This window comes from Magnolia sinica, chromosome 6, assembly GCF_029962835.1.
Source record: "Magnolia sinica isolate HGM2019 chromosome 6, MsV1, whole genome shotgun sequence".
NCBI lineage: Eukaryota > Viridiplantae > Streptophyta > Magnoliopsida > Magnoliales > Magnoliaceae > Magnolia > Magnolia sinica.
Genome location: NC_080578.1, coordinates 15,228,105 through 15,300,193, shown reverse-complemented (window position 1 = coordinate 15,300,193; position 72,089 = coordinate 15,228,105). Strand labels below are relative to the sequence as shown.

The following is a 72,089-nucleotide window of genomic DNA, read 5'->3' as shown; positions in this document are numbered from 1 at the left end:
AGCACGACTTTCCAGAGAGACTTATGTACCTCATAAGAAATTTTCCATTGAATTGCTTGAGGTATCCAGAGTATATACGATTCACCTGTGACAGAATAAGTTTCAACGTTAGTATCCCATGGTGAATCAAACACTATAAGTAAATAAAGTTTAGAAAACTTCTTAAGAAGTGATATAGTCTTAACACATTCCGAAGTTCCAAACTTTGGTTCAATTTTCAGCTCCTCTTCCTTTACTGGTAGACGTTTATGATTAGGGGAAGAAGGGGCTTCAGAATAAGGGTTCTCTCGGTCAGTGATGACTACCGAGATGTTGTCTTGCAAGGCATCCACTTTATCTTTTGACATAAGATCGTTTGAATCTGCAAAGTATGCCAAGCAATCATCCAAAGAGTTGGGAAGTTCAGCTGAGCATGACTTATTTTTCACATTAGAGCTCGTGATGATCTATCCAAGGAATCCATCATCCTTGAAAGTGCACGGATGTATGCTCTCTTGCTCCAATCCTGCATAGACAGATTGAAAATCGATAGGGGAAGCATTCATGTGATCACTTTGTTCATTGAAACTACTCAATTGAGGCATTGAATTGTCAAACGTGTACAGCTCAGATGGTGGCCTCAACTGAGTAGTTTCAAATTCCAGGGTCGTAGCAAGCAACTCGTCCTTCTCCCGAATTACATCATCATTCAATTCAGGGGAGTGGTCCAAACATATCTCACAAGAGATAGAAGGGTCGGTTGTAAGGAGCTCCTTCACTTTTAGATCAGACATGTCAGATGAGTGGAGTAGCTCATTATGACCGTTCTCTTCATGTACTTATCGATCATTGACTTGTACCAAACTTGAGATTGATTTTAGGGGAATTTGGGCTACTCGTTCCTGATCATCATCCCAATACACATCCTCGTCTAATTTCGTGCAGTGCACACTTGAGATGGGATCACTTTCCTCACATTCTATACCTAAATTCGGTTGAGGTTCGAATAAACTAACCTCTACCTCATCATTGAGATCCTGTGTGTCATGTAAGGAAGGTGTGTTATCATCATTGTATTTGAAAGAAACCCATGTCTCTTCACCATTCTTTTGAACAATCATCGAGATCGACTCATCAGGAAATTGAACCGTATGCTCATTAATGGAATCCAACTCCTCATTCATAATTCCAGAGTTCTTCAAAGGCGAGTTAGGATCACTTTCCTCGCATTGTATTTCTGGACTGAATTGTGGCTGGGATGACTGAGCCTCCTCTATCTTTTCAAGGCACGAAGTAAACGCTTCAAATGATTTTCTAATTTTCATAAGACATACCATGTTATGCTAAAATGAATCATCTTGGATCGTTTCTGGTTGGATCTCAAAGGTAGGGGATCCAAGAGAATAATTATTATAACATGTTGTTGGTTCATTTTTCCAATTTTGATGTTTCCACTGATTATAGTCATAAAGATCACAGGTGAAAGAATCTGATGGTTGGTAATACATATTATCACTCATAATATAATCACACATCATTTTTTTTATCGGATGAGTGATAATAATTCTCACTCCCATAGTTATGATAACCCCAACACTCACGTACTGTTTTGTTAATCCGTGAGGTGTAATTGTTCTCTTGCATATGATCACGTAAGGACTTCTTAACCGGTGGATCTTTATATTCCGATCGATTCTCGATGATAGTTTCAGAAAAGTTCTGATGCATAGGTTGTTTTCTATCATAATCATCATCCCAATATATGTTATTCTTCTCAGCATACTGACGTTCCCACCCATGCATATACATGGTGAAACCCGAATTCTGAATCTAATACTAAGAAAAACAAAAGAAAAGATCCTACAGCAATATGGAAATTAAGAGGATGAGAAGTTAGAAAGAATGTACCAAATGAGAATTTCCTATGTTAAGATCCTACAAAAGAAAACAAAAAAAAAAAAAAATTAGTTTCTAAAAATAAAATAAAGGAAAGATGAGTTAGTTTCTAAAATTAGAAAGAATTTCTAAAAAGGGAAATAACTAACCTAGTTTCTAAAAACAAAACAGGAAAGTTTCTAAAAATAAACTAGTTCCTAAAAATAGAAAAATACTAGAAAATAGAAAATTTCTAAAATTAAAAGAAAGCCTAGAATAAGAAAATTTCTAAAACTCAAACCCTAATTCTAAAAATAGAAAAAATAGAAGAATTAGAAAGGGATTACCAATTTAGAAGTTATTTCAGGATCCTACAAAACAGGAAAACAGGTTAGTTTCTAAAAAAAATAAAATAAAAACCTTTAACTTAAAGTTAGTAAAATCTTAATCTTAACCTAATTCTAAAACTAATTAATTTCAGAAAAACGTAGCTGTCAATCCCCGGCAATGGCGCCAAAAACTTGTTCACTCTCCAAGTATAGGGTTGTGATGTAGTAATAAACTCGGTGAGACCGAGGTCGAATCCCAAGGGACCGATACCTGTACGTAATCTGAAAATAACTAGAACTAGAAAAAGATGAAATCTAAATCAGGTGGATTTGAGGAATAATAATGAAATAATAAACTAAAATATGTAGATTCAAAGGTAGGAAACTAGGGATTCAGAGAATTCACTTGTAGAGATCAGGGAGATCTTATGCCTGCATCAAAAACTCATCTGGACTTGGAGTCTATCTTCATCCAGTTGAAGGGTGTAACCATAAAAATCAAGACTAAACTTCCTTTGATATAGTTTTCAAGAGATGAAAGGTGTATGAATTAGAATGGATTCCATCACCAAACCATGCCCAGGAGACAAAGTAAACAACAGAATTAAACTAATTACCAACCAATTATACGATATATGAGGGTTAGGAAGGGTTCTGTCATCCAACCATGCCCAAGAGACGATGGTGAACAATAGGGCTTCCTGACGTCATAATCAGAATAATGAAAAGGAAATACTTAAAGCTATCGCAGATCCATTGTAATTTTAGTCACAACAGACCATTAAAAACTAAAAACATTCCCTTAATTAAACTAAAACCAACATAAGTTTAGTCTAACATCAATCAGAGCCGTAGAATTGTTCCCATCATGCCACAAGCTTCACCCCTTAGCCCTAGCTAAGAGGTTTAGCCCAACATAATCAGACTGAATCTCAACATAATTCATAAGAAAAAGCAGAAAAAAAATAAAGAAAATAGATAAAAATTTCAAAACTTCTCTCTCCGCCTCTCTTTCTCTATCTGACCTCCACCTGTTCAAGCACTGGATTCCCCCCTTGGATCCCCCTAGCCTCTCTCTCTTACTTCCTTTTATAGAGAAGGAATGGGCGGTGGTTATAGTTGGACGAACCGACCTCCTTTCGCAGTCCAAATCACCGTAGGAATAGACCTCTTACGCTGGTTTTCCGGTGGGGCCCATTCTTGAGTTTAGACAGGAGATCCACTCTGTTCACTAGCTTCTCCTCGAAATTTCAGTTGGAATAGGGTACTCTTGGACGTTCTATGCTGCGGCCCACGGAACTTTTATAGCCACCGTCCTTCCTCTGTTTGAACCATGGAAATTTTATCTCCATGGTTTCTTAAAATTATCCACCTAGGCTGAGGTGAGAGGGTCCTTGGGCTTCTATTGGACGGTCTGGATCGGACTGATCAATTTAGAGGGTGGCCCACAAGAAGGTCCGCGCGTCCCTTCCGCGAAACAGAGCGTACGCAGCCGACGCTGTGATGGATGATGGCCCACTGATTGATGGGGAAAGAGAAATCCATTACGTCCATTATATTCTCTTCGAAAAACTGTTAGGATTGGACGGTTTTGGAGCGGTTTCGGTGTGACCCACGTGGTTTTCTACGCTGCTGTCTGTCGTACGTTTGGACGGTTGAAATCTGATCCACGATATTTTCTAAAATTCTGTCACCTAGAATTGAATCAAACGGATTTTATAAATCTAATGGACGGTCCAGATCTTCACTTTGTATGATGAGTGGGGCCCACTGGGCAGACCCGGCGTCGGACAGCGTAAATGTTGTTGCATTTTCTGATTTGGAAGGAGGAGTTGGTCAGCGTGCGCTGACCGACTATGGCTGCAATGGTGCACGGCTGGTGCACATGTACACCTTGCACACGCACTGTACATGTGGGTCCCACAGAGATGTTTATGAGACATCTGCTCCGTCCATTCGCTTTCTCATTGAATATAAGGGGTTGAGACCAACTTTGTGGCATATCCGGATATCAGGTGGGCTTCAATTCAGGATTTTATGGGCTGATCTATCTTTTGGGCTATTTATGCAAGGATCCAATGGCTGAAATTTGACGTTTACGGTTAATTTATGGTCCCCAGGCCATATATGAAGTCTTGAGCCGAATGGATGGTGAGAACCCTATGATCTTACATTTAGGATACTTTTCAGGCCTCTTTAACGTGAACAACTTGACTTTCTTGGATTCCTGGCATGTAAACTCTTCAATCTCGGTCTCTGGAGTCCGGTCCACTGCCTTGGTGATGCTTGAGCATTAAGTCCATGCTTTTTACATCCTTTTTCGGTCCAAGCTTGCAAATGTACCTTGCATCACAAACACGATTAAATCGGGCCGTTAAACAGTACTATGTTCGTAAATCCAGGCAATAACTGGGGTCTAATATGTAATATTTGACCCTCATCACCCATCCAGTGGGTGATTTCTCCCATTTGATCACCTCGATTGTGCATGAATTTCTGAGATTGGACAGGCCTCTTAAACTGATCCCATCCTGTGAACGCCTATCTGTAAAGTGGTCCTCCAACAGAGTAGACGCCCACCACCTGATGCGTGCTAAAGACTGAGAAACCGACGAAGGGCGGTCATCAAACCTTGCTCGATTTCTGATCCTCCACAACTCCCATAATATTAGCAGAGGAAAAACTTTCCTATTAATGTTGGACGCTACACCTGGCGCAGCCGCACTTCACCATTGTCTGAGCCGGTCTTCTAATTCAACATGGGGGATGTATGAGATACCACAGAAATTTGAGAAAAAGCACCAGATATCTACCACCTGCTGACTGTTCAAAAAAATGTGTTGCAACGTCTCAACCTGCGGGCTGGACCTAGGATTGTCGTGGCAACAAGAACACCTTAATGCCATATGAATTCCTTTGCCTTGCACTCGGGCATCCACTAGGATGGCTCCTATGTATCCTGTATATTGTCTTTGATTTTATATGATGATGCTATGTTTCCTTTTTCCTTATGATTTATGTCTAATTGTGTTATTAGTGTAAATTTCAAGGATAAAATTTTTATTAGGAGGGGAGAGCTATAAGGCCCGTATCCTAGTCCGTATCATTACTTAGACTTCCGCGATCTTCCCTGTCGAATTTCGTTGACCCGCGACCTGTGACCGGCATTTGCAGGTGACTCTAAGTCACATCTCGTATATCTGAGTCGACTCAACCTGAGACTTGTACCTTAGTAACCGTGTCGTCGCCACAGTTCCAACGCCTCATCTCTCGCGCCGATGCGATACCCAAGCTAGGAGTTGTGGGCCAGCTTATATTTCAAAGAAACGCCGCGCGTTACGAATTTCGAGAGAATCTCTACTGAAACATCACATCAATTAATCAGGTACATATCCCATCTCAACCCATACCTAGCCCATCCCTCTCTTATTCCTAAAGTCAACTCTCTCTCTCTCCACCCATCCCTTTTCTTACAGACACCTATCCCTCTCTTACACCACCCATCCCTCTCATCTCATCCTTCTTACAACACCATTTCACTCCATCCCTCTCTCATTCTCTCTACCATTTCCTAAGCTTCCATGAGAGAAAAGCTCTAAGGAGATAAAAAATCAAGGCCCAACATCTCACCATCCAACCCTTCAATTTTCATCATCCTCAATCAAAGAAGAAGCTTAAGAGCTAAGGAAGCCAAGGGACCAAGAAGGAGTGCAATTGGTGGGTGATCTTAGGATTTCCACTGTTGATTTTTATTTGAGGGCCCGCTTGTGGTGGGACCCATTTTGATGTATGTGTTGTAAACAAAGAGGAGCTCATAGTGGCAGAGCTCCTCCCTTCACTACGTCGTCTCTCTCTCTCTCTCATTTTTTTATCGTGATGATGAGGCCATCAGGCCCACCTGGATGGACCCCACCATGAAGTATGCATTCTAGATCCAAACCGTCCGCTTGTGGGCCCACCTTGCTGTCATGTCTAGCGAGCAGGCTTGCTGCCTGTCCATCTGGACATGCCTCGATGAAAGGAAAACACAAATATCAACTTTATCCCAAAGCTGTGGTGGGCCACACATGTGGACTCACCAATGATACATGCGTTTCATTCATGCTGCATGGGGCCAGCAATGATCCAACCGTCCATCTGCTGGTTGGCCCACCAGTAGTTATATAGCTGCTGTTTGATGCAGCAAGTTCTGACGGTCTGATCATGGAGTTTGTGTTATATCCAAAACATCCATCCTCATTGTCCACGTGGGACCACTTGATGATGTGTTATATATCTAGGCCATCCACCTCAGGATGTGGGGCCCACCGTGATGTACTATCCACACCGTCCCTGGGATCTAGACGGTGGGGCCTGCTGCACGTGTGGCAGTCCACACCATCCAGTCCACTGGACGGTGGTTGCTGGGATATGCAGTTAAAATTATATATATATATATCTATATATATTTGGTGGGCCCCACTCTGTAGAAGGGGATTGACTAGTGTATGCTTACACCAGCTATATGGCTACTGTATTGACGTCACATGTTCTGTGGGTCCGATCATGATGTATAGGTCTTATCACACCGTTCAGATGGCTGGATAGTGGGACCCACCATTGATGCATATGTTCTATATCCACACCGTCTATTAGGTGGACCAAACCACAAAACCAGTGGAGGATCGAACGTCTACCATTGAAACCCATTTGGGGTCACAGAAGTGCTGGATCAATATGGAAATTGTTTTTCCTCTTAATTCAGGTCTTTGTGACCTTATGAACAGATTGGATGAAAAATAAACATTATGGTGGGCCCTGTGAATTTTAAACAGTGAAAATCATTATCTCCACTGCTAATTGTGGTATGGTCCAGATGATCTTTCGATCATTATCTCTGCTGCTATTTATGGTCTGGCCCATGTGATGCGGCCTAATGTGATGTATATGAGGCCCATGTGTGAGGCCCATTGTGATGTATGTGATGCCCGATGTGATGTATGAGAGGCCCATGGATGTGGCCCATTGTGATGTATTCGAGGCCCATGGGATGTGCCCCATTGTGATATATTTAAGGCCCATGGGATGTGGCCCAATGCAATGTATATAAGGCCCTTGTATGAGACTCAATGTGATGCATGTGAGGCCCATGAGTGAGGCCCAATGCGATGTATGTGAGGCCCTTATGTGAGGCCCAAAGCGATGTATAGGAGGACCGATGTGATGTGTGATTCTACCATGATGTACGTAATGATGTTTATAATGGGTCATGCCTTGGGAGCAATGATGGTTTGATGTCCACATTGTAATGATGGTTAAATGTCCACATTGTAACTCTCCCTAAGGCCTACTGTTAGGCCCATTCTCACCTCCCCTTAGTATGCTAACCCAAACTGTTGGGCCCCCATGATCGTTAGGCCCATTCTTGATATGAATAGATCATTTAGGCCCATCCTTGATATGATGAGAGTTCATCATCATCATATAACATGTTTAGTATAGTTTCATGATCTATGCCTATGCGCATCATATGTATGCTTGATATGAGGAGTGATTGATCATAGCACACGCCATTTGGCAGATTATTATGGGACTCCCTGATAAGAGGAGTTGCCCACATGAGTGCACGGTACGCGCAGGATTGTTGCATGACTGGATAGTATGATTCATGCATCTCGAATTTGTGTGATATGATTTCTGTATATCCTAGTGACATCAGGGCCATAGTCATCACAAGCACATTGTGAATGGTAGGATTGGACACTGAAAATACTGTTACTAGCATTGGGGGGCCATAGAAATCCCTGGGTGAAAATCCTTAAACTCGATGGTATCAGAAGATGACTCCAATGTCGAGACCAAGTAGATACATGAGAGCACGAGGGCCGTATACCAGTAGGCCGCGTCTCCCACTGTGTCATGGTTGTTTGGAAGGGGGTGTGGCCTTATCCGCCTGAGGATAGGGGGCATAACTAGGTTGAGTTGACCAACTCATAAATGGGTCTGCTTTCGACGTGCCGGACTGATATTGGTAGGCAGATAGTGAGGTCTCTTCCACTTGCATGATTGTGCGTCCAGTGGATGGCGATCTGGTGTATAGTGTACTAGACCTCGGTGATATATATATATATTACAGAGATAAACTGTATTGATATGAGGATTCAGATGAGATTTGGTATACTTAAGTTGCACCTCGCATATGACATTGGCCTTGTAGGCCTTGCATCGCATAAACTTCATATGGCAGATAGCATTCATATCTTGCATCGCATAGCCTTGGTATAACTGATAGCATTCATGCCTTAAATCGCATAGACTTAGTATAGCTGTTAGCATTCATGGACTTGCCTATATGTTTCCGCATTACTCTGATATTACATCCTAAGCACGCTTATATTATGCATACACTTACACCACCCTTTAAGCTTTTTATAAGCTTATGCACGATTGATGCGTGCAGGTGACTTTAAGCTATAGCTGAGCAGGAGCAAGTATGCCGCAAAGCTTTTGGATTTTTGTTATTATTATCATTGTATTTCCCTTTATGCATATTGTATTTAAAGTTTTTTATCATAGTGAATTTTGTGATGGCGTTTTGGTTATTGTTCGTGGGTTATGCTTAAACAAATTTATATTGAAAATCCTCTTTATAGGATCCCAGGATCGGAACCTGGTATATGGGTGTCAGGAGCCAAGAATGGGGTATTACGGAGGCTGTCGGCGCTGGATTGAATTTTGTGAACCTGGTTTCCAAGTTTGGGGCGTGACACCTTTTGTTGTGAATTTTGTTTTTTATTTTTCCAAAATAAGCTATTTCTTTATTACATCTCTTGAATGTGATTGTTATTGATGCTTGGTAAAATGGCTATTGTGCATTTTGATGAACTTTGAATTCAAATGATGGTGAAAATTGCAATTAATGAAAAATAATAATAAAAGAACATGTCTTTTCATAAAAAGTCACTTTATGTTTATAAAAAATTTAACTTCTAATCATTCCAACACAACTACAATCTTCTCTCTCCATCATTTTCTTATTTTGAATCATTTTGTAGAAATTGTACAAATTAGAGTGTAAATTACAAAAGTAAACAATCAATATTGTAAATTAAGAAGCAAAGCAGCTAAGAGTACACCACAAAAAGTTTGTTCAGGGTGTAATTTTTCAATTTTGTAAACTGGAGTCCATATTTCTCCAATTCAAGAGAGGAGGCTCATTCTATCTTAGAGGCAGATTTGTTGTAACCTCTCTTGCAAACTAGTTTAAACATTAGTAAGGTGTGAATATTGCCTTGAAGATGGTGACACTAAAATATGCTTTAAGCCTATTTTTTAAATGTGTTTTTCTTTCAATATCTTTCATACGCTTCTTCTCTTTCAAGTTTAAAACGATATTATCTTTTATAGGTTAGGTCTAGCTCCATGGCTCAGTGGTATAAAAACTCTGTTTCAACATTAAGATCAGGGATCGAGTGACCATGTGGCATGGGTGGGTGCATGACTGTGTGAGGTGTGGGTGTGTGTAAAAAAAAAAAAAAAGATCTCTTCTATGGGTCATTCCAACTTCATTCAATAACACCATTCACTGACTTAAGTTTTCTTCGGTGGTAATCAAGTGTGCAGAAGATCTTCCTGCAACACTTTAATTCCAATAATAATATAGCAAAACAAGTTTGAAAACAACAAGATTAAAAGCATAACAACTACCTATGGAAGGATCATATCTTCACAGCTATATTTAACTCATTGTATTATATTTGTCGCCAAAAGAAATCTACCAAGGAATTATTGGAAGCGCAACTAAATACATGGTAGAAGATTAAGGCAATAAAAAAATCATTGTAATTGACTTTTTAGAATTTAAGATGTTGGATTAAGGAAATGTTTTTTTATTAAGTTAGTATTTTTTTTCAAAAATAAATATATATTTTTTAATTTATCTCTTAGCTATAATTACTAGTGACTCTTAGGGACTATTTGTTAACGCTGAATTTTGCACTTAAAGCGGAATTGGGAAAATGTTCCGTGTTTAGTGGTGTTTGTTAATGCATCCTTAACGCGAAAGAAAAAAAGCGATAAGTGGTTTTTCATTGAATTCTTTCCGTGATAGGAGTTTGGCAGTTTCACAGGTGAATGCGGAATGCGCTCAATGAATTTTTCATTAAACAAAAATTTTTGCTTCCAAAATTACCCCTTTTCAAGTTGCCATGGCAATTTCTTCTCTTTAAATTGTCTGCGCAATACAAAATCAACTTTTAACCTGTGAAACTTATTTATGCCCCACCATGATGTATGTGTTTCATCTATTCCATTCATCCATTTTTAAAGATTATTTTAGGGCTTGATACTAAAAATGAGAGGAATATAAATCTCAGGTGGGCCATACCACGGGAAAGCAATAGTGATTGGATATCCACCATTAAAATTCTCCTAAGGCCCAATGTACTATTTATTTGACATCCAATCTGTTGATTAGGTCATATAGACCTAGATGAATGGAGAAAACAAAGATCAGCTTGATCCAAAACTTTTATGGCCCCCAAAAAGTTTTTAATGGTCGACATTCATTCAACACTGTTTTCCTGTAATGTGGTCCACTTGTGATTGGGATATACCTCATTTTTTGTCTTATACCATAAAATGATCTAGAAACATAGATGGACGGCATGGATGAAACACATACATCATGGTGGGGCCCACATAGCACTGACCATTAGCCATTGGCTGGTGGCAGGGGAGTAGCCAATTTGTTTCCGCGGACGCAAATTGGATACGACAGGTTAAGTAGCGAGACTCGCTTACTGAAGTTATGTCACAAAGTTATGTGGGCCCCATCATGATGTATTTTTTGTATCCGCGCTGTCCATCCATTTGGAAATATAATTTTAGGTAAATAGCCAAAGAATGAGTCAAATCCAAAGCTCTAGTGGACTCACCACAAAAAACAGTGAGGATGGTGACGCCCACCATTAAAAGCTTAAATAGGCCACAGAAGTTTTTGATCAAGTTGATATTTATTTTTTGCCCTTCTTTAATGTCTGTGTTAACTTGTGAATAGGTTGGATTTCAAATAAAAATCACGGTGAGCCTTAAAAAGGTTTCAACAGTAGGCGTCAATCTCACCACTGTTTTTTGTGGTGGGATCAACTACATATTTGGATCTGCCTCATTCTTTAACTCATGCTCTAAAATTAAATCTCCAAATAGATGGATGGTGTAGATAAAGCACATACATAATAGTGGGCCCATAGCGAATCTCGCTATTCAACCTGTCAGTAGCTAATCCGCTTCCATGTAGATGCAGATTGGTTGGTGTACCTCACACCAGCTATATAGCTGTTGTATTGACGTCGGCAAGTTCTGTAGGTCCTATCATAAGGTATGTGTTATATACAAACCATCCATCCATTTGACGAGCTCATATTAAAGCTTGAGACGAAAAATAAGCTGCAAAAGCAGCAGGGGATTGAACGTCTACGATTGAAACCCTTTTTGGGGTCACAAAAGTTTTGGATCAACATGAATTTTTATTTTTTATTTTTAACCTCTTCATACAAGTATTTGTGACCTTATGAACATATTGGATGGAAAATAAACATAAATGGGCCATAGAAGTTTTGGATCAATATGTTTTCATTTCATCCAATTGGGAATGACCTTATAAACGGTTTGGATAGCATATAAATATAAGGTGGGCCTTATTTGAAGGTTTTGTTGCTACCAGTGTTCAATCCTATACAACACATAGTGACAATCTTCCCGCTAAGAGGAATTGAGGGCCTTATGATGATATTTTAGTTTTTTATTAAGTATTTTAGTTTATTTGAATTAAATATAATGATTTTATTTACATTTAATAAAAACTAATTTCTTTATAATGTAAAACATTTCCAAACGAGAGATCAGGGCAAATGTGTCAAATTAACATATTTTAGACATTTAAGATGTTTGTTAACAAACAGATTGTTTTAGATTCAGTATTTTTAGACTTCAGCCACAATTATTTAGCAAGTTTTTTTACTTTAGATTTCAGATTCAGGGTTTAGATTTCAGATTCAGGCTTCATTTTTCAGATTTCATCTTTAGACTTTAGATTTGACAAAAGGGACCTTAGTGAATAGCCATGGTGCCTTTTGACTAACTTTAAATTTAAATGATACTAAAAGAACAAAAAGGCATTATGAAGGGCATATGCTCTTTCATGAGATGAACTCCAAGTATTTCTTCTGTCTATAAAAACGTCTAATTTGGATCATTCCAACAAAACTAAAATAATCACTCTCCACAATTTCTCTTATTTTGAGTCATTTAATTTTTTTTAAAAGATAATGCAAAAAAAAAAAAAAAAAAGGAAGCAAATATAGGGGATGTAAATTACAGAAGGAAAGAAATCAAAGATATAAATTGCTAAAAAAACAAAAAAACAAAAAAAAAAAAGAAGAAGAAAAGAAAAGAAAAAAAGAAAAAAGAGTTGAGAGTGATTGTGGAAAGTATGTTCAAGGTATGGTTTTTCAATTTTGCAAATTGAAGCCCGCATTTCTCCAATTTAAGAGAGGATGTTTAAAATTTTGTTGCACCTTCTTATAAACTGGTTTAAAGATAGAGTGAATATCACCTTAAAAATAGTAACATTGTAGTCCAACTAAAGCCTATTTTTAAACTTGTATGTTTTCCGCTTCTTCCATACACCTTTTCTTTCACCTTTCATAGTTCTTCTTATTTCCCATGCACGTGTGAGCCATAGACACTCACAGTGGGCGCATGTGTCACATGTGACACGTATGTGGCATGTGAGGTTCAATCAAGTGAACTGCACTGTTTAGATGTTCTGTCATAAAAATCACACCTTGGGTGGGCCACATCATATCGAAGGAATTGAATATTTAGAAAAACTTTGTAACAGCTAATGGGCTTCCATACTTTGTGGCCCAGTTAAAGATTAATGAAATTGCATGGGTTTTCGTAAAAAGATTTAAGCATTATTTCCAAAATCATGGAAAGCTAGATCTAACACAAGTGTTTCATATTTGCACATGTACCCATATGTTAAGGTAGGTGTGTAATTAGTAAAACCTTTAAAGAGGAGCGACTGATTTTCTGCAGCCATTTTCTTGATTCTGTAGAAATGGAAAGAGCTCTTGGAAGGGAAAGCTAATCCCGAAGCCAAAAGTCAGCTGGATCCAGAACTAACGTGGGCTACACCACATGCAACAATGGCAGGGGCCCAAATAAGATTTGTGCGTGGCCACCATGGTGTCTATATTTCATCAAACCCGTTCATTATTTCATCACACCCGTTCATAATTGGTGATTCACCAGGATTAACCGAAAATAACTAATTGGCAGGCCACATAGCATCGACATAGAGGCTTTAGGCGCAATTTTATATTGTTACAACTGGGGTGGCCCCTATGAGTTTTGTATCGGAGTGAAATTTTTGATTTACGGTGAATATAATGGTTCTCACCTGATGGACAGACTGGATGTCACGCATACAACATGATGGACCCCATAGAACTTGGGTGTTGTAAACCCCACCTAAAAGAGGTGTTGGAGAAGATTCCGGTCCCCGGAAAAACCGGACCGTAATGTTAGGCGGGCCGATTCGGTACTACCCCCGCGTGTTCGGAGCTCGGGACAGGCGGAGGCTCGGACGGCCACCGATGGGTGATCGTGATGTATGAATTCTATCCACACCGTCCATCCGTTTTTCTATAGAATTTTAACATACCGAACAAAAAATAAGGCATATCTACATCTCAAGTGGAACACACCACAGGAATCAGCGGTGCTAAGGATGCCCAACATTGAATCCTTTTTACAGTCCATCGTGCTGTTTATTTGCCATCCAACCTGTTAATATGGTCATATACACCTAGATGAAGTGAAAAAAGCAAATATCATCTTGATCCAAAACTTTTTTTGCCCCTTGAAATTTTCAACGGTAGAAATTTCATCCAAACTTTGTGGTCCATTTGAGTGTTGGATATTCGTTATTTTTCGGGTAGATATCCTAAAATTATATTTAAAAATGGATGGACGGTGTGGATAAAATACATACATCATGTTGGCCGCCCTGGGAGCCTCCGCCTGTCTCAACTCCGAACAGGCCGAGGTAGTACCTGATCCGCGCCCTTATGTTGGTATTTTCTTACGTTGAATATGGACCATAGAAATTAAGATCTTTTGCTAACAACCTATTCTCAGGCCACTGATCATGTGGTCCTCCCATTAGCGAGATCCTTGTTGCCAACTCCATCTACAGTCTGAGCTATCAGATGAACGGTCTGGATCATCAAACCGTGGGCCCAACAATATAGAATCTAACCATACAGCTCTCTACTGTTCCACAGATTTAAACACAAACCTTATTGCATGAACGTAAACACACATACGTCATATGTGTTAGAGACTAGAAAATGAGAGTCCTCTATTCCAAGTAGAACTCTGGACCTGATAATCTTGGCGTGGGAACAGCAATCAACGGCTCTGCCTTCTTCAACACCATCCCGAATTTCTCCGAGAGGTTGAGCTCTCCACCATCCGGCAAACGCCACTCGAACGAATGCAGGAGCGATGCAAGTGCATACATGACCATCCGATCCGCCATGGGAATCCCAGCACATATTCTCCTTCCAGACCCGAATGGGAAGTATCTGAAATCACTCCCACCATAGTCCCATTTGTTCGTGGCCGTGATGAACCGCTCTGGATCGAATTCGGAGGGGTTGGCCCACGTCAAAGGATCCCTATGTATAGCCCACACGTTCACAAACACACGAGCACCCTTTGGGACAGTGTACCCACCCACGGTGCAAGTTAGACTCGGGCAGTGTGGGACCAGGAGCGGTAGAGCCGGGTGCAGCCGTAGAACCTCTTTCATCACCGCGCCCAAGTAGTGCAACTTGGGCACGTGCGATTCTTCCACGATGCTATCTGTCCCCACCACAGCATCCAGTTCATCTCGGGCCTTTCTCATGGTATCTGGCTTGTTGATCATGTGGGCCATGGCCCACTCCAGCGTGTTGGAGGTCGTCTCGGTCCCACCCACCACCATGTCCTGTTGATGAAAGAAAAAGAACAGGTTCATTTTTTCGATGTATTGTTGTATTTTTAGGGTTTCAAAATAAATAAATAAACAATAATTTGAAAATTTCTTTCAAAAATTTTGAAAGTATTTCTTTCAAAATTTTGAAAAGCAACAAAAGCATTTTGTCTTATATTGGTGCAGAATTCTTTCATGTCGGATATATAGGTAAGAAGAAAAATTTTAATTTATAAGAAGTTTTTGTAGAATTTACTTGTGATTATTTGAGTCTTTGTATATCAAGTGCGCCGATGTGACAAAACAACATTCCTTGGTATCCTAGATATTGATTGTCCTATATTCCTCATCCAAAAGAAGACAAATCAATTTAAAGGCGAGTGACTTTCGTGGCTCCCGAATTAAGTAAATTTTCTAAATTCTTCCTTAATTAAATTTCTAATTTTGTTTCAATTTGTTTTTAAATTTATGGATACAAAAATTTCATAATCGTGCATCATGTACTTCAAAGTCTAGATTCCTCTCTAAAAGAATGGTCTATGTTGATCCACTACCACCCTAGTTAATGATGTAACTTTCCAACAAGATTGCAATATTCTCCAACTTGGTAGAGTGTAGGCATGGATTACAAGCTAGCATGGTGATCGACTATTGTCCACCACGACATGTACTGTATCCACCACTTCTATCATGCAATTGATGCATGCTCATGTGGGCCCATTTAAGTATATGGAAGATGACGTGGTAGATCTGGTGGAAACGTTAACGGAATGTGGTAGAGTTTCCCTCCAAAAGCAAATTTCGTAGGGTGGCAGGTTAATAAGGACCGTTCATCTAGCTTTTCTGTGATCTGGATGGTGAACTTTGCATATTAAATATATGATCAGCAGGGAATGCTCTTGAGAAAGGTGTGGGCTAATCCGCCTACGAAAGGGATTTTTGGTATTAGATAGAGCAGGAGTAGGGTAGATCCACCTCCATTATCAAGAAAGGTGTGGGCTAATCCCCCCTATCATGGGCCCTGTCCTGGCTGTCCCTCTCGCCAGTGTCTTCCACCGGTCCGCCTGTGGGATACTACTGCTCCAGCTACCTCCTCCAGTTTACCTAGTGGGCTGTTTCGCTCGACTGCTACCCCTTTTATGCCATCTGCCCCCCCTGCTCCCTCTCCCTGTGATTTTCCCAGCTTCCTATTGTATAGCTTTGGCTAGGAATTTCACATGATAAGCGTGCCCCGGATCTTTTTGTTGGGGCCCGCCCAAGGGATTGTCCATCTTAGTTTCTCTACTCAAAAAAAAATAATAATAATAAATAAATAAATAGAAAGGGAATGCTCCTTCAGATGGTTTATCCCTTGGGAAGTGAAACAATTCCTTTGTCAGGCAGAGTCAGCATAATTGGACCTCCCCCTTAGATTAGGGGTCTGATTTTGCTAGATAAATGAGAGCTGGGTTCTATTAGGGAATCCAGAATGGTTCCTAAGGTTAGTAGAGTAGATATGCTGCTGTTTGGTTATGATAGGATCCCTTGGATCTTGTCGCCTGGGAAACTCCAAATTTGTCCAGGTTTTGTACAACAAATATACGTGAAATGAAATTTTTAGTTTATATATATAGATCTAGCAGGCTTCAGTTCGACAGGAGTTAATAGAAATAGTTGACGGTCAGCATTCAGCATGAGAAAATGAAGAAATGTAAGGATGGGATTGTCCAACATGTGTAACATCTGACACACAGGCCATCCATGGTATGTATTACTAGATCGACGGATCAGATTAATGCAATACCTTCATGCATGGTTCTCTACCATATTCAGGTTCCTCGGGTCTACCGTGTCATTTCCCAAAAAATGATTACTTGTGCCATTGCATTGTGGACACGACTTGTGGAGGAGAGATGGTACGTGGAGCATGCGCCTTCATACCTAGGTGCATGCACAAACAAAGTGCCACGTGTGTACGATCCAGCTATTCATCAAATCAGCCCCATCATGCATATGTCTTTGACTACAAGTCAGGCGATTTCAAACACCTAGGTGTAGAAAATCAAAGTGATTAGAAAGGACGTGTTCCACTTTTAGAGCATGCATGTGGCCCCGCTAGTTTATTGGGGGCTGCACTTTATGCAAGTAGCCATGATGTCTCATTTATGGCGCATGCACGTGCCAAAAGCAGCACGTGCAATTAGCAATACTCGTATGAACCATGGTATAACTCCAGTATCATGGACACTTGTTTGTGCAATTAGGTTCGTTGGATATAATTCTCATTTTAAACTGTATAATGAATTTCACAAATCTAACTAATTAAGTTTTCTTTAATCTCTTTTATAATTGTATTATTATTTAATTAGAAACAACATGACTTGTCCAAGTCACTATGACCTTAATTTACTAGCTAGTTAAGTTTTGTGGGCTGATCGATTTGAGTCTGGGTACACTTAGAAGGTGGGGCCCAGTACTGGAAACAGGTGTATGAGTTAGAAAACTTCATCTAAGCATGTTAAGGCTGCACTTTTGTTTTGCAAATTTTATTTTTTTATTTTTATTTTTTTTTAACACATGCACCTGACACACACTCACGCACCCCGTTGTAGGATTTCATCACCTATGGGTACCGAACCCAAGACCTCTTGTTGAAACTCCTTAGAGTCTACCACTGAGGTAAGGACTCAAACCCAAGTTTTGCAAATTATAGCCCACTTAATCAGTAGATCAACGTTATTCTTTGGCCAGGGCATTGATACAATGGTGCCTTTCTAATGGATGGATTTGATCTTAGACATATGTGCCATGATGTCGTGTGGCATGTACTTGAGTTGCATTGCACACTCGCATGTGCTTAGCAAATCTCACGTGGGAGAAGCTGGACTCAAGCTATGACTCTATTGTAAATCCAGTCAGTGCCACTGCATTGACCGTGCAACTTCCATTCCCCCTTACCTATTTTTCCATATCAAGTTATACCATATTTGAAATTCCCTCGATTTGAAAGACCCTGGATTTGAAATCCTCTAAATGTGTTTGTCACCTCTTGTATGGAGAATTCTCTGTGATCCAAAAGTATCAAATGCACTAAAATTATGTAGTATATTTATAAGAGCTTGAATATAATTACTAAATCAACTTTAATATGCCTAATTAGTATACATGCGTAATGTTTGACACAATAATGATAATAAGCTCATTGCAATATATAATTTCATCACATATGATGAAATTCCTAACATAGATAAGTTACAAGCATAGGATTACAACCGAGCGACTAACCAACGATTTTTAATTATTAATTCATATGGACAATGTTTATCCTTTGCTCGGATCATTCTATCAAAGTAATTTTAATGATGCAGTTGATAATTTGATTGTTTTCAAATATGATTAGCAAGCCACTTACCTAATAAATTAATAGACTAGTGACACATGTTATACATATAAGTAAAAGTGATTGATGGTAAAACTCACCAAAAGTGATGACCTGAAATCTACTTAGATTTGGAATCTCCTTCAATCAATTCTGCTAAACAGCTGATGATTTTGGAATACTCTCAAATCCCCGGTGCCAAACAACCCAAGGTAGGACTCCAAAATGAGGTAGATCCAAGACTGCTACAAGATACAGCTCACCTTTGGATCTTTGGTAGGGAAATTATTTTTCATAAGCAGCATTGTTTTCACATAAGCAATTCTCAAAAATCAATACCAGATGAAAGATATTTTAAAATCGTTTTTTTGAGTAACCTGAAGCAACGCCAAACAGGCCCTCGGAGACATTTGAGAAATGGTCCATGAACATGTTTCACCATCTCAGAGGTTTGGATCACTAAACCGATCACTCATCCTTTGGACCACCTGGAGATTACGGTAAAACGGAAAGGTCCATAGTCCACTTTCAATGAAATAAAATTGGGACCATGAGATTATCACATCCAACGGTAGCATACCGTTGGTAGGGCCCACAAGATGGCGTGTGGATCAATTCACCAAAGCCCAAACGGAATCTGGATCCCCTGCAATGTGATTGGTCTAGTTCGTACCGACATTGTTAGCGCTACTGCGTTACATAAGCATGTGACGATGTGACAACCTGCAGTACATTCTTGCTTGTGGCAAGCAGAGGGTCCGGACTCGCCCACGACATGGAAAACGGACGCGGATTTCCTGCTAAAGCCTTTGGCAGGAAGTTCCTGCGAACTCAGGTGGGGCCTACCGTGATGTTTGTTTGGAATCCATCTGTCCATTGGTTTTGTGAGCTCATTTTAAATTATGAGACTAAAATTGAGCAGGATCCACACTCAAGTGGGCCGTACTAAAGGAAAAGGTGGTTAAGAAAATTCTTACTGTTGAAACCTACCTGGGTTCTATAGTGATGTTTACCTACCATTCATACCGTTAATAACTGGGATGAAGTGAAAAAACAAATATTAGAATGATTTAAAACTTATGTAACCCACGAATATTTCAACTCTTGAAATTCAATTCTCACATTTTAGACCCACTTGGGAATTGGGTACGGTTCATTTTTGGTAGAAAATGAACTCACAAAATGTATAGGCAGGGAGGATTTCTCAAAATCATCACAGTTGCCCCAGTTGGGTTTCCGGTGCATGCGGGAACTTCCTGCGAAAGGCTTTCGCAGGAAATCCGCGTCCATGGAAAACGGAAAACGGATTGGCTACTCCCCTGCCGCTGGCCGGTGGTAGGTGCTCTATAGGCCCCACCATGATGTATGTATATCATCCATGCCGTCCATCTATTTTCTAGATCATTTTATGATATGAGACCAAAAATGAGGTATATCACAATCTCAAGTGGACCACATTAAAGGAAGCAGTGTTGAATGAACGCAGACCATTAAAAACTTTTTAGGAGCCATAAAAGTTTTGGATCAAGCTCATCTTTGTTTTATCCCTTCATCTGGGTTTGTATGACCTAATCAACCGATTGGATGCCAAATAAACAGTACATTAGGCCTTAGGATGATTTTAATGGTGGATATCCAATCACTATTGTTTTCCTGTGGTGTGGTCCACCTAAGATTTATATCCCTCTCATTTTTCGAATAAAACCCTAAAATTATATGTAAAAATGGATGAACGGAATGGATGAAACACGTACATCATGGTGGGGCCCACCGACCATCAGCCACCGGCCTGGTGGCAGGGGGAGTGACCAATCCGGCCTCCACAAGATGATGCATTAGTACACTTTTTTGGGACGATCTCCTGAGCTAACCCTAAACAGAAGTTATCAGTAGAAGAGATTACCATAAGCAGGGCCTTGAGGTGAGCCATGGTCAATGGCGTTTCAGCATCTCCTTCTTCCTTAATCTTCAACAGGAACTGCAAAAAATCCTTGCTTCCTTTGCTACTGCAACACTTGCCCTCTTCATCTTCCCTATTCATCCTCAGCCGTCGATCTATGATCGACTGAAAGATCCCATCAAACCGCAAGAACAAACCCTTCATCTTCCGTTCCATACCTTGCAAGTCCAACGGTGCTAGAACAGGGAATAAATCCGAAACGTTGGGCTTACCCAGCAACTCAGTAATTTCACCCACCACCTTCTGAAACTCCGCTCCGACCCCACTCCTCTCCTCCCCTTCAAGTGTCCCACCCCACAACATGCTCGTAATCACGTTCATCACCATTGAAAACATCTCTTCTCCCACTAAGACCGGCATCCCAGCATTCCCATACAAACGGCCCACCGTCCCACGCACCTCGCGCCGGCGCAAGGCGTACACTGCATCGATGCTCGCTTTACTCAGCATCTCCTGCACGCACACCCTCCGCAGCATGCGCCACATAGGGCCATGAGGGCTCGACACGATATTGCACCCACCATACGAGATGAGGCGGCCCACTGCCGGCACGTCATGGTTGGCAAAGACCATGTCGTGGTCCCTCAGCACCTCCTTTGCTAGCGATGGGGAGCTCACGACAACCGCGAGCTTGTTGCCGAGTTGCAGCTTGAAGATCGGGCCATACCTCCGACTCAACTCGGCGAAGTGGATGTGGAGGTCGGGGTTGAGAGAGAGGAGGTTTCCCAACAAGGGCAGGCCTGGTGGGCCTGGCGGTGATCTTGACCGTCCCTTGTGACATTTCCTAACCATGGTGACGTACCATACAACTGAAAGAAGTAAGACGGAAAGTGTGAGTACTGATCTTGCGTGTTCGTCTTTGGGGTTGATAACATCCCACCACCACCACCGCATCTCGGGAATTTTTTATTTCTTTAATTACCGAAGAGATGATCACCTACAGCCGGTATAGATGATTTATATAGAGGGGATTGATTCGCATACTGTCCAGGTTGAGCTACTGTGGCCCACGCGTGTATGCCATCCTATCCTTTCAATATATGCGCCTCACATCGTGATGATAATGGGGCACCCAAAGTTCAGGAGAACATCTTATCTGTCCATCATGCGCGCCTCACATCATGCTGATAACGGGGGCACCCAAAAGTTTGGGAACCTTTTGGTGCCTTGCACCAGCACCTATCCCCATTGAGTGCGGATCGTCTGTGTGAATTCATGGGCCGTCGCTTCTCATCCTACGACTCTACGTCCTAACTTTCCATCTGAACTACTACTGTACACGAGTCGAACTGAGTCGTGCTTGGCACAGCTCGACTTGGCTCGGCTCAGCCACTAGCTGACCCTAGAACTCGGCTTAGCTCGGTTTAGTCAGCAGCTCAGGCCAGTTCGAGCCAATATCAAGCCTCTGCGGCATTTTCTCAAACACATGAAGTGCGCCTTCAATTTCTCACGGTATGTAAAATAACAGTGGCACTTTACAGGTATTTCATTAAACACTCAGTAGGCAATATCAAAATCAAGATACAAGGGTATTTGTTTCATATTCATACCTTCCTCGCCACCAGCTAACACTTCATTGAGTCATTTCATCAAACACTTGGTGAGCAACATCAATATCAAAATAACCAAGTCACTGAATTGGTTCGATCTAAGTTCGATTCGAGTTGAGGTTTGATCTGAGTCGAGTCGAGCTTAGCTCAAATTTTTTTTCAAAAAATCAGCTCGAATCGGCTCGAACTCAGTTTCGAATCGAGCTTTTTCAAGTCAAGTCAAGCAAGCTAACTCGATTCGTGTACAACTCTTTCTCTCTCCCCAATGAATTAATGATGTAGAGCAGGTAACAGAAACTTTCATGTTAAAGATAGACCACAAAAGCCTATGGCAATTGGACTATGATACGATTCACCGAGTACGAGATAATCTTCACATCTTCGTTAATGATCGTCGAAAGATGATCCTTACCTCTATCGTACCAGAGAACTACCCCGAAACTTCTAAAGTGGAAGAGAGCTCCCTCCTGACCATTCGAAATTTCATGGAGGAATCCAAGAAAACCGATGAGTTATATATCGTGGTGGTAAAGGGCGAGGAATCAGAGCCCTTAGACATTCCTCCAAGTTTAAGGCAGTTACTGAATGAATGTAAAGAAATCTGACCTGAAGAGTTACTCGACGGATTACCCCCCATGCGAGACAACCAACATCACGTAAACCTTATCCCTGGGCCTAGGTTGCCTAACTGCCCTCACTATCGGATGAGTCCAAAAGAGTGTGAGATACTTCAGGGGTAGGTAGAGGAATTGATCATAAGGGTATTTTGAGAGAGAGCATGAGCTCATGTGCCATGCTAGTCTTATTAACGCTAGAGAAAGATGAGAGTTTGCGCATATGTGTCGATAGCCAGACAATTAACAATATTACCATTAAATATCAGTTTCTGATACCGTGTTTGGACAACTTGCTTGATATGTTAGAAGGTGTCAAACTGTTCTCTAAACTTGATATGAGTAGGGTACCATCATATTCATATCCGCCTGGGTGATGAGATAACATTCAAGACCAAGGGTTGTATGAGTGGTTGTTCATGTCATTTAGTCTATCGAATATACCGAGCACTTATATGCGTCTGATGAATCAAGTGTTAAAGTTGTTCATTGGCCGGTTTGTGGTAGTATATTTTGATGACATCTTAATATATAGCTAGGGTTAGACGAAACACATGGAACATCCAGGCAAGTGCTACAGGTCCTGGAGGTTAATTAGTTATACCTCAACTTGAAGATATACTGTCTTTTTTAACGGCCAACCTGTTGTTCGTAGGATTTGTTGTGACGTCCATGGGCACCCGTGTGGACGATGAAAAGGTACGAGTCATCAGGGAATGGCCAATTTTGATGAACGTTCATAAAGTAAAGAGTTTCCACGAATTGACATTCTATTATCAATTCATACGAAATTTCAACATTATAGTCGCGCCCATTATAAATTGCATGAAAAAAAGCCTGTTTCAGTAGACCGATGAGGCTGACAAGAGCTTTGTTGAAATCAAGCATCGATTGTCCACAACACCAGTTTTAGTTTTTTCCAATTTCTACAAGCTAATTGAAGTCAAGTGTGACGTCTCATATGTCAGAATTGGAGGAGTCTTATCACAAGAAGGCAGGCCAGTAACCTTTTATAGCGAGAAGCTCAACGAAGCGGGAAAGAAGTGGTCGACATATGAGCTTTAGTTGTACGCAGTGGTTCAAGCGCTATGACATTAGTGACATTGTCTAATTCAATGAAAGTTATTTTATACACTGACTATCAAGCCTTAAAGTTTATTAATAGTTAGGCTAACGTGAATTGTGTGCAAGCTAGATGAGTCGTAATTTTGCAGGAATTTACGTTCTCTCTAAAGCATAAGTCAGGGCAGCAGAACAAGGTAGCTGATGCACTTAGCCGCCATGCATCATTAATTGTTAGATTAGCAATGAGGTGGTCAGCTTTGACTATCTCAAGGAGTTGTATGCCGAGAACGAGAACTTCAAGGATGCATAGATGAGGTGCTAAGAGGGTCATCCCAGTGACTTACATATACAAGACGCGATGTTTCCTCTTCAAAGAAAATCAACTGCGCATCCCTCAAAGTTTTCTAAGGGAGTAGATTATCTAAGAATTACATGGAGGTGGCCTTTGTGGACACCTTGGGCGAGGTAAGATGCGGGCTCTTGTTGAATAATGATATTACTGGCCACAATTGGTGTGTAACGTGGGTAAAGCAGTGCAGTACTGTCATGTTTGTCAGACCTCAAAGGAGTAATCTCAAAATACGGGCCTCTACACCTCGTTACCTGTGCTTGACTGTCCTTAGGAGGACTTATCTATGGACTTCCGTGCTTGGTCTCCCTTGAACATAACATGACATGGATTTGATGTTCATTGTGGTAGATCATTTCTCAAAGATAGTGCATTTTATCTCATGTAAGAAGACTCTCGATGTAATATACATGACGAATCTATTCTCCAGAGAGGTCATGCGGCTGCACGGGGTTCTCAAGATCATTACTTTTGACCATGACACGAAGTTCATTAGCCACTTCTAGTGGACCTTATAGAATCGGTTCGGTATGCAACTTCAATTCAGTAGTGCCTACTAACCATAGACCAATGCATAGACTAAAGTTGTCAATTGCGTGTTGGAAAACCTTCTTCAGTGTATTTCGTGTGACAAGTCAAAGCAGTGGGATTCGGCCTTGTCTTAAGTAAAGTTTGTATTCAACAACATGGTGAACCGCTCGACAGAAAATTTCTCGTTCCAAATTGTTTATAATCGAGCACCCCGCCACACACTTGACTTGGTCCATTTGACAAAGCTCCCAGACATGAGTATTGTAATAGAACATATGACAGACCGAATTGTGGGCATTCATGCGGATGTACAAGCTAAGTTGATAGCTTCAAACGACAAGTATAAGGAGCAAGCCAACAAGCATAAGCTGCAAAAAGTATTCGAGAGGTGAGCGACCATGTTATAATGCATCTACACAAGGAAAGATTTCCAACTATACCTTACAACAAGTTTAAGAACAAGAAGATTGGACCAGTCTCGATCCTCTGAAAGATCAATGACAATACATACATTATTGATATTTCAGATGACATTGAGATCTTGTGTACTTTCAACGTTGAGGATCTGACCGAGTGATGTAGAGTGGGTCGTTGACAGTTTCATGGCCAAGATGGATCAGAGAAGGCCTGATTGAAGCGGAAGTGATCCAAACAGTCCAAACCTTAAAACAGACGTATCTCACAAACTGGAATGAGTTATTCGACATACCATATATGATTTTGGGGTAGGACAAGCTACTTTAGCCACCCAACCCTTTTATGCCCGGTTGCACATGCTAAATCTGTGAAATACCTTTAGATCGATAGTCGAATTCCTGTTTTAATTTCATTTTTACTATTTATAGTAAGTTTTAATTTGAGTATAACTCTTCATCTGATGGGCTTTAGGAGTTGTGCCCAACATGAAAAGTGTTTTAAATAATTAGGAGAATAGCATGGTGAAGCCAAATAGGACACTTACTATTTTTGGCTGAAAACCATGAGGTCTAGTGGCAAACATGATCGTGATCTATAAATTGTAAGTTTGTTATTTATAGTAAATCATGATTTCTAAGAGTTTTAGTTGTAGTTTAATTCCAAAACTTCTTCCATGGCTTAGTATCTCTATTTAAAGAGTTGTAAACTTGTTTATTTGGATCATCAATCGAATTACGAGTTTTTTAGAATTTATTTCTATTTTCTCTTGCTTTTTCCTCATGGATTCGAGAAGTCTCTATGAGGAGTCTAGAGAAGCTCCATGGATTCGGAGTAGTTATCCTTGAAGAAAACGGTGATCGACCTCATCACGTTCATCCCCGCGTCACCAAGTATCATGAACTAAAGCTGAACGAGAACTCGAGGTTGAGTTCTTTTAAAGTGGAGGGGACTGATGTAGAATGGGTCGCAGACACTTTCGTGGTAAAGATGGACCAACGAAGGCTCTATCGGAGGCAGAAATGATTTGGACCGTCAGAACCTTAAAACAATCGTAGCTCCGAACTGGGATGAGTTTTTCACGTATCATATATGATTTGGGGTAGGAGATACTACTTTAGCCAACCAACCTACTATGCCAGGTTGCCCATGCCGAATTTGCGAGATTCCATCAAATCAACGGTCAAAAATCCCTTCTATTTTCATTTTTACTATAAATAATAAGTTTTAGTTGGCGTATAACTTTTGATCCTTTGAGTTGTAGGACTCATGCCCAACATGAAAAAGGCTTAGGAAAGTTAGGAGAACAACGTGGTTGGGCTAAATTGGACACCTATTATTTTTGGTCGAAAACCATGAAGTCTAGTGGAATGGTGACCGTATATAAATAGTAAGTTTACTATTTATAGTAAGTCGCATTCTTAGGGAGTTTGAGTTTGAGTCCAAAACTCCATCCTAGGTTTGAGCTCATTATTTAAAGGATTGTAATTTTATTTTATTTTAATCATCAATCAATTTATTTTCAAATTTATTAGAAATTAATTTTATTTTTATCCTTAGTGGATTTGAGGAAGTTCTATGAGGAGTCCAGAGATCCCTAAGGAAGACCATGATTGACCTCATCATGTACCTCCTTGCATCAATTACTTGCTACACGACCCAACTTTTAATATGTGGAACATCTCAAAGCCTCCACCATGATTTTTTTATTACATTCACATTGTCCCGATTTATGTGTTACATTCACACTATCCCTCAATTTTGCCATGTCATTATAAAGCATAAGCCTAAAAATGAGGCACATTAAAAGCTCAAGTGAACCATATAAATCAATGAGGATTGAACAAACTATCATTGAAACCTTCCCAAGGCTAACTATGAGGTTTATTTGCCATCTGACCTCTTCATAAGGTCACGCTGGCCTAAATGAAGGGAAAACACAAATATGAGCTTAGCCTGGGCTGTATACAGCCCACTTAAAATAAGACTAAGGGTGCGTTTGGTTAAACTATTCTTTTAATTTTGGTTGAGCTTCGATAAAATAATCCCTCGATAATTTGAGGACCATTGAAAATTCAATCAATCAAGCGGGCAAGACTCTCGACACGTCGCAGGAACAACTGACAGACTTGATTGGAAAATCTAGAACTTGAAAAATCAAATCCAAACCAAATCATCTAGACTCTCTAAAAAAAAACTTGTTCATGCCTTATTTTGATTGATTTTTTTTTTCAAGTCTCTATTTAACCCATAAGGCATCAAAAATCCAAATGGGTCACATATTACAGGGTTTCCTTCACTTCCTGGATACAATCAATGAACCGGATCAATAAAATAAAACTCTAGGCTCGCGGTGAGCCAAGGGTGACGTCATCATCCTTGATCCCATTTTTCATTCCAATGTATGTTAAGGAGCCTATTTGTCAAATAGGATGGTGCCACATGGATTGTTAGCTATCGCAAGCCGACAACGACCTAACATACTTTTTTCCTAACTAAGATTTTTATCCCCTTTCATGGATGTTAAAATGACGAAAAGATGACAAGTGTCCACCGTCAGCTTGACGGTCTCAATCTATAAATGCAGCACAACATTTGCCATTCCGGGGGGTAGTAACATAGAAGGGGAGGGGACCGAGTGATAGAGAGGGATCATGAGAGATAGTGAGAGTGAGGGAGAAACTAAGAGGGGTGTGTCTAGGTGAGCCCTCCTCCGAAGAATTCAGAGATTCTTAACTAACACTGAGGATTTGCCTAACTTAGGAGCTCGACTATAGAAGCTATCAAAGTCAGGATTAGGGTTGGAATCAGGGATATCCGACTATTCCTTTTGCATTAAAAGGATGTCCAATCTCCCATTTTCTTTCTTACATCTCAATCAAGTTAGGATCGCATTCCACTCCACACATTCCTAATACATCTGCATTCTTAACTCACACTTCTATTTTTTTTTCTTTTACATATTTTTTCTCTATCGCATTTGATCTGCGGAGTAAGGCTAAGATCTTTTTATTTTTGCCTACCTAGCTATTCACAAACCTCAAGTGTAGGGTTGCGAAGTAGTAAAAAATCAGTGAGACCAAGGTCGAATACACATGGAATGGGGAACACGGCCTGGAACTAATCTAACTCTAATGGTTTGTCTAGATTTTTAATCCAACGAAATAAAAATGGTTTTAAACAAGAAGAAAATGGGTTAAGGATCTAGGAATCCACTTATAGAAATCACAACATTTATTTTTCTGACTCAATGATTATAACTTAACTAGAATCGAAGTCCTATCATATCTAATCGAAAGATAGAGCGGTTAAACCAATCATAAATAATATTAGAATATGAATTCAATTGAACAATTCTCTCATGAAGCACTTGGACATCAATCGCAGGGAATTCAAGCATCTATTGTGCCTAAAGTCTACAATATATCAAAGAATTTTATAGATTGATTCCTTCCTTAATCAAGCATTATAATTGCACTTTTAAGCATCCAATGTACCTGGAGTCGACAATGGATCAAAGATTAAACAACACATAAACTTAAAAGTAAAATTCAAATCTATTCAAACTAATATTATAATTCTAACAACTGTTTGCTAAATCAAATAAACTAAATAATGTAATGAACTACAAGCTTCATCATTTAGCCTTAGCTAAGAGATTTGCCTAACATGGTTAATAACCTAGAAGAAAAACAAAAGAAAGATAAACTAGAATTGAGAAGTTGAAGAAGAAGAAGAACGGCTTCGTAGGGACTCCATCATCCCTTGGTCTCTTTCCCAAGCTCTAATTTGTATCTAAAACAACTACGAAAATTCCTTTAAATAGTAAAAGTTCGCACTGACTTTAATTTTCACACTTTTTTTATGCTTTGGTTGCACTGAAATTGCCTTCGCTCGTACCGAATTTCATCTAAAAAATCTATGCAGAATCGGTCTAACTTAGATCCCACCTAAGTTATCTTAGGTTGGACCGAAGTTGGCTTCGGTCGGACTGAAAGTTAAGCTGAAGGTTAAGCTGAATTAATTCTGAAAATCACAATTTCTTACTGGACTGTTTTGTATATTTTTGGTTGGTCTAAACCGACTTTAGGTACGACTAAACAGTTTGTTTTTTCTCTTGTTGGACTTCTGATTTTACCAGTTTTTTCTCTATCATTTGTACTTAGTTTTCTTGAATCTTTGGCATGTGAATTCTTCATTAATGGCTTCCAAATATATAATTCTTCATCATATTCTTTTGAGCTATAAATCTGTTCTTTTAGACACATATTCATCTTTAAGTCAAAAACCACCTTACATGATGAAAACATACATAATTATATCATATTAACACTTAAATGCCAAAAAAGTTAATGTAATTGAACGGATAAACATGCAATATTTAGGTCTTAATACCGGCCTCTCATGTGTTATCCAATCATGACTATATATATATATATATAATGTCAAAATTTTGCTCAATCTCCGTAAAAGTCACAAATTAAATGATCCTATACAGTTGAGACTACACACTGTGAGAGCGGAAGAGGGTGCCTAACTCCCTTCCTCTTCTGTTACCAAAACTCCTTACTTAGAATTTATAGTTGTAAACCAACTGCAGGAGTCACTTAAGTCAAGAAATTCACGATTCCCCCTGGTCTGTGATTATACAGTAAAAAAACTGATCATAGATTCCAAGCTTAATTTAGCTAATGGCGATTCCAAAAATCAAATACGTCATTTTACATTTGAGTCAATTCCACACCCCATCTCAACAATTGATGACCAGAAGTAAAGGCGACAACCACCTACATGAATTTCGTGGGTCCCATCATGATATGTGTCAGATCCACACCATTCATCTATTTTTCCATATCATTTTTGGAAATGAGACAAAATAAAAGGGAATCAGATTCAAGTGGGCCCCACTACAAGAAACAGTGGGACTTGGCAGCTTATGAAAACTTCTTTGGGACATAAAAGGGTTTGATCAAGCTGATATTTATGTTTTCTTTTCATCCAGGCCTGTTTAACCTTATGAGGAGGTTAGATGGAAAGTAAACCTCATGGTGGACCATAGGAAGGTTTCAATGGTAGTCATTCAATCTCCATAGCTTTTTGTGGTGTGGTCCACTTTAGCATTGGATGTGTCTCATTTTTTAGCTCATGCTCTACATGATATGGAAAAATTAATGGACAATATGAATAGTCTAACACAAATCATGGTTAGGCCTACAGAAATTCCACACATTAAAAATTATGTGTTTTGTGAGCTGAGTTATTAGGGATGACATGGATCAATGAGAAGCCACGGAACATAATTTCCATATCCCTTCGACACACGATATCCACTCATCCAAATTAGGTTTTCTAATGTGGGCCAAAACAATTTTTTCTTCTTCTCTTGGCAAAACGTGGGAGCACTCCACATGATACTATTGAAAGAAAAACGACCAATACATCTATTCGAGCAAGACTCCAACGAAAACATAAGGGAACCATGCTGCACACTAAGAAGACAAACAAAAAAGCCTACAGCACACTACGCCACCCAAACCAGCTGCCCATCCAATAAGGATTCTGCCTGAGAACGAACCACAAAACCCGAACAGCTGTGTGAAATAAATAGAACCTCTGAAATGAAATAAAGCTTCCTTTCAAACGGCGCCACCACAGGACCAGCGCAAAAAGCTCCACATCTTGCATCATGATATCGACAGAAAACAGAGTCACTACACGAGCGCCGACAGGCATGGGAAAAACCAATCATAGCAGTAGCAGAAAATCGAGCCATGGTTTGAATGCGGAGCAGGCTGAGAGGGAAGCCATGAGAGATGAGTGGGAATCCGAAAAGCCAGGTGATGAATGCAGAGACCAGGACAACGACTGGCTGCCTGCAGCAAAGCAGCATCTCAATAGCGAAGCAAAAGAATCTGCCAAAAGAACAAAAAGACAAAAATCAAAGCCACCAAAAAGCCAAAGGTGGGCAGAGGATTTCAGGAACTTGGCTGTATCCAACGTGCATTAACCGAGCGTAATCGACCCTAGGCGCGATCTGTGGAGCATGATGAAGCCTTTAATGGAACAGGGAAGATCCGTCTTAGAAAGAAAAATAGAATTACTAATACTTGTACTTCCTATTGGGCAAGGCCATCCACCCCCGCTTTGGCCTCCGGCGACACATAATTCAGCTTGATGTTTTCCAAGCGAAGCTACTCTTTTACAATTATCCACCAACACCAATAGCCCAAGGGGGAGGAGCCTCAAGTGTTCACCAAATTCAAGACCACCTTCTGTTTGGCTCGAAATTTGATCATTGGTACATGCATGCAGTGCTGGTCATGCCAAAGCTTGATACGGCTTGTTTCGAACCAAACATTTTTTTACCTCAAGTGTGAAGATAGACATAGATACCAAGAACTTAACCGTTCGACAATCTATTAAGCCACCTGTAATAAAGATTAAGTAATTTGCAAAGGGGTTCATCCTTCTGATAAGATTTTTTTTTTTTTTTTTCTCACCTTTTAGTCAAAAGGACTCGTTCCTACCATGGTAGTAATTATCAATCAATCAACACAATATGAGATGGTGATGTCCTAAAAGTAGGGTATATCATGGTCCAACAACTTAGGCGCAAACAAAAGAAATTACACTATAATCTAAGCTAAGGTTAGTCCAACGTAGATAGACTGGATTACAAAACTCCTAAGCTAAAGTCAGTCCATCGTAACAACGTGATGGACTAGATTACAATAAGAGTTAATTTATACTAGGCTAAGAACTAAACTAGAATAAGTAGCATTCCACTATAGAGTTGTCTTGAGTAGAATTGGTAAAGGCCCGAAGCTCTTCAATCTGCTCTTTATTTAGAAAAATTTTAATAGTTAAAGAGAAATCTTTGTAATCACTTCTCATGTTTGCTGAATTGAAAATAATTTTCTAGGTACGTGAATAGTTGAGGCATATTATGCAATATCAAATATATTAGTAGTTTGATATGGATTGACCATTGGTTATGCATAAATCCTAAGTTCATTACAAAGGTGTAATTCCTTCACAGGACACCACATGTATATCATTGTTATCCTTTCTTCCGCTCAAACATGTGTTGTGCACTAAGAAAATCTGTTTATGTTCCCTATATGCAAGTGAAGTATTACATTACTAGATCATCGTTGTTACATTACTTCACGACGGTGCTACGGTGTATTGGTCGAATTCGTTACTAGCCATGACAATATTTCAGTTATTACTCATTATTGGCTATGAGGCACCAAGATAAGTTGTCAACCTTGTCATGTGCTTATGACAGTAATCAATTGAACTTAATTCTTTTAGACTTTCAATGACTTTTCAAATTCCGATCAAATTCTATACAGCTAGAGTAGCTAAAGTGATTCATCATTTATCTCTTATTAAGATCTTATTTCCACGTAGCATCATTTGTGTTACTAGATATAACCTGTCACTTTCGACTGTAATGTTATTACACTTAAATTTCAGACATTTAAAAATATACCCGCAAGAGGTCAGGCCCTCTGCCACGTTGTTAGATATTGGCCATAGTAATTGCTAAAGGTGAAAAAAAAAACGTAATATGAATGAAATCCACACTGTCCATTAGGTAGACCACCCCTTGTTTAACCTCGATCCAAAAAATCAGGCTGGTTCAACACTCATGTGGGCCACCCCAGGAAAAATTAATACATGCGATGAGGGTAAATTTTTTGTAACCTGTGTTAAGGGTAAATTTTCTGTATATTTACATTAAGAGAAATCCTCTTATAGAGAAAATACATGGACGTAATTAGAAATTGCCTAATCTTCTGTTAGCTGTACAAAATCCAAAAATAAAATCTAAGATCTTAATTAGATCTAATTTATAATCCAATTGAAAGATGCACAATCTAATACCTGAAAACCTCTAAATTCCCTTAGTATATTCTTTCATCATAGTGTGGCATATAAGATGAATGGATTGGATTGCATACAAACACCCAGTGGGCCCATCGCAAACTAATGGTGGGGGTCCACTAATCACTTTGAGTACCGTCCTGAAGTATCAGTTTTGTCCACTCATAAAATTAGACGCTCTCCTGAGTGCATGTCCCATCCTAACGTATCAGTCTGACCCACTCGTCAGGTGAGTAGCACCCTTGTTTCCTTACGTTTGTGGCCTACAAAACAAGTGCAACCGATCATAGGTTGGACTTTTGGTTTAAAGAACATCCACCATATGAATATGTGGGATCCCAACCACATGAGATGTTGGCATGTTCAGTTATTCCTGTCTTGGATGTCCACGAGTGATTGGCCACTGGAAAAGAATTGTCTTGATCAGCCTATTCTATCCATCTAAGTCAACCTTTTCCATTGATGCGCCACCACTTAAAAGGGCTACAGTTGTGTAAACAGTTCTTTTTTTTTTTTCTTTTTTTTTTTTTTAAAAGTCATCGGTCCATTCATTACTAGAACTATTAAACGAACGCTTGGATCTCATCCACACATGTAATGTTGGTCGCAAGGACAGAGAGATCGTTTGCACCAGATCACCCCATTGTATACTTCCCTGTTTTGCCACCAATTTTGATGTAGGACGTGGATCAACCACTAATACACATGAATCAGAAGAAGTTCAAGGAGAAATCAACAAAATTCAGCGTATTTCCACCGATCGACAGATCTATTCAACTAGTCGAAATTTCAACAAAAATTTCAGATTAGTTGTTGGACAATTTCTGCTAGTTTCGATAGGTCGATGGATTGAAGGCCCTGTTCGACAAGTTAACCAATTGAGACAACAAGTCAAAATTTACAAAATTTTTAATTTTAGTCTTTGGACGTTTTTTAATATGTTCAACCGATCGACTCGATCGGTTGACGACAAGTTGATAGATGACAGGAATTTACATGTTTTTCAAAAAAAAAATTCTTACTAGATTAAGAATCTTTTGGTTATATTTTAGGATTTGTTTACGATTATTTAAGGATCTTAAACTTAATTTTTAGAATCAATCTAGCAATAAATTTTCATAAAAACTTTTGTTTCTCTCATGTATTCAAGAAAAATCTCTTATGTATTCAAGAGTGCCTTGTGAATTCAAGGTGTTTATCGATTGAGGAAGATAACGATCAACCTCATCACATCCTTCCGTGCGTCAGTTGATATCAGAGCAATGTTTTTTCCATTGAGCAGTGGCTTCTAATGACTGATCGGACACAATCCCATGGATGGTGCTCTAGAGAATTGTCATTTAACAGCAGTGACTTTTGAGTATCGGCAAGTCATGCAAGGGTTGCATAATTTCATCAATTGCATGACGGAAGCCTTAGGGAAACTCCATGTTCATGTCAATGATCCGCCTCTGATAGGCGCTAGGATTCGTAATCATGTTGATTGCAGGATAATGTCAATGGTGAATCACAGAATCACACCTAAGAATGTAAGATTTAGTGATGAGGAGATCGATGACATGATCCTCCAATATCTCGGACGATGTAGAGATCGGGTAGATCGAGTAGATCAATAATTCTTAATGAAAATCAATCTTCCTATCTTCAACGGCCAACTCCACATCAAGGATTTTCACTATTGGCTTTCTGAAGTTAAGCAATTCTTTCAACTATATAAAGATTCTTAAGGAAAAGAAAGTTAAACTTGTAGCCTACAAGTTTAAGGGCGGAGCTTCAGCTTGGTAGGGGTAGCTTGAACTTGCACGTACGAGACAAATGAAAGCGTCAATCCACACATGCCTACGGATGAAGTAGTTGTTATGCATGCAATTCCTCCCCAATAGTTACGATCATGTATTGTTCTAATAATACCAAAATTATCGACAGGAAAGTCGATCGGTAAGGAATCATACAGAGAAGTCCTACCGTTTATCTGGGAGAGGCAAAGATAGCCGATCAGTGAGGGGTTATGTAGAGAAATCTCATTGTTTGTTGGCAAGAGGAGACCTGGTCAAAACGGAGTCGTGACAGGCCACTGAATTCATCAGTGGCATACGTATGACCCTTCAGGAAATGGAGAACCAACTCAATACTTCTAACGTGGACGAACAATATCTAGTAAATGAATGGAATTCGTCAAAAACTTTGAGAAGAGGGGAGTGATAGTGGCATTGGTAGAAAAAGAAACAGATGTGGAGTTTGTGAACATTCTAAAAGATGTAAAGTCAATGTTACAAGAGTTCAAGATGATAGTACTTGCCGAACTTTTCTATGAATTGTCCCCTATGCAAGAGATTGGTCTTTCTCAAGCACAGAGACTCAATCTACCGACCATGCCCAATTTGATGTTGAGTTCTTAAATCGACACTCGACTTGTTTCCATTGCTTAAACTACTTGAAACGAGTATTGCGACAAAGAATATGGCAATTCGGGTAGCAACTATTCATGCTGATATTTAGGAGAAATCAGAGAAGACTATTGCGGATTATAAGGAAGAGGCTTAATAAATGTTGGCATCTAAAGTTGAATACATATCGTGAACTAAGTTCGTTAAATAACTCGATGAAGTTGAACACATATCGTGAACCAAACTCGAGGATGAGTTTTATTCAAGTGGTGGCGTCTAATGTAGGATGTGGATCAAGCACGTTTAATACACATGTACTAGAAGAAGCCCAAGGAGAAATCGACAAATTTTAGCATAGTTCGACCGATGGACAAATCCAGTCAACATGTTGAAATTTCGCCAGAATTTTCAAATTGGATGCTGGACAATTTCTGCTAGTTTCAACGGGTCGACAAATCTGGTGGACAAGTCAAAAGCCATGTTCAACAGGTCAACAGAGGGTGGAAATTTACACATTTTTCAAAATTTATTTTCTTATTTGATTAGAACTTTTTTATTATATTTTAGGATTTATTTAGGATTATTTTTAAGTATGTTAAACTCATTTTTTTTTAAAATCAATCTATTAATCGATTAATAAAATTTCTCAAAAACTTTTGTTTCTTTCTTGAAGTCAAGAAAATTCTCTTGTAAATTCAAGAGTGCCTTAGTGTTTATCGATCGAGAAAGAATGTGATCGGCATCATCACATCCTTCCCTGCATCAAATTTGTATGGGAGAAACATGGTTGGCTTATCAAAGACATTCACTTAATGGTCCCATCATGTATAGACCCATAGTACAGAAGCTTGAAAACTCAAAGGCTTATAAACTGTCTTTATTTGACTCTACTGAATATTTACTAAATTATTAAGTGATATTTAGAATTATGGAGACCATTTTAAAATAAGGACAAGTACTTAAAATGATTATGTACAAGCTATTGGTGATAGCTGCTCCATTGGTGGCCTTGCCGGTTATTAATTAAGGCACAATACGAACCTTAGTCCTTGCAATCTTTTTTTAGTCAAGGATTCTCATTATAAAAGTGGTTTTTTTTTTTGTAAGAATGGTGGGAACATATCACCCGTGACTTTGTTAGATAAGCTGAAAGCTTTATATTTTTGGGCAGGCACCATAAAAAGCGTATGGCTTCACCTATCATAAACTAAACTGAATTAAAACTATACAATTGGCAAAGAAGACCAGTACAAACTATAGAAAGGAATAAAAAAACAACACTGAAATAACATGGACTATCACCGGTCTCCAGAACTCTGAAATAACATAGACCAATACTGGAAGGACCTGACCTAACCATTTTGGATGGCAAATAAACATTACATTATTTTGATGAAATTTTAAATAAAAGCCTAGGCCAAGTTCTCATCTGTTTTCGAACGAGGGCCTAGTTTTTGACATACGGTCAAAAAAGTACATATTTAGCTTTGACCTGAAAATGAAGGCATGAGAAATGACGATTTTACCCTTTTTCACGACCATTATATACTTCTCCTCACCTGAACCAATTACAAAAAATGGACATATTCATGCAGCCTATCAGGTATTGTGGAGGCTCAGGTTGAGGAAAAATCTCCTCATGCTCCTTCTGGCCTGATTTAATATGTTTCACTTCATATTTATGGCCATTTAATATGGAAGATATAGGAAATCGCCTATGCTATGATTGGGCCCCACCTCAAGTGGAGCATAAGTATTTGATATGATTATATTAAGTAGTCAAAATATGGCAAGTGTACGGCATAAATGTTGATGCAGGGATGAACATGATGAGGTCAATCACCGTCCTCCTCAAGTGTAACTATGAATTCACAAAGCTTCTTTGGACTCCTTATAAAGACTTCTCGAATTCACGAAATTCGTATATTGATTGGTGAATGAATACGCAAGTTTACACCCCTTTAAATAGGTATACTAAGCCATGGAATAAGTTTCAGAATTTAACTACAACTAAAACTCTTAGAAATTGCGACTTACAATAAATAGTCCTGATTCCTACTAGTGCGCATCATTTTCGGCCGAAAACAATAAATGTCTGATTTGGCTTCACCACGTTGTTCTCCTAATTATTTTAAGCGCTTTTCATGTTGGGCGCAACTCCTAAAGCCCAATGGATGAAGAGTAATAATCAAATTAAAACTTATTATAAATAGTAAAAACGAAATTAAAACAGGAATTCGACCATCGATCTGATGGTATTCCGCAAATTTGGCGTGAGCAACCCGGCGTAGCAAGGTTGGGTGGATAAAGTAGATCGTCCTACCCCCAAAAACATATATGGTATGTCCGATAGCTCATTCCAATTGCGAGATACGTCCGTTTTAAGTTCTGATAGTCCAGATCACCTCCGTCTCCGATTGGGCCTTTTTGGGTCCACTTTGGCCGTGAAACTGTACGCGACCTGCTCTACATCAGATGTGATCCCTAATTAGGTGTGTCCCACCTTATAGGCTGGCCTACCTGTATGTCAGTCCTATATGTATACGCGTATGGTAGCTGCTTTTGCCAGTACCTACCTTCAACTTCATTTTTCTTCTTATGCTTTGAATGTGATTTATGGGCTATGTTACATGAAAACGGCTGATCAGGTAAACGTAATAAGGCACCTTCTTGCCTAATACTTGAGATGTGGCGTGTGGATTTTTGGCCATCCGTTTTAGTGGCCCTGTGTGTAGATTGATCAGCACTAAAAGTTCAACTGAGATGGATGGTCTTGGACATTAGTTTCTCAAAAAGCATGCAATTTCATTTTGGCTGACCCACCTTCCCACCAAACCCACTAACAAGATAGCTAATCCTAATCATTCAGCGCAGAGGTTGATGGATGAATATAGAACACTGTAGGTACAGCACTCTACAGAAGGGTTCAATATGAGTGGCAGATGATATAAGTGTAATATGGGCCCATGGAGCTCGTTTGTGCGAGATGATGGATGCGGGCCTACACTACACCGAGGTCACTCGTCGTGCTGGATAATTGGTGTGGCCCACTATGCATGTGCATTGTATGGGTGGGGCCTACTATGCACGTGGCACTATTCACGAATCAGGCTACACCTATCGTGTAATAGCACCTTATAGCACAAATCAAAAAGAAAATTTACAGAACATAAAACAACAGGGCTTGGACAAAAATTAGAATCGGGCAACAACAAAGACTCAACAAACACTTACCTAGCAGCATCAACCACATTCGAAGCATGACAGAAGTATTGGCGGAGGGACGTGGTGAGGTCGATCATCGTCTTCCTCAGGTGATAACTAATCTGAATCCACGGAGCTCTTTGGACTCCTAATAAAGCTTTTCTGAATTTACGAGAGATAGAACTAGGAATAATTCCTAATAAAATTGAAATAATTTGATCGATGATTAAAAAAATAAAAATGAAATTACAACTCTTTAAATAAGGAACTCAAACACAAGATGAGTTGTAGACTTACACTTCCAACTCAAACACTCTAAAAACGTGACTTATTATAAATAGTAAACTTATTACTTATATACTACCTCTATTCCGACAGGACTTCATGGCTTTCGACCAAACAAAGTTAAGTGTCTAATTTGTCCCCGACCTCGTTACTTTCCTAACTTTTCTAAGCCATTTTCATGTTGGGCACCACTTCTACAACTCAAGGAATCAAAAGTTAAATTAAAACATAACAGGCCTTTTGACCGTTGATATGATGGAATCAGACAAATACGGCGTGGGCCACAAGATGGCTATTTCCAAAAAAAATAAAAACTTCTCATTTGTTCTCTTCTTACCTTTTTCTTTGCTGGTGCACAAATACATGATTACCCATAAATGCACAAACAATTCACATTCAATGCATCAAAGAAGGAAGAAATGCACAAACAATCCACATTCAATGCATCGAAGAAGGAAGAAATGCACAAACAATCCACATTCAATGTATCAAAGATCAAAGAAACGGTTACAATCTTCTGGTTCGTCCTCCTGGATCCTTGTATGCCTGCACAGAAAAAGGACAAAGGAGACCCTGGCTAGCGCAGGGGACCCTCCGATGCCAAAGTCAGGCCTGGACTCGGGGTCTTAAAGTATTGAAAAGTCTTTTGGAGGAATTTGTTTTCGTACCTCTCAAGGTGAGGGCCCCCCCTCTTTTATAGCTGCTGGGGCATTTAATCGTACGAGGATTCTCTTCCTGGTATTGTGCGCGAGATCTTCTCCTGGGATCACGGAATCTTCTCCTGGGATCACGGAAACAGGATCGTGTACGTCTCATGCTTTCATCCGATCCCGTGAGCTTCGGGATCGGGAATCTTATCCCAAGACATCCGGAGTGCGGCTTCATCTTGTGAGCGTCCGATAAAGAGGTCCCCCGAAGCATGCCCGAGACAACGGACCTTTGACCCGTCGGGGCCGACTCAACCTTTGCCTCGGTCAGCGAATAACTCCTCGGATTTGACACATCCTTTGGTGGCCCGAGGCATTTAGTCGAGTCTGCGGACTTGTATGTTTTGTCCCCCACAGTAAGCCCCCTTACTCCGAGTGTTTTCATATGACACTGAGGAGTAGCGAGTAGTCGGTTCATAACTTAGTCCGAGACGAGAAGTAGTCGTTAAGCGCATTCATTGAGACCTTTGATGGGGACGGTTCAACTTCTGACATCGCCGTCGGCCATCAAATCGCAGGTCCCGCCAATGAGGATTGGACACGTAGTAAAGCTATTATTGTTGCTAGTCGGCGTGCTCCACGTGTCGAGTGGGGGAATCGATGCAGGCGTCGAATCATTTCCCCATTAATGTCTCCGCCGTAGGGCGACCTTATAAAACGTCAGGGGTCCCGCACTTCGAACTTTTACTGCTCTTGCCATTCTCGCTCTGCGTTTTCTCTGGGATTTGCGTAGCCTTTCATCTCCTTCCTTTCTTCTCTCTTTCTCGTCGGCACTTCTTTCCGCCACTGTTCCTTTCTCTCCGGTGAGTTTCTCCTTCCTCTTTATTACATAATAATAATGGCGGATAGGAGTTCTCAAAGCCCCCAGGTGGGAGTTTCCGGAGACGAAGGCGAAGCGCAACGTTTTTGGAACGTTGCGGAATCGCCCTCTTTACTAACGGAGATAGCAGTGGATGCCACCGCTGCTACCGACGATCCGGCGGAGCGCCCTGCTTCCGTCGTTCCTTCCCGTGGCGGGTCATCCTTATTAACCCGCCCGGGGAGGCCCAACTTACCAAGGGACATGGAGGAAGATGAAGAGGAAGAAGATGAAATTTTAATCGGAGGAACCCCACCGTTCCTGGCGATGAATCGGCGCGGGTCGAAGGGAAGAATCGGGGAAGATTTAAGCGGTCGGTTCCTTCGGTCTTGGAGGCGGACTTGGGACGTCCAGTCGGGTATCATATCCCAGTCGGTCATCACGTATCTTCCTCGCCCGAATGACCTGCCGGATCACCCTGCTGGGGCAGTCGCAATTTACCAAGTATCGATGCAGTGCGGCTTGCGTCTTTTAGACCATCGTCCGGGGAGTTTTATCTCGCATACGGATTGCCCCCAGATAGTTTCGAATGGGTGGAGGAACTTACTCGGATGTGCGGTGTTGTGGTGAGATGGACCCACTCACAGTCGACGAGTTTCTCCACCTGGACCAAGTGCGGGTAAATCCGAACTACCCGGGCTTCTACGTCGCTGCTTGGCGAGGCGGAGGCGGTTCCCGGATCTGCCCCTCCCACTTCCAACAAACATTGGAAAGAGCGTTGGTTGGGCATGTGGTCGATGGGAGACGGACGAGTCCGGTCTTGCGAGGCTCGTGTCCCTCGGACATTTCAGAGCAGTGACTTGGGTCTTCTCTCCCTCGCCCTTTTTCATTTTTTTTTTTTTTTTTTTTGTCAGACTTGGGTCAGAAACATGGCACAGAAGATCGGCAGCACTGCCTCGGCTCGGATCAAAGAGTTGAAGTCGTTGGATCCAGGACGGGTCTTGGAAGGTGCTTCTACAACCGGAGCGCCTTCTCGCAGGTCTGGACTCGGAAGTTACAGGTAATTAAGAACGAATCTTCTGAATTTTCCAAATTTCCGCCGACTTACTTCGCCTTGCTCTCCCCCTCCTTTTTTTTGTTTTTGCAGATCTGCCCGAAGCTCGTCCCAACCTAAGGATTGTCCCCGAACCGGAGATGACTGGAGCTCGTCCTGCCCTTAGACCAATCACGAAGTTGAAGGCTCCTCCGCGGTCAGTTCTTCTTTCGGAGCCTCGGCCGCCGAAGAGGCAAAGGGTGCTGCGGAAGGAGAAAGAGCCAGCGAGCTCTTCCGCCCCTTCCGTCGTCGTGATTCCCGACCCGGACGAAAGGGCGGAAGAGACGGCGATTGCTGCTTCGGATCCTCAGGCGGCACCTGACTCGGCACGCGTTGAGACGACGGTGCCGAGTCGGGAAGAAGAGACCGGGGCCACGACCTCAAGGGGGGAGGAAGAGACGAGGACTGCGTCCTCCCGAGGGGAAGAGACGAACCAGGAGGGGCCGTCAATCCTGCAACAAGTGGTGTCGGGGATGGTTCCTTGGGCCCTGGCCCATGGGTGTGAAAGAGAGTTCGTGAAACTCTACAACGCCCCGTCATCGCAGACCGTCAGCCACGCTGCCCGGATGCTTTTTGAACTCGCTCCTTGCTTAATCAAGGCCAGCAAGGAGCTATCCTCAACTCATCGGCTGCAGGCTCTTCTGTCTGAGACCGAGATCCGGGTCGGCGTCCTGACAGACGAGGCGTCTCTTGCTCGGAAAGGCCAAGACGCGAGGGCGAGGCGGCTTCTTCCGAAGGGCCCTGGACCGGCGGCGGTCGCTCGAGGCGTTCGACTCTCCAAAGCCGAAGAGGAGAATCGGCGAGTTCGCAATCCATGCTTCGTGCGCGGATGACTTAGCTCGGGCTAAGCTTGAGGCGGCGAGGCAACGGGCCGAGGAGAAGACTCGGGAGGCCGAGAGGGCTAGGACCAAGCCGTCCAAGCATTCCTTGAGTCGGCCGAGTTTGAGGACGAGAGGGATCGCCTGTTCCAACGGATATCTGGAATGCGTCAAGGATATAAAGAAGTCTTTTCCTGACCTTGACCTTTCGAATCGAGGGTGGAGGAACCTCGGAATCCGAGAATCCGACGCCGCTGTTGAAGTCACTGCCGGGGACGGGGCCGCCGCATGAAGACTTTGGTTTTTTTTTTTTTTATGTAAATATTTTTGCTCCGATGTATTCGGTTGCTTTTGTTAAACGTATTCGGACGAATGAAAAAGCATGTCTTTAAACATCAAATAGTAAGCTAAGGATAGTAGACCTTGAGGTGTTCGGCGTTCCATGGATGAGGCAATGACTGTCCGTTTAGGTCTTCTAGCCGATATGTTCCTGGTCTAATGGTGCCCGAGACGATATAGGGTCCTTCCCAATTGGGTCCCAGTGCACCCGACCCAAACTCCTTAGTGTAGTAAAACACTTTCCGAAGAAACATATCTCACCTACGGAATATTCTAATCTTAACTCGGGTATTGTAGAACAGAGTCACTTGTCGTTGTCGAGCCTCCGTGCGGTCGAGCCTCGCCCTTTCCCTTTGTTCGTCCAGAAGGTCGAGTCCGAGTGCAAGGAGTTCTTCATTCTCTTCGCATTGAATAAGGTGATTCGAGCCGAAGGTAATCCGATTTCGACGGGAGTGACCGCTTCCGAGCCGTAAGCGAGTGAAAACGGAGTTTCTCCTGTGGCCGTTCGGGTTGTAGTTCGGTCAGCCCAAAGAATTTTCGGGAGCTCTTCGGCCCATGCTCCTTTGGCCCGACCAAGCTTGGTCCGAAGATGTTGCTTGATAATCTTGTTAACCGCCTCGACTTGTCCGTTGGTTTGAGGATGATGAGGTGAAGAATAAATATTCCTGATCCCGAGGTTCTTGCACATCTCACGAAAGCTCCTATTATCAAATTGTCTTCCATTGTCTGTGACAATGGTACGGGGTACTCCGAATCGGCAGATAATGTTTTTCCATACAAACTCGGTGATCTTCGGCTGGTTATTTTGGCTAATGGTTCTGCCTCGGCCCACTTCGTAAAATAGTCCACTGCTACCACAGCAAACTTGGTCTGCCCTTTTCCCATAGGGAGCGGTCCTATGAGGTCGATGCCCCATTGTGCGAAAGGCCAGGGACCAGTCATCGGCGTCAGTGCCTCGGGCGCTTGCCTCGGAATTGCCGCGAACCGTTGGCATCTGTCGCATTTTTGAACGAGTTCGCGAGCGTCGTGTTGGATAGTGGGCCAGTAGTATCCCTGTCGTAGGACCTTGTAGGCGAGGGATCGCCCTCCAGAGTGGTTTGTCGACTTCTTATGAATTTCCCGTAACACATAGTTTGCCTCGCTGGGTTTGAGCACCGCAGCAACGGGGCGTAGTATCCTTTCTTATAAAGGGTCCCGTTGAGTATGGTGTAACGGGAAGCTCGGATCCTAATTCGTCGGGCCTCGGTGCGATCCTCTGGCAACTTTCCTTCGTCAAGGAATTGGCGGATTGGATCAATCCAGGATGGTTCCGAGTCGATTGTATTGACGGCCTCGCTAATTGGCTCGTCTATACTTGGTTTATCGACGTATTCGAACGGACATGGGTATATCGTCTTCTTCGGCCGAGGCGAGCTTTGCTAACAAATCGGCTTTGTTGTACAGAGTTGAAATCCATGGATAAGTTCTTTCGCTTTCTCCATGTAAGCCCTTAGCCGGTCTTTCCGTGTCTGGTTACACCGGGAACTTGGTTAACAACCAACCGAGAGTCGCAAAAGCTTAGGTGCGTGACCTCCATGCTAGCGGCGAGGAGGCCGAGTAGCAACGCTTCATATTCCGCCGTATTGTTCCGCTTGAAATCCAAGTCGTAAGGCATCCTGTATATAGGTGTGATCGGGGTTTCAGCACAACCCCAGCCCCACAGGCCTTCGAGTTGGAAGAACCGACATACAGATTCCATGGAATAGGGCAAGGGAAAGCGGTCGAGGTGGGCGCCCCCTTCGACCGGTTGAAGGTGTTCCTTCGGCGATAAAATCGCTACGGCTTGCCCTTTGATTCCTATGGTATTGAATATCAAACTCACTCTCGATAGCCCATTTGGTGAGTCGGACGGAAGCTTTCTGGCGAAGCGGAAGGTCGGTCATTACAATGATGGTGTGGGCATGGAAATACGCAGCCGCCGAGATGAAGTTATTAAAGCCAAGGCAACTTTCTCCAAGCTTGGGTATCTTGTTTCTGCCGGTAATACTTTCTTGACATGTAAACCGGCAGTTGCTTTCCTTCTGATTCTCGTATCAAAGCCGAGCTAACGCCTCGGACACGGCTAGGTAGAGGAGCAATGACTCCGGTTCGGGTTTTGATAAGAGAGGTGCGAACCGAGATATGATTTTAATTGTTTAATGCCGCTTCACACTCTTCCGTCCAAATTTTTTTCAATTGTTTGAAGAAAGGGAGACATTTATCCGTAGCTCTGGATATGAATTTACTGCGACTCGTCCGGTCAATCTTTGGACGTCCTTAATGGTTTTGGGGATTCCATATCAATCAAGCCTTTATCTTCTCGGGGTTTGCCTCTATTCCTCTGACTAAGAAACCGAGGAATTTTCCAGCCTACTCCAAAAGCACATTTACTTGGATTGACTTCATCCGGAACTTCCGTAGGATTAGAAACATTTCTTCCAAATCATTCACATGATCCGCCGCATGTATGCTCTTGACAAGCATGTTCGATGTATACCTCCATGGTTCGGCCTATAAGTCGAGCAAAGATTTTGTTAACTAACCTTTGATAAGTTGCACCGGCATTCTTCAGACCAAATGGCATCACTCGGTAACAATAAAGGCCTTGGTCGGTGCCAAAGGTAGTTTTTGATTTATCTGTTTGATGCATGACAATTACAATATATCCCGAAAAATCATCCATGAAGCTAAGGAGCTCATGTCCTGCTGTACTAGCTGGTCTATCCTAGGAAGCGGAAAGCTATCTTTGGGGCAGGCTTTATTAAAGTCGGTATAATCAATACAGACTAGCCATTTCACGTTGGACTTCGTCACAAGCACGACATTCGCGACCAACTCTGGATAGTGTATTTCTTCTATGAAATTAGCCCGGAGTAGTTTGTTGACTTCTTTCTCGATGATGGCGTATCGTTCAGGGCCGAGCGGTGTCGATATGACGGATCGGCGTTAAGTCGGTGAGTCACCACGGAGGAGTCGATCCCTTGCATATCTTCATGATTCCAAGCGAATACGTCGGCGTACTTTCGGAGCAGGGCGATCAGCTTTTCTCTCAAAGGGGACTGCAGAGATGAGCCAATTCGCACCGTCTTGGATCCATCTGTTTCGACTAAGGCGATTGAGACAAGATCTTCGACCGGCTGTCCTCGTTCATAATTCTCGCCCCGAGGGTCCAACGATTCGATTGTTAATATGTTGGTCGGAATCTTGTCGGCGGCTCCTTTTACAGCTATCATGTAACATCGCCTTGCGTCTTGCTGGTCTCCCTTAACAATTCCGACTCCTGACTCGGTCGTGAATTTCATTGTAAGATGGTATGTGGATACCACGCCGGAGGAGACTCAATGAAGGTCGGCCGAGTATCGCATTGTATACGAGGGTTGATCGACGAGAAGTCAATCATCATCTCGTCGATGTGGAGCATTGCCCGGTGAGTGGTAATGAGCAGTTCCTTAGGGACTTCCTCCGGAAAAACCGATCACCGGGGTCCGAACTGGGCGTAGCATCGATCGTTCGATCCCCCCTGGGTAAATAACACGTCTGCGGATGACCCCGTATCGACTAGTATACGAAACACCTTTCGGTTAGCGATAGTCACAATCAATGCGTCATCGTGGGGGTGATAGATGCCTCGGGCATCTTCTTCTGTGAACGAGATGCAATATCTTTCTCTTTTCTTCTCCTTTGATGGCCGATCTATAATCATGAGCTCGGACTGAGGCTGACTAAGTTTTCGTGCGTGATTCCTTCGCGCGTTGTTTGAGTCGCCCCCACATTGTGGACCGCCGATAATCGTCCGGATTTCTTCCATAGGCTGACTCTCGGTCGGGCGCGCCTCAGATGCCCCAGCTTTGACCATATGTTCTCTGAGTCGGCCGTCTTTTATGAGTCTTTCGATCTCTTGCAATCACTTGTGTTATGCCCGTGATCGCGATGATAATGGCAGTACTTATCCTTATCCCGCCGATTAGGATTACTCCTGAGCTTACTGGGCCAGCTGACAAAGCCTTCATTTTTTATTTCCATCAGTACCTCTTCCCGAGTCTTATTCAGGGGAGTATATGTCGAAAATTTTCGATCCGGCCGTTTTCCTGACCTTCGCTCGTCACGTGCTTGATCCTCTTTGCGTTTCCTTCCCCCGGCCGAGTCGGCTTCTTTTCTGGCCGACTCTTTGGCCGAGGTTTTGGTTTCACGCAGGATTCGCGCTTCCTCAGCGTTGGCATATTTATCGGACCGTGCCATAAACTCTGCCAGAGTATCGGGCGGAGTTTTGTCTAGAGATGCCAGGAATGGCTTATCCCTAACTCCTTGCATGAGTGCATTGAGGGCCGTTTCTTCCGAATGTTTCGGTTCTTGAAGGGATTGGTTATTATAACGCTTTATGTTATGTTTCAATAGCTCTCCTGCTTCTGAACTACGCTATTCAGATGCAGGGGGCTTTAATTTTTTCTTTCCGCCGATGAAGTTGGTGAGGAAGGCGTTGCTTAGCTCAACGAATGAACCGATGGACTTTGTCAACTGTTTGAACCACATCGAGCTACATCGTCAATGTAAGAGAAAAGGCCCGACACATTCCGCATCCGAGGCATCATGGAGTTCCATATAGGTTCTGAAGCACTCAATATGCGGTCGGGTCGGTCTTGCGGGTGAAAGGAGTGATTTGAGGTAATCGAAACCTCTCCGGAAACCGTTCATTACAGAGTCCACAAAGGGGGACGCTTTCGCTTCGGACCCGGTTATACATTCCGGTCGTGCTTTATGTCCGCCATCTCTTTGCCATCTCTTCCCGCACTTCTTTTTGAAATTTTGAATGTCGGCTTTCCATCTCTCTCCCGTGCCTTCCATGGAAGGGCGATTGCGCCTTCTTCGTTCTATTTCGTGCCGAAGATCGGTCGGGGGCAGGGATGGTGCTGGAGATGGTTCTGACCCGCCTTGGGGTTGGCTCGGCCGGAAAAACGCCGAAGGTTGAGGATCAACCGCCGCCGCTCTGGCTCCCCTTGAGGATGCGGGAGTGGTTGCATTTGCTGATTCGTTCCAGCATCTGTTTCATCGTATTCATATCGACGGATTTCTTGAACCTCCTTGTCCAACCGCCCATCGTCGCGACCTCGCGATTGTTGCTTGTTCCGGTCGCCCTCGTCGGCGGTTGTTAGGTGCGTTGTGGGCTGGGGGGGGTGGCCCTGTAATCGCGTTCTCATTCAAATCTTCTTTTCCTCCTTCTAGTCATCACCATTGGACTCAATATAGAGGTACGGATGGCTTTTTTCGTCCCGCAGGCGCCAAACGATGCAATTATCGGTTCGTCCTCCGGATCCTTGTATGCCGCCAGAAAAAGGACAAAGGAGACCCGGTTGCGCAGGGGACCCTCCGATGCCAAAGTCGGCCTGGACTCGGGGTCTTAAAGTATTGAAAAGTCTTTTGGAGGAATTTGTTTTCGTACCTCTCAAGGTGAGGGCCCCCCCTTCTTTTATAGCGCTGGGGCATTTAATCGTACGAGGATTCTCTTCCTGGTATTGTGCGCGAGATCTTCTCCCGGGATCACGGAATCTTCTCCTGGGATCACGGAAACAGGATCGTGCCCGTCTCATGCCTTCATCCGATCCCGTGAGCTTCGGGATCGGGAATCTTATCCCAAGACATCCGGAGTGCGGCTTCATCTTGTGACGGTCGATCCGATAAAGAGGTCCGCCCGAAGCATGCCCGAGACACGGACGACCCGACTCACCCTTTGCCTCGGTCTAGCGAATAACTCCTCGGATTTGACACATCCTTTGGTGGCCCGAGGCATTTAGTCCGAGTCTGCGGACTTGTATGTTTTGTCCCCAACGGTTACAATCTTCCAATTTGGAAGATTTTTAGGGGCATGGTCCATCCATGATGGCCCCACATCTATAATTCAGAGCCATATGTTTTTAAAATTATGAATGGGCCACAATGGTCCAACGATGCATCCATCCATCTTGAAGGCTGCCCAATTTGTATGACTCACCTACGATGTTATTCTTTTTAACATGGGGCCCACAAGATGGATATTCAGAATCATCAGATTTGTGAAGTACGGTCAATGGCTCGGTTTGGCTATGGGCTACACTAGATTGGGGTCATTTAGCTGAGAAAACTGTCCACCAGGCCAGCCTAAGTACTACCCCCGCCTGTTCGGAGCACGGGACAGGCGGAGGATCCGAGGCCCACCGTGATGTATGAATTTTATCCACACCGTCCATCCATTTTTCCATATCATTTGAAGGTATTGAACCAAAAATAAGGCATTTACAAGGCTCAAGTGACCACACTACAGGAAGCAGCGGTGCTAATGACACCTACCGTTGAAACCTTCTTAGGGTCCCTCGTGTCATTTCTTTTCCATCCAACCTGTTGATATCGTCATTTACACCTGGATGAAGTGGAAAAACAATTATCATCTTGATCCAAAACTTATGTGGTCCCTAAGAATTTTTTAATGGTAGGAATTTAATCCTCACCGTGGTCCATTTGAGCGTTCAATCTTATCTGTTTTTGGAATAAAATTCTAAAATGATATGAAAAAAATGTATGAACGGTGTGGATAAAATTCATACATCACGGTGGCCCTCGGATCCTCCACCTGTCCCGAGCTCCGAACAGACGGGGGTAGTACCTAATCCGCGACCAGCCTCCGTTGATAGTATGGGCCCACATGGGTGGCCCAATCACTAAAATCTCCAAATGGGAATCCCAAACCGTCAGTTGGTGACCAGCAAATAGATGTTCAAGAAAGAAAATACAGCAAAATCCACATTCCACCGTGTAAAAACAAACAAATGTTCAAGGGCTAAGATCTTCCAATCCGAGGGGGGTTTTGGTGCATGGGCCATGTCGTCCATCATATCTTCGGTTTTGAATACTGGATCAGATACCTCACGACAAATTCAAAACAGACAAATGTTCAAGGGCTTAGATCTTCCATGCACTTGCTCTAAAGACTCAGCTGATGGGCTTTGATAGATCTCAGCCCAGCCCATTTGCCTTATTTGCTAAACGTACGTCCATGCACTCTTTAAATGTGAGTTTTTTTTTCTAAAGCTGGCAGAGTATGACACTTGATACACAGGCACTTAGAAAAGCATACATTGACTTAATATAAACTGGGTAAATTGTGGACCTACAGGGATTAAGTTGCGGTCCCAGAAATGAATATTCCGAGCAATCTTGACCTCTGATTGGTGGACACTTGTTTGCTGAAATTGGACAATTGGATTTTATTTTATTTTTTTCATTCTTAATCATCCAATAATGTCCACCAATCAGACAATCATCCATCTGTTATTTTGATGTAGAGTGGATCGCAAACACTTTCATGGCAAAGATGGACCAGAGAAGGCCTGATCAGAGGCGAAAATGATCCGGACTGTCAGAGCCTTAAACAGTCGCAAACTGGGATGAGTTTTTTGACGCATCATATATGATTTTGGGCAGGAGAAGCCACTATAGCCAACCAACCTTGCTATGCCAAGTTTCCTATGCCCAATTTGTGAGTTCCCATCGAATCAATGGTCAAAAGTCCTTTTTATTTTCATTTTTACTATAAACAGTGAGTTTTAGTTAGAATATTACTTTTGATCCTTTAAATTATGAATTGTGCCCAACATGAAAAGGTCTCAGGAAAAATAGGATAACATACTATTTTTGGCCAAAAACCATGAAATCTATTAGAAATGGAGACCATCTATAAATAGTAAATTTATTATTCATAGTAAGTCACGTTATTAGGATGTTTGAGTGACCCGAGCTTATTATTTAAAGGATGGTAATTTTGCTTTTTATAATCAATCAACTTATTTTGAATTTTATTAGAAAGGATTGTAATTTCGCTTTTTATATATATATATATATATATATATATATATATATATATATATATAGATATATATATATATATATATATATAATCAATTAATTTAGTTCGAATTTTATTAGAAATTATTTATACTTTAATCCCTCGTGAATTCGAGAAAGCTCCTGAGAAGTCGAGAGTTCCATGGATTTGGAGTAGATATCACCAGAAGAAGGCGCTGATCGACCTCATCACGTCCATCCCTGCTTCACATTTCTATTACTACTTAGGATGATTCATGCTTCTTCCTAATTCGTCACTCTCATCTTGGAGCAGCTTTACCATGCTCTCTTGCTCTTGCTTGTCGCATGATTCCACTACTTTTTTAGAATAACGTTGTTTCTACTTCTTGGCTAGTCGATTCCAAAGACACATAAAGTCACTCGCTTCGTAAGTTCTGTTTCCAAACTTTCAATACTTTCTCTTAAATCATCTCAAGTTCGAGGGATGAGTGTGTGTCGTGCATGTGTACATATAAAGCGTGTATTTATTTTTATACTCTCCAACTTTGTTACGTGTTTTTTAGAGCTGTACACGAGTAGAGTTGGCTCAGTCAGCTGGTTCTCGGAGCTCAAAAAAATTCGAGCCGTGTTCGAGTTCGACTCGACTCGGATTGAACCTCAACTCGAATAGACTCGGAACGAATCAGCTCGGTGACTCAGTTATTTTGATATTGATGCTGCTCGCCGATTGTTTGATGAAATTACTCAACGACGTGTTGTTTCGGGTGTGCATATTTTCCGCGGATTTAGATGGTGGCAAGGAAGGAATGGATATGAAACAAATCACTAAAATAAAAAATAAAAAAACTTTACATTATAAGACTGCCCTCATATCTTGATTTTGATGTTGCTCCCTGAGTTTTTTATGAAATACCTATAAACCGTTGTTATTGATTTACATTCTATGAGAAATCGAAGATGCATTCTACGTGTTTGAGAAAATGTCGCAAAGACTCGAACTTGGGTCGAACTGGCCCGAGCTACTGCCCGAACCCAGCCGAGCTGGCTAGACAGGCTCGAGTACCAAGCCGAGCCGAATTCGAGCTGGGGTTAGCTACTGGCCAAGCCAATCTGAGCTGTGCCAAGCTCGAATCAGTTCAACTCATGTACAGCTCTAGTGTTTTATAAGTAGTACCTTTTTTATTTATACTCGTTCATTCTCAAATGGAATACATATAGTTTCCATCTCCATCTGTTTGTCTTCTTCACACATGATACATCTAAACTGATATCCATAATTCAGATAGACAGTTTAGCTTGAATTATTTGTATGCCACATAAGTAGTTTCTAACTTCCATGGCCCTGTGTATGATGGGTCACACCCTAGAAGAGTATCAAAAAGTTTTCTCCTCTTTAATACCATTGGAGAGTAATTATATTATACTTGGGCCGCATTATTGAACAGAACGTGTATGTTTTCGATCTCATGTGTAGAGGTGTACACGAGTCGAGTCGAGCCGAGCTTTGCCCAGCTTGTGCTCGACTCGGTCTGCCCGAGTCCCAGCTCGTGCTCGGCTCGGCTCGGCCTTCGAGCTCAGAACAGTAGCTCGTGCTCGGCTCGTCCGAGTTCGAGCCGAGTTCGAGCAGGATCTTGCGGATGGGGAGATTTGTGGTGGGTGGAGGAGAGGAGGAGGAGGAGCTGATACTGAGGCAAAGATGATTGGACGGTGGTGGATTGAGATAGGAGCGTGGGATTTCTTCCTTCTGTTAGGCGTTGGTGGGAGAGAGAGCGGAAGGTGGACGAGGGAGAAGGAAGACATTTTGGAGAAAGGATAGGGTTATTTTGGGAAAAGTGGAATGGTGTGCGATTCTCTGGTTTGAGAACTGAAAGAGAGAGAGATGGATATATAATACCCTGTACACGAGTCGAGTCCGAGTTCGAGTATAATTCGAGTCGAGCTGGGTCAAGCTCGAACTCATTTCGAGCTCCAAAAATCAGTTCGAACTCGGCTCGAGTCGGGCCAGTTCTGAGTCGAGTCAAGCTTTTTCGAGCCGAGTCAAGCGAGTTACCAAGCTTTTGTTGCTCGTGTACAGCTCTACTCATGTGTGAGGCGATGGCTCACTAATAAAATTAATTTGATGTGTTCTGACATGGAAGTACTACAAACTTGATAAGATAATCTCAATCTTTCAATTTGTGTCCTAAGATATACAGTGATGAAGAAAAAAATCACAAATGGCCCACATTCAACTGAAATGGGTTCAAATATCAAAGGCTTGGATCTTTCAATCCACGAAATTTTGGGTTCATAATCAAATCACAGTGGGAATTAATAGACTAATGATTCAGACTGTTGCTCCACTTGTCTACCATTTTTTAAATCAGCATTGGAGGCTGCCTTCTCCCTTCTCCATTTTTTAAGTCATCTCTCTCTGCCAACAACTTCGCTACGTCCAATGACCAGAGTCTCTCTTCTTCCCTGACTCCAGTGACTAGCAGCTCTCTTCTTCCCTGCCTTAGGTGAGCGGCAACCCCTTCATCCTTCATTGGAGACCAGTGACTCCTTTAGGCTTTTCCTCTCTTCTTCATTGCCTTTGTAAACCATCAATGATTGTAGCTTTTTTTTTTTATTTCCTCCCCTTGTTATTTGCACAGGGGTTATAGGAGAGGATTTCACATATTGGTGGGCCCAAAGGGCTTGGGTGCGTACCGAACAATGGGAATAAGATGCTGGCCATAGATATGTATGGGGGCCCACTTCCGTTAATTAGTTTCTTTCCTCTGTGTTAAGTCTAAAATTCAGTTAGATCTCCAAATCATATGGGCCACACTACGTGGAATAGTGGAAATGGATACCGGCTATATGTTTGTTTGATGCAAAGATTAGACCACTTTTATGCTACAATAGATAGATATACCGAAAGGAAAAGAAAATTGTCAAGAAACGTACGAAAGGAGTTGGAAAATCTCTCAACATCACCGATAACATGATGTGAAGGACCTCCGGTTACCTTACAAGAGGACCGAATTTATCTAGGCTTTTTTTAATATTTAACCTGAGCTTAAAAATATATGGTTGGAGAAGAAGGTTTCATTATAGGGTTTTTTTTTTTTTTCTAAATGTCAATTTTTAGAGTTGTTTTGTATGATGATTATTGAAGAAATGTTTAACATTTTAATTGCTATTAATTTTATGATAGTTTATAGTTAACTCTATATTCAATAGTTTCTCCCTGTAAAAATAGCATTTGAATTAGTAGGCACACATCTATAACTCTGTGGCTCACTTAATGCTTGGTTTAGCGTAAGGATCGGCTTTGAACAGAACGACCCAAGATGGAGGAAGGACAAGGAAAATCAAACACAAAACAGTACTTTTTTTTTTCACTCCTTTTGAAGATTTTCTCTCCTATTATTATAGATTTCAATTTTAAGGAAAGAACTCAATCTTCTCTTCTTGAAATTTCAGATTCTCTAATATGCAAATATCCATTCATTCATTTTTTTCTTTCCCTCTAAACTTTGACACGTAGATATTTCAATTATTCTGTAAATTAGGGTTTGACTTTGATGTAGGACGTGGATCAAGCATGTTCCTAACACACATGGACCGAAAGAAGCCCAAAGAGAAATTGACAAAATTCAACATAGTTCGACTGGTCGACATGTCGAAATTCCGCCAGAAATTCCAGATTGGTCGCTGGACAATTTCTGCCAGTTTCGACAGGTTGAAGGCCCTGTTTGACTGGTCAACGGGTCGAAATTCACAGAATTTTTTGTTTGTCTCTGGACATTTTTTAGTCTGTTCGACCGATCGACTCAACCGGTCGACAACAGGTCAATAGACGGTGAAAATTTGCTCGTTTTTCAGAATTTGTTTCCTTATTTGATTAGGATTCTTTTCATTGCGTTTTAGGGTTTGTTAGGGTTGTTTAAGGATGCTAAACTCTCTTCTTCTTCTTTTTTCCAATATCTATGTATCAATAAATTTCTAGAAAACTTTTATATCTCTTGTGGATTCAAGAAAATTCTCTTGTGGATTGTAGAGTACCTTGTGGATTCAAGGTGTTTATTGATTGAGGAAGATGGTGATCAACTTCATCACGTCCTTCTCTGCATCAGAGTTTTGTTTCATCTCTTCAAAAGAAACTATTCTTATCAATTGAAAAGAAGAGAAGATTCAAGAATTACCGTTTTTATGAGAATTGTTGTTCTCTCAGTCTTTGATGGTTTTTGCTTCTATTCTCTGTTTTCTGTTACTTCAAATTGCAAAGTTTCATCTCAAATTGGGCATTTTTATCAATTTTTAGGATTTAAAGTAACAGAATTGCAATTTGGAGTCCAGGCTATCAATATAGATGCTAAGGAACTTTCAATTTATTTATTTATTTTAATTTCCACTAGCAGATTGATGACCACAATTCAATGGTGCATCCAAATTGCACAATGTATGTGTGTGGCAACTGTTAATTGCATCTCTCTGATCATTTGAACTATCTAGTTTATGTTTAATAGAAACCTTTAGGATATGTTTCGATGTACCACAAATCATAAGTGGAATGGTTATCTGCAATGAGGGGAGGGGATGTGGATCTGTTTTCCACTGTGTTTGAAAAAAAAAATGGTCTTAAGAAGGTTTAAATAGAAAACCTTGATGTGAATTGGGTGGCTTTCTTCATAAGGAAGTTGATTTCATGAATTGAATGAATCAACCAGGAAAACTTCAAGAATTGATGCAGAAAATTGATTGAACTGATGCCAAACCAAGCTGAGCGAAATTGGATTCTACAGGAAGTATGCAAATTATGAACTCTAAGCCTAGCTGTGAACGATACCGCAAGCCGGTAGGCTGTGTTTGGGTGCACTGCTGAAATGAATTGGATTGATTGGTACAATTAGAAAGGAGGTGACTGAATTTTAGTTTATCTTCTTCAGAATTCATAATGAGGAAGCAACCATCAGATTTTAGGTATATTCCTTTCCAGCCCACCTTAAAAGCAATGAAAATTACAATTTCGAGCCTGGCCACATCACTAGGTAGGCAATTGCAGTTTGGTAATTAATTTCCACTTTCTTCTTTTCGAAATTGCAATTCAAGTCATCGGCGCATCCAGATGCAGACTTCGAGTAATTCATGTAGGACAAGTCGAAAGATTTCCAAAAAAGAAAGAAAAAATCTAGTGGAACCATCCCAACTGATTTGATTTTCTAAACTGTTGGGGGGAGCTGATTGCTTTCTCAACTTGTATTTGATGTACTTCTCATTTATTTCCACAACTGCTAGAATATTTATTGATGCTATTCAATTTCCTACATCTGTAATTTTTAAACTAGAGTCATGTCCAGAAGCTCTCACTCATTTAGTACTGTAAATCTTACCCAGTCGATTCATTTCGTTCCCTCTAGAGGGTTGATGGATCTGGAAACAGAATCGGCTAGCGGCAATACTGATGCAAGAGGCAACAAAATTGCAGACGCAGGCAGAAAAAGGAGGTGTCCATGTTCACCTCCGCCAACCCAAGGGGGTCGACCAAATTCTTGGTTCCTATCTGCGACTGTTCTTGCAGCCCAACAAGGTCATCATTGTAATTATCGTAAATAACTGAGACCAATATAAGTATGGATGTACATTAATTTTATTTTATTTTTTTATGCAGGCTTACCTTTTCTGTTCTGTTTCTCCATCTCTTGCTGTCTGCTTGTTTTATTTCTTTTGAACTCCCATTGTTCTCTTCAGCGAATCGAACTGCAGAAGTCAGTGAAAGTGGCGAGTGCAGGAGAAAGAGCTGGAGCTATATGACAAGCTGATAGGTAGATCTAGAGACAAGGGCAGAGATGGGAGTGGTGGGCACCAAGATGATTCCCTGGAAATAAGCTCAAGGTGCAGGGAAGTGGATAAACATACTACTGACTCCTGCAGATCAAGCAAGTGGGCAAATGAATATTACTACACTAGCAAGGATGGTGGTCTGAGGGATGAAGAGGTTGATGAATTTTTGCACTCAAGGTCAGAAACCAGCTTCTGTCTGTGGATGGCGGTCTGGGGGATGGAGAGGCTGAAGAATTTTTGCAATCAAGGTCAGAAACCAGCTTGTCTCTGCGCGTGTACATGTGTGTACGAGGGTGCACGTTTGTGTGACTTTGTGATTGTGTATGTCTTGCTTTTAGAAGTTTGTAAACTGATAAACTGATAAATGAATTATTATGTTGATGCCAAGGTGAAGAGAGAGAGGTGTCATAGGTTCAAGGATGGATAACCTGGGCCAATTTCTTCCATCTGTCTTCAGATTCCAGGGAAAAGTTCATGGAAAATCATTAGTTTGGGTGGTGGAAGAATGGGAACAACATGTTCTTGGGCCAGAGAAGCCACCTTCCTGAAATCACGTAAATCAGTGGATGAAGGTGTGTTTGTTCATTATAAGGATGTCCAGACAGCTAATGCAGTGAGCTCAAAGGAGGGACACTCAAGGCACAAATCAAATGGGGGCTCTAGCAAGTTGCAAGATAAGAAAAGGAGAGGAGATCTAAGCATTGCCATTGTAGTCGATGAAGAGGGTTATGTTGCAAGAGGGAGAGCAACTACGGAAATGTCGATGAAAATGTTTATTAGAATCTTTGAGTGACAATTGCATGCTGCTCATAGATGACTTAATCCTGAAACCTTTAGTGAAATCAATCATGTTTCAATAATTTAGCCTTTTAGCTAGCCTCTGCCCCTTAATGTCTGTTAAATGTTTTAAGTTTGATCTAACTGTCACCAAGATGAAAACAGAACTAGATTGCTGGATTGGCCTGGTCCAACTGGAAACAGGTGGTCTGACAGCCCCCCTAAAAAACCTGGCCGGAATTGGCCGTGGTCTAGTTTCCTGGGTGATAACAAGATTGTTTTCTAAATAGAATACATCAGTAGCTAATAGAACTGATCTAAGTGATTCTCACTCTTTAATTGTTGAGAAGTTGGCTTCCACACTTCCTAGAAGTTACTGAGTGAGGCCCCTCTCATCTAGAGGTCTGATCTTGATCTGTCAGTGATAACAATCGCTCAGTGGATCATTTCCTTTCAAACAATTTACATTTCCATCATTGAAGTGGAAGGATCCCATGCAATTCATTAATTTTCTTGGATATTCAGCATTTGCCAATGCACATGGCACATGTGCATGTGTGCTCTACCGAGGATTGGCCATGCCCCAAAATCACACCTATCAAACGATCTGGTGGGCCTTACCATGGATGTGTCATGTCCTACACATGTATGAGAATGATCATTCATAGGATTTGCAAATGTGATTGAGGACTGACATTCTACCTGTAGAGATGAGAATCAATTATGATTTTCCACTGATTTTCATTAAACGAAATAGAGTACATATACATGGAGGAATAACAAGATCACTCCTAAATACAAGAGGAAGTCCTAGTCTTAAGGAAGACTCAACTATTCTGCTATATACAAGGAAATATTTGAATTTGAATAAAGATCTGATAACAGATCTTTGTTACATGCTGATATGCCCCCTCAAGATAGGCCACGTGTAGAGAGGCCAATCTTGTCTCGTAATTTCTGGAATTGAGAATGAGGCAGAGGTTTTGTTAGAAGATCAACAAGCTGGTCTACAGATGAAACATGAGCCACGCGAAGAGCACCAGATTGAACTTGATCATGGAGGAAGTGATAATCAACTGCCACATGCTTCATTCGAGAATGGAAGACTGGATTTGAACTTAACTGTGTTGCACCTACATTGTCGCAGTAGACAACTGGGGGGCTGACCAGATTGATGCAAAGTTCAGAGAGCAAAGAGCGAACCCAGCATAGTTCAGCAGCAGTAGTAGCAACTAAGCGATATTCAGCCTCAGTAGAAGAACGAGCCACAGTTTTTTGCTTCTTAGAGCTCCAAGAAATGAGATTGCTACCTAGGTAAACAAGGTAAGCACCAGTTGAAGAGTAGTCATCCTTGTTACCTGCCCAGTCAGCATCGGAGAAGGCATGAATCGAGTCAGAGAAAGCATGAAGGGATAGCGGTGAGTTGCGATGAAGAAGAAGGCCATCATTTAAGGTGCCACTGAGGTAACACAAAATTCTTTTAACCAGAGTCCAATGTTCATCTGTTGGTTGATGCATAAACTGAGACATTTTGTTAACAGCAAATGAAATTTCTGGACGAGTGAGAGACAAGTATTGAAGGCTGCCCACTACAGTTCTATATTCCGTGAGGTCAAAGAGAGGTGATCCAGATGATAACTTGATGGAGGAGGAGCTGGTTGGTAAAGGTGTATGAACTGGTTTGGCAGCGTGCATATTAGTTCTAATGAGCAGATCCTTTATATATCGCCTTTGTGAGAGTAGTAGTCCATGACGATGAGGAACAACTTCTACACCAAGAAAATATGATAGGGGGCCTAGATCTTTGAGAGAAAAATGCTGAGCTAGACACTCAACAACTTGGGATACAAGATCGTTACTATTCCTAGTGATTATAATGTCGTCAACGTATACCAGCAGATAGAGTAAGTTGGTTCCAGCTTTGAGAATAAACAGAGAAGTGTCAGAGTGAGAGTTCTTGAACCCAGAATCTACCAGAAATTGGCGTAATTCATGATACCATGCCCGAGGAGCCTGTTTGAGACCATAAATGGCTTTGTGAAGCTTGCATACATGGGTGGGTTTATCAGCGTCAATGAAGCCAGGAGGTTGTGCCATATAAACTGTTTCTGATAGATTACCTTGGAGGAAGGCATTGTTTACATCCAATTGGCGAAGGGACCAGCCATTGCTTATGGCAATACTGAGCACAAGTCTCACAGTAGTTGGCTTGATTACTGGACTGAATGTTTCAAGATAGTCCACACCTGGTCTTTGATGAAAGCCTTTGGCTACAAGGCAAGCTTTAAACCTGTCAATAGAACCGTTAGAGTTTCTTTTAATGCGAAATATCCACTTACAGCCTACAAGATTGGTGATGCCGATTGGAGGAACAAGTTCCCAAGTCCCATTGCGAACAAGGGCATCATACTCTTCGGACATAACTTTGCGCCAGTTTGAGTCTTTGAGGGCCTGAGTAACAGATGTGGGTTCAGAGCTGGGTGAAGAGGCTAGGTGTGTGTGGAGATTGAGTTTTTGGATAGGTTTGGTGATATGGTTTTTGGCTCGGGTAGTCATGGAATGGCGAGGAGCTGGTGTAGAGACTTGTTGTGAGGCAGGTTCTGGTTGCAGTGCAGTTTCTAGTTGATGGAGTGTTAGAGACGTGTTTGAGATGTGATCTGCAGCAGGGGCCAAGTCCGGAGCTTGTACTTCTGGAGTGTAAGAAGGTGGTTGTGCTGGAGGAGGAATGGGAATTGTGATAACTGGTGGAATCCAATCAGAAACTGTAGTGGTGGTATGACGTGGTTGCTGAATGTTGAGTGTGGTGTAAGGAAATATTGATTCAACAAATTGGACATGACGAGAGACATATGTTTTAGAGGTCGTTGGTTCAAAACAGAGATAGGCACTTTGAGACAAAGAGTAACCAAGAAAGACACAAGGTGTGGACTTGGGGGCTAGTTTGTGGGATGAATAAGGACGAAGCCATGGATAACATAAGCATCCGAAAATTTCGAGTTTAGAATAGTTTGGTTTTGTTTTGAAAATTAATTCAAAGGGAGTGGAGAGGTTGAGAGTAGGGGTGGGCATTCTATTAATTAAGTATACAGCAGTACTGAATGCATGAGTCCAAAAGGTGAGAGGTAAGGAGGCATGGGAGAGTAAGGTGAGGCCAGTTTCGACAATGTGACGGTGTCTTCTTTTAGAGTAGCCATTGTGTTTGGGTGTATGAGGTGGACTAGTTAGATGGGTTATACCAGCGGTAGAAAGGTAATCTTTGAAGCCCAAATATTCTCCCCCATTGTCAGAATATAAAGTTTGGTTTTGACTTGTTTGATGCGACCACGTGAGGGTTTGGCATAGGTATTAGCAAGGATAGTCCATGCTTCTTTGGCAGTCTTGGCTTGGGCAATAAAGGGAATGATAGTAGGGGAAAGAGAGCCAATTAAGGCATTTAGCAGCAATTGATCTTGACGATTCCAAAGTTTGTGAGAAGGATTGGTTGTGGCAGTGTTGTTTGTTGTGATGGTGATAGGAGGACATGGTTTGGATCCATCGATATACCCAATGAGGTCATATCCAATAAATAAAGTTTCAAATTGCAGCTTCCAGGAGAGGTAATTTGTGGAGGTGAGTTTGAGTGGTGCTTGAGCCGATATGTTGATGGTGATAAGAGGAATTTCAGTGTTTGGAGGACTAGTGGCAGAGGTAATGTTGGTGGAGTTTGGTGTTGTCATTTTGGTGTTTGACAGCAAGAGAGTAAGAGGGAAACAAGAGAGGAAAGAAGAGAAGGAGAAAAAAAAAATTAATGGGGAGGAATCGATATGGGCTTTGATACCATGTAGAGATGAGAATCAATTATGATTTTCCACTGATTTTCATTAAACGAAATAGAGTACATATACACACAGGAATAACAAGATCACTCCTAAATACAAGAGGAAGTCCTAGTCTTAAGGAAGACTCAACTATTCTGCTATATACAAGGAAATATTTGAATTTGAATAAAGATCTGATAACAGATCTTTGTTACATGCTGATACTACCATCCATTCATAATCAGCAAGAGTTCTTCAAACAGCAGTTAGGATCACCGGATGAATGGAGGAGATCTCAGGTCAACTTGGACTAGGCTCTCTAGACACATTTTCTCACGAGCTTCATCGACATGCTATGTGCAAAGCTAGCACCTCTCATATTGCAGAGCTAGCATCGCCATTCAGAGAACATCTTGAATTATTGGTGTGATAGAAACCAAAATAATGGTTATGTCAGTCAGTGAATTATACTCATAAGAGCAAAATGCCAATAACTTGCAGCCAGCCTATGCTTTCAAAGGTGGCCCATTTATCAAGCGTTGCCTGGCTTTCCAAGAGCAATTGGAAAATGTTTTCACCACATGGGCACATTTCAGAGGGTCCTTAGCATATTTTCCTGGTAATCCTGCAAGCGTCTTTCTCAGCCGAGCAAGACATGGGCTTCCAGTGTGGCAGCGTGAACTCCTTACTGCAGAGCTCCGTCGTTACTTCTTCTGTTGAGGCCCATGTGGAGTCTGTTTTAGATTTCTTTGCTCTCTTCCTTTATCTTGTCCTAGCTGCCAGAAAAGCCCATTGCCTAAATTGGAACTTATCTGGATTGTAAATGATTCACCCAACGTGTTACTTATCCAGTAGAAAACTCGAAACCTTGTCATGCAAAGGTTTCACTTAAAATGATGAAGTACCAACTTCGGAAATATTTATCATTAGTTGTGTGCTTTGTTAGTCTAACTGAAGTTATAGCCCTTGATAGAGTGGAATAACAGACAAGTATTCATGTATCTGACTCTAATTACTTGGGATAAGTCTTAAATGATGATGATGAGTTTGTGTGTTTTGTTAGCCCTAGCAAGTCCATAGCCCAATTAAAAGAGAGTTAATAACAGGTGGGTAGCAGGTTGTTCTGCTTTTACCAATCAATCATGAAAGTTCATCTCTCTCTTGTTAGTTTTTTTTTCTTCTTCTTCTTCAGATCTTGATCATTTCTGAATCACAAAATGGGATTGGTAAAGCCAACAGAAGATAGCTAGACAAGGCGCTGATGGTGGTGATCATAGCCATGTCCCAGCTTTATAAATCCTGTTTTGCAAGTAAATCCTAATCTAAGGACGGACCTGTTCTTGGCAAGTAAACAAGCCTTTTGTCCTTTTAGGCCTTGTTTGGTTGCCACTTAAAATTGTGTTCTTCTCATTTTAGTTTTGACATTAATCAGGGAGAAATGCTCCAATGCTCTCAGTGCACTATGAGTTATCGTAGTCCTAGTTGCATCAGTTTACTTGGACAGTTCAATAGGTTGTTGTGAATGGTCTGATAAGTCCAAAATACATTTCATACTCCTACCATACAAAAATCATACAGGTCACATGATCTGGTCCATCTTTGATTGGGCTTTATTTTCAACAGCCATCTGTTTAGGTCTGATGTAGGATAAGGTCAAGGAAAATCATATGGACAGTTAGGATAAAAAGAAATCCGATCAGAAAGTTAAATCCGAGGATCTACCATGCAATGTAGCTTTTAACAGCCATAACTTTCCAGTCAGTAATCCATTTTATGTATATAATATGTCGTTGGAAACCCATTGATGAGCTCCACATGTTGGGCAATGCCAAAGGCTATTGGCTCCTGAATAGTTTTCAAAAAAATAAGTTTAGGGTTAATTTTGAGTTTGAAGTTAGTAGTATATTTTAAGTTTGAAGTTAAAATATGCTACTTTTAGTAAGTTACAAGTTTTACTATTTGAAAGTATTTTAGGGTTTGGAGAGTCATGAAATATTTTAAAATCCTTGTTTGAGCCATGGTAAAAAGTTTGAATTAGTTTATAAGTCACTTACTATTTTTAGTAAGTTTACTATTTTAGAAAAGATTAATATTCCAGAAAGTTACGAATTAAGGACTTAGAGATTATTAAGTCATGAAACGGCTTTGTAAATGGATTTAATAATATTAATTTGGTCTCTTGATTGAAGAGATTTCTCTCTTTGTAGGTTCAACGGCTATTTTCTAATAAAAAGACTGATTCGTTCTCTTTATTGACGCACCTATTTTGTTGTTTTCTTTTTCTATGATTTTCATCTCACAAATAGGTTCCTCGATTGAGCAGCAATCATCTTTGATGAGAAGAAGATCTTACAATCTGACAACCTTCACAATCCATTGGGCCTTTGCACCATCACACAAATCAAAGAAGTGAAATGTATACTCCAATTGCTACCGTTATGGTTATGTACCATCTTCAACTCTGTATCCTCCATACAAGTGACTTCTCTGTTTCTTGAACAAGAAATGACCATGGATGCATCCATTGTCAACTTCCATATACCTCCCGCAAGCATGACCCTCTTCGACATCACCAGTTCATCAGCATTCATCATTTTCTACCACAGACTCACCGTTCCTTGTTACAACTAACAGAGCTCCAAAGGATGGGAATTGGGCTAGTCATCGTGATGCCGGCTGTATTGGCCGCGGGAATCATTGAACACCATAGGCTAAAGTATGCAATGGAGGCAACAACAAGTTCAGATCTTTAAGTATCTTCTGGCGAGTTCCACAGTATGTGTGGCAATTGGAATTCTTCGCCCCGCAGACACTGGATGGGTTGAAGAGCTTAGGGGTCGGTCTATTCACGGCTTCAAATGTCATTGGGAGCTACTTGTGCAGCTTGCCATTGATGATGGTGATGGAGGCAACAACAAAAGGCAGACGGTTCAGTTGGAGTCTGCCAAACCTAAACGAAGTTCATATGGGTAGGTTCTTCTTTCAGCGGCCTTGGCGACCAGTAATCTTGTAGCATTTCTTTTGTTCAAAGTGGTATAAGGGTACTTCATTGGAGCTGAGAAGTGATGGTGAAGTGGAGGTGAACCATGGAAGTGAAATTCTTAGAAATCTTTCATAACATCTGATGTTAGTATGTGAGAAAATGCATACTTGTTGCAGGCACAGTCTAATTTGTTACATGAGATTGCCGTTGAGTGAAAACTGACACTTAAATACGACGGGCTTCATCCATCGCGAAATCTAAGTCATTAGATTTGATATCCTGAGAGGAGACTGCCACCAGATTATAACACAGCAATCAATTTGGGTTTTTCTTTCTTAATTACTGACCAGTTGCTTATAAACTCTTGAAGGTCGAATTCTTCATTTCCCCAAGCATGATCAGTATTTGAGAAATGATCAGTGCGCTTGTTTGAGTATGCTTTGTAAGCATACTCTGTTTCACATGCGAAACAAGCACGAGGGTGCGAGATCAGAGCCACACAACAAGCAATCACCACATTGTAGATGCCTGGCCTCACGCACGAGGCTGATATGATCATTTGTGCGCATGGGCCACATGGAACGGCAACATACACTGGTGTGTCCTGGGTCATGATTCACCATTTACACTGACCTTTCCCATGACCTACCTTCCATCATGCGGGCAGCAAATGCAACTGCAAAAAGGGACGGTCCATGCAGTGGGTGGTTGTCAGATGATCCACTGTCCAAAAGCCAAAACAATTCAGACAATGATATCCATTTAAGTTTACCCACTTTCCTCAGTAAATGGTAGAATATTAACCAATTCTATCTTCACCATCCAAATTCAGGACAATGATTGGATGGCCAGGATCATCTGATCAGTGTGGTTTTCTACATAAGCCATATGACAACAAAGGAAACTTTTAGGTGCTCCGACTTAATGGAGACTTGCTACTGAACATTTCCTTGTTAAAGGAAGCAAGGGCAAATGGGTTAGTTGCCCTGCTCTTATGCCACTTTGACGCGGAACAACTAATCACTTGCTCTAAAAGCTCGAATCGATAGAGCACGATGAATCAATCCCTTAATTTCATAGCACAGGCCCTACATCCCATGAGTTAGGTCATCAACCCCTCATGGGCCCCACATTAGATGAGTTTTGCCTCACACGAGCCACCCGCCTCACACGGGCCACCCACCCCAAATGTACTCTTGCATCCCACAAGCTACCCCACTTGAGCCCGATGTCAAAATGCCCCTGCATTGTTGCCTTAGAGGCAGATCAAGCCAATTAACCCACCCACAAGTTGACCCAGCATTGCCACTCATAAAATCAAGCCAAGCCAGATCATGAGTTTGTTATTTTAATGTGGCATATGATCCGGACGATACTTAGGCATGTAGGCAGGTCAAGGAAATAATAGATAAAATATGTAAATTTGCAATAAAATAACTCTGATAAGCACCCTCAGATTTGATAAATAACTCCATAGTTAATTTGATTTTGAAAATTTGCGGTGGTAATTGCATCTTGGGTTCCGTCTATCAATGAAGTGAAGATTGGAGATGGACATACCCAGACTTTTTATGATATGACTATAGGCACAACACCTCCCACATTGGAATTCCACATAAGTGAGACCATGGTTTGGTGGTGGCAACTATTCCCCTGATGGGCGTACTGTATAGTCCAACCTATTGGGGGCCCTTGCACAGAACCTTAGGATCTAGCCTCCCAAATACACTAGAATTATGGGACAATAAAGCAATGAAATAAATCAAAGCACAAACCACATGACACGAGATTTTTACGTGAAAAACCCTCAAAGTGGTAAAAACCACAGGACCTCATCCAAATCAACAATCCACTATAAAGTTTACTCACTTTCCTCATCCAGATCAACAATCCACTATGAAGTTTACTCACTGTCCCAAAGCCAAACCAATTCAGATAATGATATCCATTTAAGTTTACTCACTTTCCTCAGTGAATGGTAGAACATTAACCAATTCTATCTTCACCATCCAAATTCAGAACAATGATTGGATGGCCAGGATCATCTGATCAGTGTGGTTTTCTACATAAGCCATGTGACAACAAAGGGAACTTTTAGGTGATCTGACTTAATGGAGACATTCTATTGAACATTTCCTTGTTAAAGGAAGCAAGGGCAAATGGGTTAGTGCCTTGCTCTGATGCCACTTTGACACACAACAACTAATCACTTGCTATAAAAGCTCGAATTGATAGAGCGTGATAAATTAATCTCTTTATCTCATAGCTCATGCCCCACATCCAATGTGTTAGGTCATCAATTGAACCCCTCATGAGCCCCACATCATATGGGTTCCGCCTCACTTGAGCCACCCGCCTCATACGTGTGGGGCTTGCCTCACACGGGCTGCCCACCTTGAATGAACCCCTGCATCCCACAAGCCACACAAATCGAGTCTAGTGTGGAAATGCCCCTGCATTGCCACCTTAGAGGCAGGTCAAGCCAATTAACCCATTCACAAGCTGACCCAGCATTGCGACTTGTAAAATCAAACCAAGCCAGCTCATGAGTTTGTTATTTTAATGTGGCATAGGATCAAGACAATACTAGGCACATAGATAGGTCGAGAAATAAATAAATAAATAAAACATGTAAATTTGCAATAAAATAACTTTGAGAAGCACCTTAGATTTTATAAATAACCCCATAATTAATTTGATTTTGAAAATTTTCCATCGTAATTGCATCTTGGGCTCCGTCTATCAATGGAGTGAAGTTTGGAGATGGACATACACAGACTTTTTATGATATGACTGTAGGCACAACACCTCCCACATTGGAATTCCGCATAAGTGGGACCATGGTTTGGTGGTGGCAACTATTCCCCTGATGGGCGTACTGTAGTCCAACCTGTATCCCAACATTGCATGCTAGAATATTCTGAGCAAATTGTACATTCCATGACTTCTAATTCCTCTCCCCAAGGATCCAAGGGCTCCAATCTCTCCACAGTGCACATGTCATCGTCTTATATTAATTAGGTTGTCCATTTATTAGGCCTTCTTACAAATCATGTTTAAAAATTACACCTATTAGAAAATTCTACCTGCGGCTTTTCTAAAATTTTCCTCTGGATGTTTGATCACTAAAAATAATTTTTTTTTCTATGGTTGCTTTGAAGGTCACGGTTGAAATGGCTTAGATCAAGTCATTGTTTTAACACTGAAGTCAAGGGTTCGAGTTCCCATTGCGGTCTATTATGGTGTGTGTTGGTGTGAGTATATGTTAAAAATAAAAAAAGATTGCTTAGGTAATTGAATCAATGGGTATTTTGGATCCAATTGGAACAATCTAACCAATTGTAGTAACATGCAAACAGCATGACGTTTGATGCATCCCCATAAATGTACAATATTATAAAACCACCCTTTAAACCCTCTTACAGGCTCAGCCCAACAGGCTTCGTAAGACAACCTAAGCCAAAGGGTATATTTCTAGGCCTGTAAGTGTACCAATGTGATGTGCCTGACTCAAACCTGAACCTTAAAAATTGATTGGGACTAGACCTAACTGGGCCCGGCCTGAAAATTGATAAAATTTCTATTTCTGAATGTAAATGATCTTAATCCATCCGTTGATTAAGTGGGCTGCACATGCACGAAGAAATAAACGTCTGGAAACATGAAAACCAATGGTTACAAGCAAGATGCATGTGTTTCCTAACAAATGATTCTAACATATATCTATAGGACAAAAACATATGTAGCCGCTGAGTAGACTATGCTTGGATTCACCAGCCGGGACAAGCTAAAATGAGCTGACTGTACAAACCCAGCCCAAAACTCATTTGGGCTCCAAAGCCAAAGTAATACGTCCAAGCCCAGTACAAAGGCGGCGCAATTTGGGTGGATCCCTAACTGTGGGGCCCACTGTGATGTATGTGCATTACATCGGAACTGTCCATATATTTTGACGGCTCATTTTAGGGAATGATCCCAAAAATGAAGCAGACCCAAATCTTAGCTGTACCATACCACAAGAAACAGTAGTGATTGAATCCCCACCGTCATAAACTTCACGAGGCCACCAGAATGTTTATTTGCCATCTAACCTGTTGATAAGGTCACAAAGACCCCGATCAAGAGACCACACAAATATCATCTTGATCCACTAGAAGTTTTTAATGGTCGATTACCACTCTCCACCTGAGATTTGGATCTGCTTCATTTTTCATACCATGCCTTAAAATGAGTTTTCAAAACGAATAAACGGCGTGGATATAAGGAACATACATCACAGTAGGCCTACTGTAAGGGATCCCACCGACATAAGTGGATCAGACAAGGTGGGCCCCATGGCCCCTTGGTATCCCTAGGCATATTCTTACCAATGCTTATCAATGCAGCGGTGGGCCTTTCCACTATGATAGCTTTCCCACCATCCCCAGTGGGTCCCACAAGCTTTATGTATAAAGCTTTGTAAAGAGAAATCCTTTACAATCAAAACAATGGTACTTTTCTCCTCATTCTACATCTAAAAATAATGGTACCTTTATCATATCTACATTTTCTAAGGACCTAAGCTTTATAAGTATTATATATATGCATAAACATTGTATTGAAAGTGCTAAGTATGGTGAGTGCTACATTTATAAACACATGCTCCATTAACCAATCCCAAGTTGTTGAAGAACGAGTTCGAGGTGAGTCACCGTTCCACTGACCACTCGCTCTTTGTGGGCCCCACTAGTCCACCACGAATCTTAACCACTGGGTGCTGTTTTATTGGAGCAATGGCTGCACCAAGTCGGTGCATTCCTTTCATCCACTTATCATTTCACTCTCAGCCACTTTCTTTTCACCATAATGTAAGTGACTGAATTCTCTCTCTGTGATAATTTTGTAGAGAGTATCCAAGAAATGCTCCATTGCCCTCGGAGCATTCTAAGTTAGAGTGCTCCTTGGGGTACTTGGACAATCCAATGGATTGATCTAGACCATCCATTAGGTCTAACGTAGATATCATGTGCGACCATGTAAATATTACAACACCAATATGGCAATTGTAACCGTCTGATTATTAACCTTTAATATGGACGGTCAAGATCATTTAGGCAGAAATAAGTGGTGCAGTTCATTTTTATTTGTTGTGGCTCACTAAAGACTGCTATGATTCTAAAGAGTCATTTTTGTTTGGCCATCCTAACCAATCCATACATGGCCAGAAAATGGATGGCTATGATAAGTAAGGAAACTTTAGGGATGGACTGGACCATCCAATCAGTGTGATTTTTGCATAGTAGCCAATAAAAAATGTTTGGAACTTATAGACAGTTCAGATCAATCCGTTCCACTAAGTGACCGAATCCAACTATCAGCACTATGTCTTATAAGTAATCTTATCATTTATCAAGCATCCAGCACTAAACATGGAGTGTGTGTACTGACATGGGTGTGTACTAACAAGCTAACCATAAAACGTTTCGACATTTGAGGCCTTGGTATCGATCCCTAGTGGGGGTGGCTAACATGGAGTGTGTGCACTGACATGGGTGTGTACTTACAAGCTAACCCAAAAAAAATAAATATCCAGCACCTGATTCAGCAAGTATGGCATACATGTAAAGGATCCAATCCATCCATTTATTGTTACAACCGTACGGATAGGTCATGTGCTAAAACTCTCAAAATCACACCGTTCTGATGATCCTAACCATCTATTGGAAAATTTCTGCCCATCGAACATCCATCTGTTGGTCATTTTCCTTAGACGTCATGCGTTTCCCATCACCAACAGTTCGTCGATTAGATAAGGTGGGCCCCACAATGCAAGAGCCAGAGAAATGGGTAAGATCCATCCCCCCATATGGCTTCTTAATGTCATTTTACAAAAGATAAGATTAGGTGGACGGACAACACATAGTTACCAAGTATGGTAGTCTTCCATCCACCATCCATTCTTTAATTAATGATTGTGTCCCATCGTTTGGAAGCAAATCTTGGAGTCGCCTCATTATATATCCTGAGATCCTTTCTCTTGAGTGGACGGTGGACGTTCACCGACGTCCGTACGCTGGCGTATGTTTTATTATACACCTAATCACTTATTCTTATTTTACTTCTACGTAGGGGAAAACCATTTTTAGTCCATTAAGTTTACGCGTGAAATTTCAAATGATGACCTAAATCTTACATCACTAGAGTCGTACCTTCATTGATTATCAATGAGAAATAAGAAACTGATGTTTAATTTAGGGGAGCGGATACGGTGGGGCCCTGGCCACACCCAAGACAGCGTGTCCCTCAATGTGGGGACTACCTTGATGTATATATTCTATATCCATGCCGTCCATCCATTTTGACAGATTGTTTTAAGCATTAGCTTGAAAATGAAGTAAATCTAAATCTTAAGTGGACCATATCATAGGAAACAGTGGTGATTGACCATTAAAAACTTTTTGTGAGCCAAAAAGGTTTGCATCAAGCTTATATTTGTTTTCTTCCTTCATCCAGGTTTTTGTGACCTTATCGTAGGTTGGATGGAAAATAAACATTACAGGAACGTTACGATGGACCCTAAGCAAGTTTTAATGGTGAGGTGTTCAATCAACATCGTTTCCTATAGTATGGTCCACCTGAGCTTTTTTATCAACTTCATTTTTAGTATAATGCCCTAAAATTATCTTTAAAAAATAGATTACCGACGTGGATATAAAATACATACATCAAAGTGGGCCCCACGGTAAGTGCCGCACCATCCTCGGTGAGGCCGGGTTTTCGGCTGCTCTCTTAATTGGGAATGTCGCAAGTGCAACCGATTGGACCACAAGTTGCGGTCCGATTCATAGAATACATTTGCAAGCTTTTAGGTGCATGGGACATCCAATCCACACGTGGGACATCCAATCCATCCAAATAGGCTGGCCCATCACAAGTATCACCTTACACAAAAATCAGTCACATCCACTCAACCAACTGGACAACACTTGTATTTTCTTACTCATCAAAGGTTAGATGTTGTTTTCTCCAGTGTAGCCCACCCAATGAGTAGATAGGGCTGATTCTTCCTACATACTCATGGTGTGGCCCACCTATTGGAAGGGTTGGATGTTGCAAGCACTTAATAGGTTGGAGGTTATCCATTAGGCGGTGGACCAACTTGTGGTGCAACCGGTTAGAGTGAGACGTTTTCTAACCTTTAATTAGACTTCATAAATACTAGGCATGGTGCCACTAATCAATGGTTAGGTGTAAGCACAACATCATCAAAGTGCACAAAACAAAAGCTCTCTAAAGCACTATGTCTAAGGTAAAAGGACCCCAGTAAAATATTGCACGATAACCATTGCGTGCCGACAGCTCGCTTATTTAAAACCTTTGATACTCTGGCAGGTAGGGATGCTCCATATTCATGCACCAACTCCAACTGAACAGTTATAAAAATTGCCCCACTTCAGATGGGTCCACTGATCATAAGCTTACAGGTAACTGAGAGTCCGATTGGATGATGACCAATGAAAGTTAAAATGGAAAATTGTCAACGGTCCAAAACTCAATAAGTGAATCCTTCCATTATCTAAGTCATTCAACTAATCTGATTTTGGGGTTGTTACTTACTTACAATGTGTCAATGAATTTGGACAATTTAACTTAAGTCAGTTGTGTGGCACGTTATAATTTTGAGTGCATGCGTATGATCTACCGCACTCTTCAGAGTATCAAATAACTCTGCTTGCTTATGCTAACATTATAAGATAAGCTGATTCTTTAATCTTGATTGGGTGTGGAAACCAAAAGTCATATTGTTCTCATTTGTTGAGTTATTTCATACGTTGACAGAGTATGACGATGCATACCGCATGGATGCACCGACCGTGCATTTGGCATACACGTGCCAGAATCCAAACCGTTGTATCCAACTTTAGATGCGTTATACCTGTAAAATCAGATTGACTGGATAATCCCACCTTTTATCAATGCACATATGTAATATAATTTCACTAGTTGGTTGTTGGCAATCCATCTAACAGTTCTAACAAGATTTTAATGTGGATTTTGGATTATGAACAATTTAAAGTGGGCCCCAATATTTGAACAGTCTCGACTGGGGTATATGTATGCGACGTCTACAGCAACGTCATGTTTCACGGAGGGACGAGGCTGTCAACGGGCCGGGCCTGGGTAGGTCTCGGCCCGGATTTTGAACTGTTTTGGGCTGGCTGTCTGGTTAATGCTCTTCAATTATATTTTCAGGCCCGACCCGGCCCATTGACACTCTCAACGACGAGGGAATCGCAGGTACAGATCACCCGAGCACT

At 41.3% G+C, this 72,089-nt stretch overlaps 3 protein-coding genes across 3 annotated transcripts; 1 reads left to right on the top strand and 2 right to left on the bottom strand.

Annotated features, from left to right (window-relative positions):
• Window positions 1–14,550: 14,550 nt before the first annotated feature.
• LOC131248363 (carnosic acid synthase-like) lies at window positions 14,551–21,510 on the bottom strand. Its single transcript, XM_058248628.1, has 2 exons — window positions 20,469–21,510; window positions 14,551–15,222 (listed from the first exon to the last, which is right to left on the bottom strand). Exons 1-2 carry the CDS (start codon window positions 21,417–21,419, stop codon window positions 14,593–14,595), a joined length of 1,581 nt encoding a protein of 526 aa, XP_058104611.1. The 5' UTR covers window positions 21,420–21,510; the 3' UTR covers window positions 14,551–14,592.
• A 9,059-nt stretch (window positions 21,511–30,569) lies between these two features.
• On the bottom strand, window positions 30,570–38,742 carry LOC131249512 (uncharacterized). The gene is made up of 2 exons (XM_058250321.1): window positions 38,563–38,742; window positions 30,570–30,960 (listed from the first exon to the last, which is right to left on the bottom strand). The coding sequence occupies exons 1-2, from the start codon at window positions 38,628–38,630 to the stop codon at window positions 30,570–30,572; spliced, it is 459 nt and encodes a 152-aa protein (XP_058106304.1). The 5' UTR covers window positions 38,631–38,742.
• A 16,983-nt stretch (window positions 38,743–55,725) lies between these two features.
• LOC131249890 (uncharacterized) lies at window positions 55,726–56,241 on the top strand. The gene is made up of 2 exons (XM_058250633.1): window positions 55,726–55,981; window positions 56,143–56,241. The coding sequence occupies exons 1-2, from the start codon at window positions 55,744–55,746 to the stop codon at window positions 56,211–56,213; spliced, it is 309 nt and encodes a 102-aa protein (XP_058106616.1). The 5' UTR covers window positions 55,726–55,743; the 3' UTR covers window positions 56,214–56,241.
• The last annotated feature ends 15,848 nt before the right edge of the window (window positions 56,242–72,089 follow it).

Bases quoted from the DNA above. Each gene is read 5' to 3' on its own strand.
- LOC131248363 (XM_058248628.1), bottom strand. From the start codon at position 21,419: ATGCGGTGGTGGTGGTGGGATGTTATCAACCCCAAAGACGAACACGCA. The intron at 15,223-20,468 runs GTAATCTCTTCT...TTTCATCAACAG, and splicing joins ACCTCAAGGCCCTGCTTATG to GACATGGTGGTGGGTGGGAC.
- LOC131249512 (XM_058250321.1), bottom strand. From the start codon at position 38,630: ATGATCGACCTCACCACGTCCCTCCGCCAATACTTCTGTCATGCTTCG. The intron at 30,961-38,562 runs GTAAGTGTTTGT...TTCTTTTGGCAG, and splicing joins AATGTGGTTGATGCTGCTAG to ATTCTTTTGCTTCGCTATTG.
- LOC131249890 (XM_058250633.1), top strand. From the start codon at position 55,744: ATGTCCAGAAGCTCTCACTCATTTAGTACTGTAAATCTTACCCAGTCG. The intron at 55,982-56,142 runs GTCATCATTGTA...TGTTCTCTTCAG, and splicing joins TGTTCTTGCAGCCCAACAAG to CGAATCGAACTGCAGAAGTC.